This window comes from Miscanthus floridulus, chromosome 3 (assembly GCF_019320115.1).
Source record: "Miscanthus floridulus cultivar M001 chromosome 3, ASM1932011v1, whole genome shotgun sequence".
Classification (NCBI taxonomy): Eukaryota; Viridiplantae; Streptophyta; class Magnoliopsida; order Poales; family Poaceae; genus Miscanthus; species Miscanthus floridulus.
The window spans coordinates 42,115,013-42,187,101 of record NC_089582.1 but is presented as its reverse complement, the minus strand read 5'-3'; the positions used below and the strand labels follow the sequence as shown (position 1 = coordinate 42,187,101).

The 72,089-nt window shown below is 42.9% G+C and overlaps 1 protein-coding gene and 1 pseudogene across 1 annotated transcript; both read right to left on the bottom strand.

Moving 5' to 3' along the window:
* Window positions 1-30,609: 30,609 nt before the first annotated feature.
* Window positions 30,610-33,010, bottom strand: LOC136543614 (putative disease resistance protein RGA4; annotated as a pseudogene).
* Window positions 33,011-52,236: 19,226 nt separating this feature from the next.
* LOC136545547 (uncharacterized) lies at window positions 52,237-53,260 on the bottom strand. Its single transcript, XM_066537546.1, has one exon. It carries the CDS (start codon window positions 53,111-53,113, stop codon window positions 52,670-52,672), a length of 444 nt encoding a protein of 147 aa, XP_066393643.1. The 5' UTR covers window positions 53,114-53,260; the 3' UTR covers window positions 52,237-52,669.
* Window positions 53,261-72,089: the final 18,829 nt, after the last annotated feature.

The following is a 72,089-nucleotide window of genomic DNA, read 5'->3' as shown; positions in this document are numbered from 1 at the left end:
AAGGACATAGCAAATCATATCTATCAAATAGAAAATTGCTAGATTCATAGCATTGCTTCAGTTAATTGAAAAGAACTAATGTAGTTAGCAACCATACGTCAAAAAGAAAATTGCTTAATACCAGGTGCTAACTGCTGACATCGAGGCTATGGAATGCTTAGTTTAGGTGGTACAAGAACTTCACAGACATGGGTAACACAAATGTCTAGAAACCCATTACTAATTTGAAGGGCTATTTTGGTAACGAATTATTCGAGACACGGCAACCCTGCTATGTCCCCATCCAAGCACCGGGCACCACCCGTGCTCATCGCCCCCAAGCCACGAAACTCTAACTCTGAATGGCATCCAAATCTCACACAGCGCACCAAAGGGGGAAAAATCGCTCTTACCTTCTTCGATGAGGTGGAAGGCGCCCATTTGCCCCTCTTCGCGCTGGAGACCGAAACCTTTTTCTTGCCTCCGCTGGACGCTGCCCCTTGCCGCGCTTCCCTCCGGTCGCCCAAACCTCCAATGCCAACCGCATTGTGGCCGGATCGACGTCGACGTCGGTGTCGTAGTCGAACGAGGTACACCTCGCGCGCGGGGCGAACTGGCCGCGTGAGTTGCGCGCTTGGGTCGGGTGTTGTGGCCGCGCTTGCTGCTTGACATGGTCGACGACTCCGCCGCCACCTTCGTCGCCGCCTGGGGGATTCAATCCGCCGCCGCCTCCGTTGCTCGTGCCTCGTGGGAGTCACGGGTGGGGGGAATGCGGGGGGTCACGGCCCTCACGGGATGAGGAGGCTGTACGGGAGAAGGAAGTGGCCGGTGCGGGACGGTTTTGAGGAAACGAAGTGGGCCAGTCCATTGACGGAGTGTGTTGGCCGTTGCCCAGCAGTTGCTACATTAGTGCCACCTCGCCAATGTAGGGAGATGCAACGTAGCTTAAAAGTTGAAGGGACAGAACCTCATTGAACTTGGTGTTTCATGCGCCATTCTAAAAAAAATGCACATAATTATTCTGTTGGTTTGGGTAAGGCACCATATAGTTCAAAATTTTTAATTCTGTTTTTTTTATATTTTTTTAACTTTTTAAATTGAAAATTCTAACTGCATTTAACTTTTTGAAACCTATTTACCACTTCTAGTTCTTTTTTATATATATTTTTTAACTTTTAAAATTGAACATTACAACAGCATTTAAATTTTTTGAAAACCTATTTATATCATTCCAACTTTTTTGTTTAACTTTTTAAATTGAACATTCCAACTTTTTGAATATAATATTCCAACTACTACTACTTTTACTACTTCTATTCCAACTACTACTACTTTTACCACTTCTAGTTCTTTTTTTATTTTTTTAACTTTTAAAATTGAACATTACAACACCATTTAAATTTTTTGAAAACCTATTTATATCATTCCAACTTTTTTGTTTAACTTTTTAAATTGAACATTCCAACTTTTTGAATATAATATTCCAACTACTACTACTTTTACTACTTCTAGTGCTACTACTACTATTGCTACTACTACTACTTCTGCAGTGGTGTTGGTACCCACGGCGAAACCTTAGAGGGGGTGTAAAACAGGCTTGGAGGACTTGTAATGGCCTTATAGTGTGACCCCACGAAGCACATAGGTAGTGTGAACCGTGATGTGGAAAACATGACTCATGGTGAAAGTGTGCAATCTCTATAGAGTGTAAAACCAATATATCAGCCGTGCTCACGGACAAGATCGACTTGGACTTCTTCGAAATTAGATGGCTCTGGTTCGTTTTGGGTGGTTCCCTTGGTAAGGGAATGGTTGGTTCAGTTGGGAGCTTGGATGGAATCCAAGTGTGGGTTTGGTTCTCTGAGGAGAAGGCAGAATTCACCTAGTAATTAGGTGCAAAGGAATTAAGGAAATTAGAATGTGTCCCTTAGGCGCTGGGGTCAAAGAAAGTTAGCCTATCCTTGCTATAAAGCCTCATGTCACGTACGAATAAATTGATCCTGGCATACATATGTTGTGCATTCAATTTTGATTCTGGCATACGCGGACGCTGAGCTTAGGCGAAACCCTAGCGCGGCCTCCCTCTTCCTCGACCTGGCCCTGCGGCTTTTACCATTTTTAGTTATAGAGACAAACCCTATCGAGAGAAATTTGGCTCCCAAATAATGAATTTCTTTATGTCAGTTGGAACAAATTCCAAATTGAATTGTGTGTACTCCTACCGAAAAAATTATGTAAATATATATTTAAATTGTATGTATGCAAAAGTTATATTTGAAAAACTGCCCATATAAAATTGTGACTTGAATTTGATCGTGTTTTGGGTTTTACCGTAGCGCTATCACGGGCATATTGCTAATTTTTTTAGGATCTATCTATTCCTCACCCGAGTGAGCAATTACTCGATTTTTTTCCTCTTTCTGATGGCACTGTCCATCGTCCTACTCGGCCCCGCCGCCGCCCACTGCCCCGCCACGGCTGCGCTACGCTGCTGCAGAGCTCTGGTGATTAGAACAAATTACAAATTTAATTGTGTGTACTCCTACTGAAAAAATTACGTATATTATATATATATATATATATTTAAATGCTTTAGATTCATCTCTCTAAGAACTTATCTGTAAGTGATCATCTGGAATTTACAGTACAGCTGTGAGGGCTACATGGCTATGACTTTAGCTCAGTATGAGGATATTTTCTAGCTTGTTAGTGGTTACCTTTATTGACGTAAGAATGGCTTGACTAATCAGGTATAGGACAACCTCTACTCTTATGTGTATAGTCGTGAGGGAATTGTGCCATTTGACAGGGGGTTTCTATATCTGTTTGCCGAGTGAATGTAAGATGAACCTTTGAAAGGTTTTATAGTGACCCCTGCCTGCTCACCTTAGAAGCGTTTTGGGAGTAATTAACCCAGGCATATGGGTATCACGACTCACAGTAAAAGTGTACAACCTTTGCAAAGTGTAAAATTGGTATATCAGTCGTGCTCACGGTCACGAGTAGCCTTGGAACCCTTATGGAATAGATGAACACTCAGAATTATCTGTTTATGCTATTTATTATTCATGTTTACATTTGATCATGTGTTTTGCATTGGGAATTGAAACAACTTGTTGCTACTCTTAAGCTAAAATTGTGACAACTAAAAGCTGAACTCTGTTAAACCTATGTCAAGCCTTTTGAGCCTCATAAACTCTATGTTACACTTGTTGAGTACGACATGTACTTACGCTTGTTTATTTTCATTATTTGGATAAAAATCCCAGATGAGTAACATATTGCTATGGGTATGATGATTTCCCTTAGGACTACTAGACTTATAGTCAAACAGTCAACATCCCTGTGAAATGGAGCTTTCCGCGAGAGATCTATTATTATTTCCGCTATATTTATGTGATAACTTTGTCTTATTCATGATATAATAAACACTTGTGATGATACTATTCATAATTTATTGACTTATGTGTGTGACTGATCTCTGGGCACATATAAGATTTTTCATCCTATTTTATCCTTAAAATTAGGTGTGACATTGATCCTGGCATACATATGTTGTGCATTCGATTCTGATTCTAGCATACGCGGCCGCCGAGCTCGGGCGAAACCCTAGCGCAGCCTCCCTCTTCCTTTACCTAGCCCCGCGTCTTTTACCATTTTTTAGTTATAGAGACAAGCCCTCTCCTAAGAAATTTGGCTCCCAAATGTTTCCAAAAGACATAGATTAAATGAATTTCTTTGTGTTAGTTGGAACAAATTCCAAATTGAATTGTGTGTACTCCTACCAAAAAAATTACGTAAATATATATTTAAATTGTATGTATGCAAAAGTTATATTTGAAAAACTGGCCATATAAAATTATGACATGAATTTGATCGTGTTTTGGGTTTTACCGTAGCGCTATCACGGACATACTGCTAATATTTTTTAGGATCTATCTAATCCTCACCCGAGTGAGCAATTACTCGATTTTTTTCCTCCTTCCGATGGCACTGTCCATCATCCTACTCGGCCCCGCCGCCGCCCAATGCCCCGCCACGGCTGTGCTACGCTGCTACAGAGCTCCAGTGATTGGAACAAATTCTAAATTTAATTGTGTGTACTCCTACTGAAAAAATTACATTTATATATATATATATATATATATATGGTATGTATGCAAAGTTTTATTTGAAAAACGATCGTGTGTATCAAAAATGCCAGACCGCCTAAAACCCACGTGAAGGCGCAAAAACGAAGGCTGAAAACCACAACACGTGCCTGATTTCCTCCCAAAATCTCTACCCCTATAATACACCACTTTAAATTATCCTACAGCCACCAAACAAATTCCACCTCTACAGTCACGACCTAAACTACGTCCACCCCACAAAACACACACAGAAAAAGATGACATTAAAAACATGCGCACCAAATTAACTCTCACTCATTCTCTCTCCTTGCTCAACCACATCCGACGGCCGATATTCTTTGGATCTCCCACCCCTGATCTCCCCACTTCATCGCTCCACCCCACCCACGTGCGTAGACACCAGTGCCTTCTCTTGCTTTTTCGTTCCCCCCTTCAACCCTCCGGTCCCGATCCACACCGCCGCCCCAACCCAGGCCCCTGACCTCGCCCTCTGCTTCACCAGGCAACTCGCACCCGTCGTCACCGGGGAGGGCACCCCCAGCTCCACCTTTGAACTCTCCTACCACCACATCGACCACGACCAGAACCCGCTCCCCCACGGCAAGCACCGCATCGCTGTCTCAGCTGACGTCTCTGTCGGCGACCCCACCAGCCCCAAGCAGGTGCACCTCGCATTCGCAGATGGCGTCGATGAGATGTGGGTCCTGTTTGTGTGCGGCGATTGTGAGGACAGGGTCATCAGGTATGGGCTGCAGAAGGAGGACGAGAAGGAGTGGAAGGAGGTGGGCACGTATGAGCAGAAGCACATGTGCGATTGGCCAGCAAACAGCAGCGTCGCCTAGAGGGATCCGGGATTCATCTTCGATGGCCTCATGAAGGGATTGGAGCCCGAAAGGAGGTACTTTTACAAGGTACCATGAATTATCCCCTGGTGGAACATCATCCTCTTCCCTCAACCGACCGCGGAAAGGAAAAAACATCGCGACTTCCGCCGCCTCCTGGTTCCCGGCGACGACAACCTCTCCAGCTCCGGTGGCCTACTTCGGCGACGGATGCGGCACGGTGCAGTAACCGGCGGCAAGCACTCGCGAGCAGGCACCCGTCGGAGGCCGCCGCCAGTGCTTCGACCAAGCCGAAGGCAGTGACGACGAAGCTTGCAACTCGGGGGCGGGCAAAGCGCGTCAAGGTGCCGCCTAAGCCCATGCCAAGATGGATTACTTCCCTGAGAAACGAGAAAAGGAATCTGGTGAGTTGGTTTTCTAGGATGACCTGGCTTGGGTTAGGTTTTGGTATTCCCAATTGAGTAGTCATTTGGTCCTAATCTGATTAGCTCACAAGCGGCGATTGTTGCTCTAGCGGCAAGATTTGCCTTGCCGTGCTTTGATCGGTGGAAAAAACTGGCGATGATGGCTCCATTCTGTTGTGAGTAATCTGGACTAGACTGGACAGGCAAGTATCACCGCCCCGTCGAAGTCCTAATCTGGTGTGTGATAATCAGATATATGCATGCTTTGGCAATTGTGTCGATTAATTATTGGTTTTGTTAAATAGAGCATAGAGTGATGCCAGTCTGCCACTCATGGATCAGTAGCTAATCACTTGCTATAGTTATGGTGATTGGTGATGCCAGGTCCCATGCATAGTATGTCTGTGCCATCATAGTTTTTGCTTTTCATGTGTCCTACGAAATGCGTCTCTGACTAGGCAAGTAGTTGCATCATATCTTGTAATTTGATAAATTTCTACACTCTATTTGCATCCTTTCCTATTAGTTAGTTACTAATTGCAAGATTGAAATTATTTCGTTTGACACTTCAACATAGATTTTCCTTAGTCTGTTGATTTTCTTTGTTGTTTGCAGTTGCTAATATCTTGACTATTAAGCGAGTAGTTGCATCATCTCTTGTAATTTGATAAATTTCTACACTCTATTTGCATCCTTTCTTTTGATGGAAGGGGTCTCTATTCTGTACATATGCATTGGTCCAGATGTCGATTCCTAGAACAATATATATAGTTGACATTTTTAACTGGTTGTCCCTCAGGGGTGGACGCCGCGCAACATCGTCAACAAGTCCGTCTGGGCAATCCTCACCTCGTCGTCATCATCTTTACTTGGTTTCAATTCAAGGTGTCATCTTTGCTTTAGTCCCTCTGTTGTTCAGTCATGATTGAAGTTCCTTCGTTTGTTTAATCTCTCGTGTGCCTTCATCTTCTGTTGGGATCTTTGTGCTGTCCTTGTCTCTATTCCGACACATCAGTTCTTGGAGCATGGCCATATATATAGGGGATTTTGAGGACACAACTATGTTGGGTGAATCAAGTAATGTGAGTGTCTTATAATCCCTTAAAGTACTTATTAGCCCTCTAATTATTTTGACACTGCTTTGGAGAAAGGGTTTGTTTTTTACCAGATCGATGCAGCCAAACAATGCAACCAAAAAGGAGGAATGACAGTGGAATTTTCTATAGGTAAATGACTGATGATGGCTTTTGAATTGACTACAACTATATGGTGTGTAGTTAGGCATACCTGCAAAAGTGACTGAAAATTCACTCTTCTTGTTCGTGAGGGTCTTCTGATCTTTTGATTGATTGAAAATGCTTTCCTGTATTGCAGGTTTGTTTTTAATATATTTGAAAGGGGGCTTCGATAGGGGGGCTTAAGCCCCCCCCACCCCCAAGGCCACATTGCTAAATCCGCTCATGCGTTCTTCGAGTCCCCCAGTTTGAAAACACATCTAGATCTGGATTGGGGTCTCTAATCCAAGAGAACCCAAAGCTAGACCAGAGAGAGAATACCAAGGTAAGGTAGCTCACCCACCCGCATTGTTCGCCCCGTCGTGAAGAGGTGCACTGCGTCATCCACATGGCAGACACGATGACGACGCGATAGGACTGGTGGTGCCACGGGCGGCGACGCGGTGCTAAGTGTCGATCCACGGCGCCGCGCGGCATGAAGCCAGTATGATGGTGAAATCATACAATGCCGCACCTACATCTCCACACCTACCCACCCAGCCCATGGCCAGATCTAGAGCGCCCACCCAGCGCGGCAGCATGACGACGACTGGCGTGGTGGGATGGACATGTGACGAGGACATGGTGGCGGCTAGGCGGCATCGACAAGTCTAGCGGCGTTGATGCTCGGCATCACCAATCAACCAGCATTTCTGTTACGTCCACATGACGGTGATGGTGCGACTACTCGGCGACAGGGCTGTTTCCTTGCGCACTTCACCATGATATCTATCCAAATCACTAATCCTTCCGCTTCTTGTGCAGGCAAGGTAAGTATGAACTAAAAAATGCCCCTCCCTTTTCTGTACTATCTTGGGGGTTGGGGGTGGGGGGCTTGAGCCCCCCTACCGGAGCACCCCAAGCCCCTTATTATTGAATAAACGACGCCGAGTCTAATATTACACAATAAGGTCAAGTGGCCCAATTCATGTCCATTATTTTTTCAACCTTTTTCTATTGGGCGTTAGCGCTAGCACTCCCCCGATCCCCTACTCCCAATGCGAATCATCGAGTCCGACTAGTCGCACCCGAATAATGTGCTGACTGCCCCTTCCCTCTCCCACGCGACATGACGCTCCCTCTCCCTCCCCTTCTCCTTCTCCAGTGGGCTTAGAAGGGTGTTCGTGGGGAGGTAGGCCGGCCAGATGGTGAGGACGGCGGTCAGGCGGTTAGGGGCCCCTAGGTGTGAAGCTAGAGTAGTGTTGGCTTGATCTTAGGCAATGGTCAATGACCAGTGCATGCCCCACATACCGGATAAAAGCCTCCATTCAGGATGAAATAAAGGGAGCGATCCCAAAATCTAAGACAACTAAGGAGTACCTAAGAAAAGTTGAGGAACAATTCAAAGGCTTAGAAAAGCTTCTACAACCACCCTCATAAGGAAGCTCACTAATGATAAGTATGATGGGATTAGCATAAGAGAGCACATCATGAAGATGATCAACATAGCAGCTACGCTAAAGAGGATAGAAATGGACATCTCTCATGGTTTCCTTGATCACTTTATAATTACCTCATTATCTCCTTAGTTTTCCCACTTTGGTATTGAATACAATATTCTGGAGGTAAAGTTGTCTATTAGTGAACTAATGGCAAGACGTGTTCAAGAATAAGAAAGATTCAAAGTTGAAAGTCCTGACTATGTCAATACTTACACTTATAAGAGGAAGGGATCATAGGATCATAAGACCAAAGGCAAACAAATTAAAAATTCCCAGCAAGACTCTCCTAAGAAACCATTGTCAGAGGGTGGATCTAACACTCAAGTTGACCTATCACTTTGCAAGTTCTATGAGATTAATCAGCACAAGTAGAAGGATTGTATTAGTTTTCCTAAGTGGATTAATAGAAAGTTATAATTATCTACTAATAGTCCTTGTATACAATTTTTAGCCATCATTTTTATTGATTCATAATCTTAGTGCAATGTGTAAGGCCAATCCATCAAAATTGATGACTAAAATTTGTATACATGGATTAATAGTAGATGATTATACATTTTCTATTGAGCCACTTAAGATAACCAATACAATCCTTCTGCTTATGCTTATTACCCTAACATATCTTGCAAAGTGATGGGTGTGGTTTCTTTGGAAAGTCTTGCTTGAGAATTCTTAATATGTTTGCCTTTGTCCTTACAATCCTATGATCCATTCCTCTTATGGGTGTAACTATTAACATAGTCACGACTTTTAATTGAGTCTTTCTTCTTCTTGAACACATCTTGTTATTAGTTCACTAACAAACCACTTCACTTTCTGACTATTGTAATTAATAGCCAAGTGGGAGAACTGAGGTAATGAGGTCATTGTAAAGTGCACGAGAAAACAATCAGAGATGTCCATTTCCATCATCTTCAGCTTAGTTGTTATGTTGCTCATCTGCAAGATGTGGTCTCTTGTGCCACTCCGATCATAACTATCATTAGAGAGCTTCCTTACGAGGGTAGTTGAAAGCTCTAGTTTGGTTTTGGTGAATTGATGAAACCCTAAGTGCTAACCTAATTTATCTAAGTGATTATGAGATAGGTGGCACTATTCCAAGTGGTGGAGCATTGATGAAGATCATGATGATGGTGTGACCATGGTGACGATCAAGTGCTTGGACTTGAAAAAGAAGAAAGAGAAAAACAAAAAGTTCAAGGCAAAGCTGATATTCCATAGGAGTTTTTTTGGTTTGGTGATCAAGACACTTAACGAGTGTGATCATATTTAGGATGGATAGTCATACTATTAAGAGGGGTGAAACTCGTATCGAAATGCGGTTATCAAAGTGCCACTAGATGCTCTAACTCTTTGCATATGCATTTAGATCTAGTGGAGTGCTAAAAACCTTGAAAATGTTTGTGAAAATATGCTAACACACGTGCACAAAGTGATACACTTGGTGGTTAGCACATTTGAGCAAGGGTGGCGAAGTTTGAGACTTGGAGGTGCTGTCTGGAGGTGACCGGATGCTGCTTTGGCAGCGACCGGACTTGGAGGCAACGTCCGATCAGTGGCGCGTAGAAGGGGGCATGCTCAGTTGACTAACTAGACTCTGGTCCAAGTGGTGACTAGACTCGATGATGGTGCATCCGGTTGAGGCTGACGAACGCTGATGGAAGCGGTTGTGCGAGCGAGACGTGGACCTGACAATGGGCGAGTCTGGTCGCTCCTGATCGGACACATCCGGTGATCGTTTTGTTGCTCAGGGAACTCTCTAGAAACAACTTGACATGGCTCGGCTCAGTGTTGAAAGAAAGGCCCGGTGCGTCCGGTCGCTAACAGGTGGCGCGTGGGTTTAGCTTGATCTAACGCAGTGGCAGTGCGTCTGGTCGCCCTTCGAGTGTGTCCGATCGCAACGTAAGAGCAAGCGCAGGCGTGATGACCGTTGAGATCAAATAACTAAGGTTGAATGAGGGCGACATGTGGTGTGCATCCATTGACCAGACGCTGGCTGGTGCGTCCGGTCGCCCCGACCAGCGTGTCTGGTCAGCAAGAGGTAGTGTGCAGTGAGGAGCCCAACGACTCTATTTCGTGGGGGCTTCTATTTAAGCCCCTTGGCTGGCTCTAGCTCACTCTCTTGGCCATTTGCATTGATGTAGCAACCTTGTAAGCTTAGCCAAAGCCCTCCCACTCATCTCTATCATTGATTCATCATCTTTGTGAGATTAGGAGAGAATCCAAGTGCATTGCTTGAGTGATTGCATCTAGAGGTGCTTGGTGTTTGTGTTTCTCTGTGGGATTCGCTTGTTACTCTAGGTGGTTGCCGCAACCTAGATGACTTGGAGAAGTGAGGATTGTTGAGTGGAGAAAAGTGCTTGTCTCCGGCTCCGATCGTTGTGATTGTGAGGGGTTCTTGACCTTTCCCCGACAGAGAGCCAAAAGGTACTCTAGTGGATTGCTCATGGCTTGTGTGATTGAGATTGAGATTGCCAATGAGGAGGCTCCCACCACTACCAAAGAAGTATTTCTCTAAAACAATGACATTGCTCTTAGTGCCATTCATGATGCATTGGATGAGAGGACATTTAAGCAAATCAAGAACATTAAGATCGCTCATGAGGCATGGAAGAAGTTAGAGGAGTCATTTGAGGGCACTCAAGCCATGAAGGGTGCAAAGGCATATATTCTCAAGAAGTTTGCAAGCTTCAAGATGGAGGATGAGAGTGTGCCAGAGATATTCCATAGGCTTCAAATGCTTGTCAATGTTCTCAAAGCACTTGAGAAGAAGTGAAGGACAAGGACTTCTCCCATAAGTTCTTGAGATGCTTACCTTTGAGATTTGGCACATTGGTCACTATTCTAGTGAGAAGTGATTTGGACACCATGACACCAAACCAAGTGTTGGGAGATGTGATGACCGATGACACATATAGAGATGATGATGAGAAGAAAGAAAAGGAGAACAAAGAAGAGAAGAAGGATGAGAAGAAGAAGAGTGTGGCATTCAAGGCCACATCATCCAAGGGCAAGGCAAAACAAGAATCATCAAGTGAAGATGAAGACTTGAGATTTGATGAGATGGATGATGAAAAGATGGCTCTCTTTGTTAAGAAATTTGGCAAGTTCATGGTGAAGAAGGGCTACCGTGCTAGAAGGAAGAAGTCTTCATCCAAGAATACGGAAGAGCCAAGAAGATGCTTCAATTGTGGAATCAAGGATCATCTTGTTGCTCAATGCCCATACAATAGCGACAATGATGAAGACAACAAGAAGAGCAAGAAGAAAGAGAAGGAAAAGAAAGAGAAGGACAAGATGACCTTCAAGAAGAAGAAGGGTGATTCATATGTGGTCACTTGAGATAGTGATGCTTCCTCGAGTGATGATGATGACAAGACAACCAAGAACAAGGCTCTTGCAAGCATAGCTATCAATGAGAAGCATTCTCTCTTCGACACTCCATCATGCTTCAAGGCTAAGGTCACTAAGGTACAAACTTGTGATGATGGATGTGATGAAGAACATGATAATGAAAGTGAAAGTGATAGTGACAATAATGATGAACCAGCTAAATATGAACTACTTGACATGTTAGATGATGCTAAGGAACATTTTGACATTAAGAGAAGGGAATGCAAAGACTTGCGAAAGGAACTAAAAGCCCTTAAGCAAGCCTTTGATGAGCTCAATGCATCTCATGAGAGGCTAGAGGAAGCCCATGAGAAGCTTGGCAAGGCTCACAAGAAGCTTGAGAAAGCTCATTTCTCTCTACTTAATGAGCAAAGTGTGAAAGAGCATGTGGTAACATGTGATGTAGGCTTAACTTGTGATATAATTGATGAATCATTCTATAAGCCTATCATTGTTGCTCCCACTAACTCTTCTTGTAGCACATCTACTTCTACCTTATCTAGTAGTGATGGTTTCACTTGTGATGCCTCACTAATGGTTGAGAATGAGACCTTCAAGAGGAGGTCAATGAGCTCACTCGCGCCTTAGGCAAAGCCTATGGTGGTGAGGACCGCTTGCTTATGTGCTTGGATAGCCAAAGTGCTTCTCTCTACAAAGAGGGACTGGGCTATGTAACAGAACCAACCAATTATATGAGATTAAGTAAGAAAATCATCTGCCAGAGCAGACGATTTAGCAAACTTAAGCCCATATAAGCCGGTAGTCCATGAAATCATGAAGGATTTCAAACCAACTTACATCCCAGCCAAGATCGTAATAAGTTTAGCGGTCACCATCACATATTACATAAAAGTTCGCATCTCAGATACATCAGAGTTTAAACATAGTTATTACAAAACGAGTTCAGATAAAAGTAGCGGAAGCCATTTGTTCAAAACCACACACACTCACACGGAGTTCAAATATAGTGCCAGCTAATGATCATCTCCAACAAAACCATCAGACGAGACATAAGGAATGACCATGCCCATGGTCCTAAGCATCACCCATCGTAGGATAAAGGCAGTTGATACAATAGCCGTAATACATCTGCCCATCTGCAACAAGTGGGAATAAAACCCTAAGTACGAGAAGGTACTCAGCTAGACTTACCCGACATAACCGAAAATAAGTGACACCAAGGATTATGAAGGCTTTATAGTAGGGTAGCTGACTCATTTGCAAAAAGAAGCATTTTTAGCATTTCAAGAACCTTTCTAAAAGCATTATTGCCAAATTAACTATTTATAACCTGTCGACTAGATTTGCACCTACACTAGAGCAACCAGGTGATTAAGCCAATAATGATAACTAATGATCATTAAACAACTTCCATAATGTCATATTCATTATAACTGTCCAAGTGTTCCATCAACATTACTACGATGAAGTCACTCAAGTCAAGTGCTCACTATCCAAGAGCGATGGTGATTCGAATCGATTCCTAACCAGCTGGTGATTTATTCCTTACACAAACCTCACTCACCAGCTAAAGTGAGGTATTGATCACTGAGTCAACTATCCAGGAATCTCGAGTTTGCCGGAACCACATGTACCCGGGGGCCGACCGACTGCACTTTGGTCTTATCATCTCGCCCCCTGTGTCCTACCACACCTGCTCCAGCATAGTGCGCTGCGGGCAATCTACTCGGCCTGAATAATCTCCCAGCTTCGCGGTCGGAAGGTACTTTATTCGGCCAGCTAAATGTAAGGCAAGCGTTCAACATGACTCAAGGCCCAACAACGATCAATCCTTAATCGACATAGACGGAAAGCACTACAGTTCAAAACTCTATAAGTCTCCGTCCGGTCTCAACTTCATTTAACACTTAGTTATACCATGACTTCATAGTCATCTAAGCAGATCCAGGTAACCACCTATAGCTCACAGGTGACAGGAAATCACCCGACTTCTACCGGTCTAAGCCAGCTAAGCATTGACTCGACTACGGATACCAGGGTAACAAGGATATAGTATAACAAAGGTAGACAAGGTATAATGCAGCAACGGTTGCAAACAACTCCTGAACATAATGCATCAATTAAAGTAAAGCATTTAATTAATAATTGCAAACCAGGGGGGGAAATGCTCTGGGGCTTGCCTCTCTCGAAGGAGCTCGGGCGGTGATCGGGGCACTCCAGAAGTTCCTCAACGTCCTCCTCGTCGGCTTCGGGCACTTCCTGCAGCTGCACCTCGAGCTGCTCCTCGGGCTCCTCGGGTATGACGACTAGGTTCTCGGTTTGCGATCCTGTATGATGCAATGTGCGTAAGTGCTTATGCCATCGGTGCATTGGATGAGATGAATACAATGGATATGCTTGAATGCAAGGTAGTCAACATCATCCAAGAACATATACTTCAAGCACATGTCATCTACTGCATTCTCTTCTACTACTAATATGCTAAGTCAACACATCTCATTAAATGCTTCAATGATACACCAAAGCTTCACTAATTTCTTAATCACACATAAAGCAACACTTGATTAAACCCTAATTAATAATAGGTTTGAATAGTAACATCTATTTTTATTGCTTAGAAAAATCTTAGAAAATTACCATAGCACAGTACTACCCTAAGTAGTCTACCATCAGATTTTCATGGTATTTGAATGAGTGGATTAGCCTACACAAAAATAACAAGCTATGGCATGATTTTGAACATGAAAATACTTTGTACTGTGAAAAGTGTCAAACAATAGAGGAAATATTTTTCCTATGTTCTACCCAGCAAATAATCACTATACAAAAATTATCACATGCCTATTTTATACAAATTTTGCTCTCTAGCAAAAATAACAAAAATCAGCCATTAAAGGCACTTGAACTACACCTCATACTTTTTCTATAGCACATGCATGACACATATTTTTCCTAGGAAGCACATTACATAAGAAGATTAACAAACTTGGAATCATATTTTTCTGAAGCTTATAGGTTTTTCTACACATTTTTCAAGTTACCAGCAATATCAAGGATTAAATAAAGCTCTACAGAAAAGTATATAAAAAATGACATGCAATATTTTTATCTTGTAGATCTGGTGACAAGGAACCTAGCAAAATTTGTTTCAATAGATTTGGAGCAAATTTGAGTATACAAACATTTTCCAAATCATTTCTCTTTCCAAATAATAAAAAGAAAAACTAAAAACAAAAACTTCCTATTACTACTGGGCCGGCCCGTGGGAACCAACTGGCCCATGGCCACTTTCGGCCTGTGTAGTCCGAGCGAAGGGGAAGGGCGGCCTGGCTCAGGGCTTCGGCCCATGGCCACTTGGCCCAGCTCGGCCGAGGCGAAGGGGTCACGCCGCGCCAGCGCTCCGGACAACACGATGGCGCGGCATGCTCGCGTGCGGGCACCTCCCGGCCACAGTAAGGCACGGCGGGGGGGGGGGTGCACAAGATGTGCAAGGGCAAGGCGAGCATGGTGCGCGCAGAAGGAGGAAGATAGGAAGGTAGAGCCGGGCTATCCGCGCGGGCACGAGCTCTGGCGAGCTCGGCCACGGTGGTGCGGAGACGAAAACCGACCACAACCGCCTCTCACCTCGACGACGGCAGCCAAACATAGGCGCAAATGATGGAGCTTAACGAGGCAGAGTTGTGGACTAGAAGTAGGCGGTGGAGGTGCGGTGGAGCTCGCGCGAGGCGGCGGCGGAGGTGGTGCGGTGCTCAGCGGTGCTGTGCTCTGCCGCGGCGAGAGGAGGGGCGAGCATGGGAGAGCGAGAGAGCAGGCGGGAGTGAGTGGAGAGGAGCGCAGTGCGGTCGGCAGAAGAAGGCACGCGCGTGGAGGTGGAGTCAGGCCATGGCTGCCGCGAGGCGGGCGTCGCCGGCGCATGGTCGCCACACGGTGATCACGTTCTGATGCGGTCGGGATGCGGCGCGGGCGAACGGCGCGGCGCTTCGCGGAGGCAGGCCAGACGCGCGCGGGGCTGGGCTGGGCCGAGGCGAGGTGGGCTGGCGCGGGCGCGGGTGTGGGAGGTTCGCTGGGCTGGCTTCGGCCGTGGGCCGAGAAATGGGGCGACGACCCGCGAAAGGAGAAAACATTTTTCTAAATTTCTATTTTTAATAAATTTTCAAATATCAGTTTTCAAATATCATTTTGTGCAAGAAAATGATATCTTTTGAAAATGGCCCAAAAATAAAAGTTGCTTAGAATTTAATCCTCTACAACTTTGCTTTTATGTCCAAAGTCCAATTCTTGCTAGATTTTGAATTATAAATTTAAAGTCAATTTTAACTCAAAACCCTAATTTTGGAGAATTATTTTTAAAGCAAAATTTGGCAATAATTTAAATATAAACTTTGCTCCAAAAATTGTGCTAAATAATTCTAGATGATTTAAAATCATAGCCAAACATGTTTTACTAATCTAGCAAGCATAATTTGGGCAAAAATAACTCCAAACAAGTGTATGCAACATTCATGTTTCACGAGCATGTTCGTATGTTTCGAAGCAGTGTTTCAGTTATTATTTACATGATTAGGCATGTATGATTAGGATGCTTGATGATGCATAATGTGCATGATTTATAGTGCCTAAATGCTGGCATAACACCAGGGTGTTACAGCCCTCCCCCTTATAAAAGTCTCATCCTGAGATTTAGGTTACAAACCATTTGTTATAAAAATCTTCATAAGCTTTTTGTAGATATTCTCCCGTTTCCCAAGTTGCATCTCCCTTATCATGATGATCCCACTATATCTTGTATGTTTTCACCACACTATTCCAAGTAGCACGTTCTTTAGTGTCTAACACACGGACCGGTTGTTCATGGTACACCAACTCTAATTTGAGTTGGATGCCTCGAGGTTCTATCCTCTCCTCTGAAACACGCAAACACTTCTTGAGAAGTGATACATGGAAAACTAGGAAGACGGTACTCATTGTCTCAGGTAACTCTAACTTATAAACTATTGGACCTCTTTTTTCCAAGATCTTGTATGGTCCTATGAATCTAGTGGCAAGCTTTCTTTAGACTCCAAACCTTTTCTTCTTCATTGGCGTGACCTTTAGATAAACATAGTCACCAACTTCAAACACAAGAGGTCTCCTTCTGTCTGCATAACTTTTCTAACGTGATTGGGCCGCCTTCATATTTTGCTGAATAATATGAGCTTTCTTCTCGGCTTCTTCTACAAAGTCAATGCCATAATACCTTCTATCTCCTGGCTCGACCCAGTTCAGTGGTGTTCTACATTTTCTGCCATACAAAGCTTCGAATGGAGCCATCTTGATGCTTTCTTGATAACTATTATTATAAGAAAACTCAGCTAATGATAACCATGACTCCCATGATCCCTTAGAAGACAATACACAGGCTCTTAACATATCCTCCAAAACAACATTCACTCGTTCAGTCTGACCATCTGTCTGAGGATGATAAGCGGTACTACGAATCAAACTAGTTCCTAAGCCTTTGTGTAAATGTTCCCAAAAGTGAGCCGTGAACTGTGACCCTTTATCAGACACTATAGTCCTTGGTATACCATGCAACCTCACAATTTCTGCGATATACTTCTCAGCATATTGAGGTGGTCGATATTCTGTTTTAACAGGCAAGAAATGAGCGGTCTTGGTAAGACGGTCCACAATCACCCAAATCGAATCATGTCCTTTTTGAGTAGTGGGCGAACCTGAGATAAAATCCATACTTATATCATCCCACTTCCAACTAGGGACGGACAAGGGTTGCAACATACCGGTAGGTTTCATATGAATGGCTTTCACTCTACAACATGTGTCACATCTGGCGACATATGCTGTAACTTCTTTCTTCATTTTGGTCCACCAATAATGAGGTCTTAGTTCTTGATACATCTTACTACTTTCAGGATGGATAGATAGCTTAGAAAGGTGAGCTTCATCCATGAGTTTATTCCTAAGCTCTCGATCCTTGGGAACCACAAGACGGTCATCAAACCACAACACGCCCTGTTCATCCACTTTAAAGTGCTGAGACGACTTTTCTTTGATTTTCTCTTTGATGTGGAATATTCCCTTGTTGGTTTTCTGGCCTTCTATTATCTTACTCTCCAAAGAGCAACTAATCTAAATACTATGTAACATAGCAGGATGCATCAGATCGAACCCATCTTCAAGTAATGGCTGCACATTCAAGTAATATGACTTTCTGCTCAAAGCATCTACCACTACATTGGCTTTTCCAGGATGATATTGCACATTCAAGTTGTAATCTTTGATCAATTCCAACCATCTTCATTGTCTCATATTCAACTTTGGTTGGGTAAAGATGTACTTGAGACTCTTGTGATCTGTGAAAATGTTGCACACATTACCAAGTAGATAATGTCTCCAAATTTTTAGGGCATGCACGACTACAGCAAGTTCAAGATCATGTGTTGGATAGTTAACCTTGTGCTTTCTCAATTGTCGGGAGGCATAAGCAATGACTCTCCTTTCTTGCATAAGAACACAGCCCAATCCAGTTTTCGATGCGTCGCAAAACACATCAAATGGTTTCTCGATATCTGGTTGTGCTAGAACAGGAGCAGTGGTCAATAGTTTCCGCAAAGTGTGGAAAGCTACTTCACACTCCTCTGTCCACACAAACTTGTGATCCTTCTGTAGTAGACTTGTCATCGGTTTGGCAATCTTCGAGAAGTCTGGTATAAAGCGACGGTAATAACCGGCTAGTCCTAAGAAACTTCTAATCTCAGGAACTATGGTCGGTGCCTTCCAATCCATAACCTCTTGCACCTTACTTGGATAAACTAAAACTCCATTTTCTAACAGAATGTGACCAAGGAAAGGAACTTTCTTCAACCAGAATTCGCATTTGCTAAACTTAGCATATAGCTTATGATCTCTAAGTCTGGTCAAGACAATTCTCAGATGCTCTTCATGATCCTTCTCGTTCTCGGAGTACACCAGAATGTCATCGATGAACACCACCATGAACTTATCCAATTCTAGCATGAAAACTGTATTCATCAAAAACATAAAGTATGCAGGAGCATTTGTCAAGCCAAAGGACATGACAAGATACTCATACAGCCCGTATCTGGTGGAAAATGCAGTTTTCAGTATATCTTGTGGCCTAATCTTGATCTGATGATAACCGGATCTCAAATCTATTTTTGAGAACACCTTAGCCTTGGCTAACTGGTCAAATAGAACATCAATATGAGGCAAGGGATACTTATTCTTGATGGTTACAGCGTTAAGTGGCATGTAATCTACGCACATTCTCAACGTGCCCTCTTTCTTCTTCTTCACAAATAAGGCGGGACATCCCCATTCAGACTTGCTTGGCCAGATAAACCCCTTTTCGATAACTCTTCTAGTTGCTTCTTCAGCTCAACTAATTCATCTGGAGGCATCCGATAGGGTCGCCTTAAAATCGGAGCTGTTTCGGGGATTAACTCAATTCCAAACTCAATATCCCTATCTGGCGGAAGACTAGGTAGCTCATCGGGGAATACATCTGGAAACTCACACACTACCGGAATCTATTGAATAGGAATAATTTTAGTAGCACATGTAACACTTACAAGGTCTGTTCTCCGAGGCAATGGTACTTAGAAAGTACCCTCACCTAGGGGATCCTTAAGGGTAAGTACTCGACTTCCGATATCTATGACTGCTCCCCAATCCTTCATCCAATTCATCCCTATAATGACATCCAAAACTAGTCCAGGCATAACTATCAAGTTCACTCGGAACTTCCTGCTACCTAATTCAAGGGTTGCCCCTTGAACCATCCGGTTGGTCAAAACATCAGCCCCTGCTGAACTTATACGGTAACCATACCCCAATTCTGTGCATAGTTGTTCATGTTTCTATACAAAAGCTTGACTCAAAAAAGAATGCGATGATCTAGAATCAAATAGAACAACTGTAGGGTTTTCGTTGATAGGAAACTTACCAGCGGTTACGGGCTCTCCCTCAGGAATTTCATCCACAGTCGTACTATGCACCCTAGCATTATAAGTCTGCTACTTCTTCTTGGGCGGATAAGGACAAAACCTCGAGAAGTGGCTAAGTTGATCACAATTATAGCAGGGTCCCCTCACTGTCCTAGCAGATCCCATAGCTCCCTTGGAACTGCCTTGTACCGTAGTTGCGGCTGCCTTGTTGGGCTGTACTGCCATCTTGTAAGGCTTCTGGGGTCCATGGAAATTCTGACTTTTCTGCTGAGGTGGCCCGAACCTCGCGCTAGGTGCCGATGGGCGATAGGGAGGATGACCTCCCGTAGTTGCTCTTGCTTGGGAAGGACCACCCTCTAGTGCTCTCTTGCGAGTCTTGGCTGCGGTGCTGGCGTTGTTGTTCTTTTTCTGCTTCAGACAGTCACTGATGAAGTCATTGAATCTGATACGGTTGTTGGTACCCACATGCTTCATCATTTTTGGATTGAGTCCCCTCATGAAACTGGCTATTCTCTTAGCATCGGTGTCAACCATGTCGGGAGCATAACGACACAAGTTGTTGAATGCATGCAAATATTGCGTCACGGTCTTGGTGCCCTGATTTAACGCCAAGAACTCTCCCAACTTCATCTCGGTCAGCCCGGGTGGAATATAAACTCCATAGAAGGCCTCAGCGAACTCTCTCCACGAAATCTGAGCATTTGGAGGGAAGGTGGTGCGATGGTGCTTCCACCACATTCCCGCTGGTCCTTGCAACTGATGTGCAGCATACTCCGTTTTCAACACCTCAGTCATCCTCAACACACGAAATTTATCTTCTATAGTGTTGATCCATTCCTCAGCATCGAGTGGATCTATTGCTTCCTTGAATATTGGCGGCCTGGTGTCCATAAAATCTTTGAAGCTGCTATATTGGTTCACTCCAATGCCACCACCCTGATTGTTACCGCGCTGAACGTTGTTGGCGATGGTGCGTAGAAAATCCTCCATGTTCTTCTAGGATTGTTCCGCATTGCACTGACTCTCGAGCAACTATGCGAGGAACATCTCTGGGGTAAACGGGGGAGGAGGTGGCAAATGCGGTTCATGGGGAGGCTCATTGTTGTTGCCGTGGTTTCCACCACCACCACCGGTCCCCGCACCGTTAGCACCGGTCTCAGCGGCCTCATACGTGGTACAGCGAGTGTTTAGCATCTGCATATTTCAGCAACAAATAATGATTGAGTGAAGCTGTAATAATTGTGAGTGAAGGAAAAATTATGCCGTACTGAATTTACTGGAGAGAATAAATTCATACAATAAAATAGAGGCACAACAATCGCATCCCAATTAAAACAACATCACTTAATCAAATTACTTCAACAGCAAACATCGCGTCCATACAACCAAATTTCCAGCATACATACACTGGATTTTTATGCGTTTAGATATCGCATTCTTAATCAAGTTCCAACCACATGCCAAGTCTCATAAGTTCGAAGCAAAAACACATTAGGTTACATGCCAACAAAAGAAAGGTCATCGCGACAGGACCTAGATACTAGCGCAAGGCAACTAGCCTACTCCTCGGGGCCATCGTCAGGATCGGAGACGTCACCATCGCCCCCAGGTGAAACTACAGGCTCGTCCTCATTGTCGTCGTCGATGTCCATGCCAGCGGCGTCTGGTGGAGCATATGGGCCAACCCCATTGTAGAGCGCGTGAAACTCCTCGTGCAGGTTGCTGTTGTACTCCTCTAGCTCATTGACCCTCTGCAGCAGAAGGTCCCTCTCGTCCCAGGCTTCATTCCTTTCCTAAACCAACTGTCCAATCATGCGGTCTGCATTGTTGTTGGCTTGAGTCAACGTATGCACCCGCTGCATAGCTCTATCACCTCTCTCAACCGTCTGGTCTCGCTGTAAGTTCATATCAGCCAACTGCTCCTGCAAACTAGCTATAGCACGTGCCTGTCTCTTCTTCTGCTTTCTCCCCTTGAGCTTATCCTGACCACGCAAGCCAGTCAAAGTCCAGTAGGTACTCTCAAGACCCTCATACGCTCTGATGGTGGCGAACATAGCACTCATAGCCTGATTGTCGCTAGCCTATCCCTTAGCTGGACCTCTGACCAAGGCACTTCCCTGGGGCTGAACCCAAATAGCATCACGAGGATCATCCCTAGGAAAGGTGCCAGCTAGAGCTGCTGCAAGCTCACTAGGAAATCTGCTCATGATATCCCTGATGACACGGAAAGTTGCTCCCTCTGCACCCTCAGCAGGAGTGCGACCCTCAAACTCCAAGTGCCAACCATCCCAATCTGGAGCATCACCGAGAGTAGGAACCGTGATCTCTACCACTGCAAGTCCATCCTCTACTAACTGGCTCTCATTCCAAGAGTACACTGGCTCTTGACCCTCTGGGTACCCCCACATCATGGAGCACTCTCCAAAGCAAGGTCGGCATGCCAAACTCGCTCAAGAAGGTGTCCGTGGTGCGGTGCTCCCTTAGGGCCAACGGACGTCGAGGTGCTCTTCCTCCGGTGGACTTACGGGTGGTCTGCTTCGTGCGGGCCATCTGTAGCAAAAGTTCTTTTATTACCCCGTGGAAACATATTTTAGGTGATACAACTTTTATCAAAATGAGATAATCAATTTATAAGGGAAGGAATGCATGACATGAATGAAATGCACAAGTAATATGATGTATGTACGTGCCATACGTTCTCACAAACTTATGAAATAAATAATTTCTAGCGATGAATTCGGTGGTATACAAACGATCTCTCAATTACGTAGCTAATATGTTCTACATGATAGCGTTGTTATGTACCTACAGAAGATTCATTTCAGCCCAATTCCCAATGAATGCATAAAAGCAGTAAATTTTATCTACACGCTCTACACAAATCCCCAGATACGTGTACAACGGTAGTAACTACCCGAACCATCGCCCTATTGACAGCATCGCCTCAACAGACGGAAGACCCACACATGAGGTACCTTTGTAAAACATGCGTAGAACATGTAATTACTCCAACATCATATAAACATTCACCCTAGATCGGCGGTGTATCCGATCATGCTCTCACAACTCACACTTACCGAGGCATAGAGGCAATTGATCCATAGATTACCACTCAAACAAGTGGCACTCATACAATAGCACGCCGTATGAGCGACGAAAGAGAAATATGATGCAAGAACCCCAAGTCAGTACTTAATTAAGCCACCTAAAGTCCTTAACTGGGCATAAAGGATATGACCGCTGGCACACTTTTTAGTTTGGAAATCACATTTTTCAAATGCCTTTTTATTTTAAATACACTTGTGAACAGTAACATGCTAAACCATGCTCTGATGCCAGCTATAACAGAACCGACCAATTATACGAGATTAAGTAAGAAAATCATCCGCCAGAGCAGACGATTTAGCAAACTTAAGCCCATATAACCCGGTAGTCCGTGAAATCACGAAGGATTTCAAACCAACTTACATCCCAGCCAAGATCATAATAAGTTTAGCGGTCACCATCACATATTACATAAAAGTTCGCGTCTCAGATACATCAGAGTTTAAACATAGTTATTACAAAACGAGTTCAGATAAAAATAGCGGAAGCCATTTGTTCAAAACCACACACACTCACACGGTGTTCAAATACAGTGCCAGCTAATGATCATCTCCAACAAAAGCATCAGACGAGACATAAGGAATGACCATGCCCATGGTCCTAAGCATCACCCATCGCAGGATAAAGGCAGTTGATACAGTAGCCGTAATACATCTGCCCATCTGTAACAAGTGGGAATAAAACCCTGAGTACGAGAAGGTACTTAGCTAGACTTACTCGACATAACCGAAAATAAGTGACACCAAGGATTATGAAGGCTTTATAGTAGGGTAGCTGACTCATTTGCAAAAAGAAGCATTTTTAGCATTTCAAGAACCTTTCTAAAAGCATTATTGCCAAATTAACTATTTATAACCTATCGACTAGATTTGCACCTACACTAGAGCAACCAGGTGATTAAGCCAATAATGATAACCAATGATCATTAAACAACTTCCATAATGTCATATTCATTATAACTGTCCAAGTGTTCCATCAACATTACTACGATGAAGTCACTCAAGTCAAGTGCTCACTATCCAAGAGCGATGGCAATTCGAATCGATTCCTAACCAGCTGGTGATTTATTCCTTACACAAACCTCACTCACCCGCTAAAGTGAGGTATTGATCACCGGGTCAACTATCCAGGAATCTCGAGTTTGCTAGGAACCACATGTACCCGGGGGCCGACCGACTGCACTTTGGTCTTATCATCTCGCCCCTCGTGTCCTACCACACCTGCTTCGGCACAGTGCGCTGTGAGCAATCTACTTGGCCCAAATAATCTCCCAGCTTCACAGTTGGAAGGTACTTTATCTGGCCAGCTAAATGTAAGGCATGCGTTCAACATGACTCGAGGCCCAACAACAGTCGGTCCTTAATCGACACAGACGGAAAGCACTACAGTTCAAAACTCTGTAAGTCTCCGTCCGGTCTCAACTTCATTTAACACTTAGTTATACCATGACTTCATAGTCATCCAAACAGATCTAGGTAACCACCTATAGCTCGCAGGTGATAGGAAATCACTCGACTTCTACTGGTCTAAGCCAGCTAAGCATTGACTCGACTGCGGATACCAGGGTAACAAGGATATAGTATAACAAAGGTAGACAAGGTATAATGCAGCAATAGTTGCAAACAACTCTTGAACGTAATGCATCAATTAAAGTAAAGCATTTAATTAATAATTGCAAACCAGGGGGGATGCTCCGGGGCTTGCCTCTCTCAAAGGAGCTCGGGCGGTGATCGAGGCACTCCGGAAGTTCCTCAACGTCCTCCTCGTCGGCTTCGGGCACTTCCTGCGGCTGCACCTCGAGCTGCTCCTCGGGCTCCTTGGGTATGAGGACTGGGTTCTCGGTTTGTGATCCTGTATGATGCAATGTGCGTAAGTGCTTATGCCATCGGTGCATTGGATGAGATGAATACAATGGATATGCTTGAATGCAAGGTAGTCAACATCATCCAAGAACATATACTTCAAGCACATGTCATCTACTGCATTCTCTTCTACTACTAATATGCTAAGTCAACACATCTCATTAAATGCTTCAAAGATACACCAAAGCTTCACTAATTTCTTAATCACACATAAAGCAACACTTGATTAAACCCTAATTAATAATAGGTTTGAATAGTAACATCTATTTTTATTGCTTAGAAAAATCTTAGAAAATTACCATAGTACAGTACTACCCTAAGTAGTCTACCATCAGATTTTCATGGTATTTGAATGAGTGGATTAGCCTACACAAAAATAACAAGCTATGGCATGATTTTGAACATGAAAATACTTTGTACTGTGAAAAGTGTCAAACAACAGAGGAAATATTTTTCCTATGTTCTACCTAGCAAATAATCACTGTACAAAAATTATCATATGCATGTTTTATACAAATTTTGCTCTCTAGCAAAAATAACAAAAATCAGCCATTAAAGGCACTTGAACTACACCTCATACTTTTTCTATAGCACATGCATGACACATATTTTTCCTAGGAAGTACATTACATAAGAAGATTAACAAACTTGGAATCATATTTTTTTGAAGCCTATAGGTTTTTCTACACATTTTTCAAGTTATCAGCAATATCAAGGATTAAATAAAGCTCTACAGAAAAGTATCTCAAAAATGACATGCAATATTTTTTATCATGTAGATCTGGTGACAAGGAACCTAGCAAAATTTGTTTCAACAGATTTGGAGCAAATTTGAGTATACAAACATTTTCCAAATCATTTCTCTTTCCAAATAATAAAAAGAAAAACTGAAAACAAAAACTTCCTATTACTACTGGGCCGGCCCGTGGGAACCAACTGGCCCATGGCCACTTTCGGCCTGTGCAGTCCGAGCGAAGGGGAAGGGCGGCCTGGCTCGGGGCTTCGGCCCACGGCCACTTGGCCTAGCTCGGCCGAGGCGAAGGGGTCACGCCCCGCCGGTGCTCCGGACGACATGGTGGCGCGGCATGCTCGCGTGCGGGCACCTCCTGGCCATAGCAAGGCATGGGGGGGTGGCACAAGATGCGCAAGGGCAAGGTGGGCACGGTGCGCGCGGAAGGAGGAAGATAGGAAGGTAGAGCCGGGCTGTCCGCGCGGGCACGAGCTCCGGCGAGCTCGGCCATGGCGGTGCGGAGACAAAAACCGACCACAACCGCCTCTCACCTCGATGACGGCAGCCGAACGTAGGCACAAATGATGGAGCTTGACGAGGTGGAGCTGTGGACTAGTAGTAGGCGGTGGAGGTGCGGTGGAGCTCGCGCGAGGCGGCGGCGGAGGTGGTGCGGTGCTCAGCGGCGCTGTGCTCTGCCACGGCGAGAGGAGGGGCGAGCACGGGAGAGCGAGAGAGCGGGTGGGAGTGAGTGGAGAGGAGCACAGCGCGGTCAGCAAAAGAAGGCATGCGCGTGGAGGTGTAGTCCGGCCGTGGCTACCGCGTGGTGGGCGTCGCCGGCGCATGGTCGCCACGCGGCGATCGCGTTCTGACGCGGTCGGGACGCGGCGTGGGCGAACGGCGCGGCGCAGCGCGGAGGCAGGCCAGACGCGCGCGGGGCTAGGCTGGGCCGAGGCGAGGTGGGCTGGCACAGGCGCGGGAGGTTCGCTGCGCCGGCTTCGGCCGTGGGCCGAGAAACGGGGCGACGGCCCGCGAAAGGAGAAAACATTTTTCTAAATTTCTATTTTTAATAAATTTTCAAATATCAGTTTTCAAATATCATTTTGAGCAAGAAAATGACATCTTTTGAAAATGGCCCAAAAATAAAAGTTGCTTAGAATTTAATCCTCTACAACTTTGCTTTTATGTCCAAAGTCCAATTCTTGCTAGATTTTGAATTATAAATTTTAAGTCAATTTTAACTCAAAACCCTAATTTTGGAGAATTATTTTTAAAGCAAAATTTGGTAATAATTTAAATACAAACTTTGCTCCAAAAATTGTGCTAAATAATTCTAGATGATTTAAAATCATAGCCAGACATGTTTTACTAATCTAGCAAGCATAATTTGGGCAAAAACAACTCCAAACAAGTGTATGCAACATTCATGTTTCACGAGCATGTTCGTATGTTTCGAAGCAGTGTTTCAGTTATTATTTACATGATTAGGCATGTATGATTAGGATGCTTGATGATGCATAATGTGCATGATTTGTAGTGCCTAAATGCTGGCATAACACCGGGGTGTTACAGGCTATACCCCTAAAAAAGGCAATGCAGCCTTTGCTCCTCATAAGACTAGCTTTGTGAAGAACAATGGTCGGTTTTGCACTAGTTGCAAGCAAGTTGGTCATGTAGAGCAAAAGTGCATGAACAAGAAGTCATAAGCTAATGTATCCTCCATTAAGCTTGATTCTTTCTATGTGCTTACCATGGGTGCAAATGGTGTAAAGACTAAGTTCATTGGTGCACCATGGATGGGCTCAAAAAAGAAAGTTATTTGGGTACCAAAGAGCTTAGTGACTAACCTTCAAAGACCCAAGCAAGTTTGGGTACCTAAAAAGAAATTGATCTTCTTTTGTAGGTCAATTATAAAGTCGGAGGAATGCATTAGGTTCTTGATAGTGGGTACACTCAACATATGACCGGTGATGCAAGAATGTTCAACTCAATCAACACTAATGGCAATGATGGTAATGATAGTATCACATTTGGTGACAATGGCAAAGGCAAGGTTAAAGGGTTTGGTAAGATTGCAATATCCAATGATATGAGCATATCCAATATGTTGCTAGTTGAGAGCTTGAACTTCAATTTGCTATCTGCGGCTCAATTATGTGATCTTGGATTCAAATGCATATATTTGGGGTAGATGATGTAGAGATCATAAGTGTATATGGCTCTAACTTGATCTTCAAAGGCTTTAGATATGAGAATCTATACTTGGTTGATTTCAATGCTAGTAAAGTTCAATTGTCAACATGCTTGTTCACTAAGTCTAGTATGAGTTGGTTATGGCATAGAAGGCTTGGTCATGTTGGAATGAAACAATTGAATAGATTGGTTAAGTATGACTTGGTTAGAGGCTTGAAAGATGTTGTGTTTGAGAAGAATAAGCTTTGTAGCTCTTGTCAAGCCGGCAAACAAGTTGGAAACATCCATCCTAAGAAAAGCATGATGAGCACTAGTAAAGCATTTGAGTTGTTGCACATGGAATTATTTGGGTCAACACAATACACTAGCATCGGTGGTAACAAATATGGCTTTGTGATAGTAGATGACTACACTAGATACATATGGTTATTCTTTCTAGTGGACAAGAGTGATGTGTTTGCAATATTCAAATCATTTGTCAAGGGCATTCACAATAACTTTGAAACAACCATTAAGAGAGTTAGAAGTGACAATGGTAGTGAGTTCAAGAACATAAGAATTGATGAGTTGTGTGATGAATTTGGAATTAGACATCAATTCTCGGCCAAATACACTCCACAATCAAATGACCTTGTTGAGAGGAAGAATAGAACCTTGATTGATATGACAAGATCAATGTTGAGTGAGTACAATATGAGTCAATCTTTTTGGGCCGAAGCTATCAACATGACTTATATTGTCACCCATTGAAAGAAAAGACACCTTATGAGCTCTTGAATGATAGAAAGCCCAATATTGCATATTTTTGGCCAATTAGCGCGTGAACCTCCAAGTGAGTGAATCGCCACAACGAGGACTAGCTTGCCGGCAAGCAAGTGAACCTCGGTAAAAAATCTTGTGTCACCTTGTCCGAGGATTTCTTTGGTTATCTTATGATTGATTGATTGGCTCCATCTTGTGATTGGCTCATACCTCGATACATCGGTATAATCATCGTCATCCTTTCTTGTATTACATTCCTAGTGTGTAAGCTAAGCTCTTTAGTGTAATTAGTTTTGAGAGCTAGCTTGTGTTGGGACTAGTGGTTAGTGAGGCTCTTTAGTTAGTCTTTGAGAGCTCACTAACTTAGTGTAGAGACATAGCCATTGTGTGGATAGAGACTATAGAAATTAGAATTATGGTAGGTGACTTGCATTTTTAGTAGGCTAGCGCTACACTCGCTTCGCCTTTTATTTGACTAACCATATTGCTTAAGTGTTGTTGTAGAAATTTTAATAGGCTATTTCCCCCCCTCTAGCTATTAGAACCTTTCAGTAGTGACATAAGCTTTTGTGGAACCCTTAAATTGTTCCTTAACTTTGCTGTCTTAGATTGTTGGATTGCTCTAATTGTTTCTTTCTAAAATGGAGGCTTTTATCACCATAAGGCACTCTCTTGACTCATCATCATAAGCCTTTTTCATACTAGCATAGTTATGTGCATTTGCTTTAGGTTAGGCTCCTCATGTTGGAGAGAATAATCAATATTCATCAATGCCAACAAGATCTCAATTTTCTCTTTCCAAGAGGTATAGTTGCTCCCATCCAGGGGCTCAACACCATTTAGCATCCTAGGAATGTCGGATGCATTGACAACTTCATTATTAAATATGAAAAATTAGTAAATAACAACAATAAGAATGCACGTGGAATTAACATGGTCTGATTAATAAGATGTTCCTTATTCTTAAATCTAATGTTCAATCTACATCACCTTTGTGTAGAAAAAAGAGTAGAACACTAAATTTTATGATAAATGCTTATGAATCAACAATGGTCAGAAAAATAAACACAAGCCTTGTTTATTAACTTCAGCTTAAATTCTCAAATTAAATCTTCTTATTGGTTCCAATTTAATCATAGAATTTGTAGCGGAAAACATCTCATAATTATTAGACAATTTGAACTTCCTAAAACAGTGCAAGATATAAACTTAATATAACAAGCAATAAATGCAGAGAAACTAAAATGCCCATAACTATGACCTACTGCAGGAACAACTTAAGAAATTGTTTGAGCAATCTATTAAACTTAAAACTGTGCTTAAAATTCAAAAAAAGAAATAAAAAGCACTATAATACATAATATAAACTATAACTTAATTCGGCTGAAAGCAAAATTTACAATAATACTCTGTGCCCCCAAAATGGCCTTTTGGCCTGCTTAGCACTTGGCAAATTCCACATGGGCTTTAGCTTCTCCAACCTGGGCCTGGGCCACGCATTCGTGCTGGGCTTGGCTCGATTTGAGCCACTAGATCTGATTCATCAGCCACGGTTGGGCCTAGGACTCGTAGAGTTGGTCCTAAAGTTCCATCATGCCATTTGGTTGCTACAACAACATTCATATTAGCTGAAAATTAGTCAAAAATTAATTCTTGGAGTAGATCTTGGATTTATAAAACTGCTATGAATACTTCAGTTTGAAAACTAGCAAGAGACTGGAAAAGAAGATTTTAAATTATATTTCCAATAATAAATGGTTTCTACTTTCTAGCAATTAGTATATTTCTAACAGAATCTGGCTAAATGTGCTCCACAGCCAAACATATAAAGGAAGAGCCGAAGAGCTATAGTCTGTCTCATAGTTCAAACATATGAAGTCGAGATCATGAAACAGCATGACATAACAAAGTTAGGACAAAAAAGAAATTACATATATTGTTACCCAGCAGAGGCGAGCCATCTTTTCCCATGCAGAGCCGCTTTTGCACTGTCTCCAACTCAGCATTGCAGCCATCGACAAGCAAATACAGCAATGAGGGGGGCACATCTGGAACTGGAAGTGACTTAGGACAAGCTGCATCAGAAAGCAAATACACCGATGCTTGGTGGCAGACTGGCAATGACTCCAAGTTATCCGCTTTCCATATCCTCAGGTATCCTCTTCCTCTCCCTGTTGTTCACCAGATACATGTCTGGAGAAGGCGGACTCACAACTTGCAATCTTTACAAGATCAAAGATGTATTTTCTAATCAACATAGAAATGATACAAAGGACATCTGCTACAAGAAAAACTTGCAGCAAAACACGTACCAAATTCCAGCAGGTCCGTTATTGCCACAAAATGATTACATAATGTACACCCGGTCCAGCTTGCGAAGGCAGTTTAGGTCTCTTTAGTGAAGATATATCATAACTTTTTCTGGGTCCAACGTGGAAATTTTGTAACTCTTGAAGGCATGTTAATCTACCAACAAGGAAGCAGCAATTAAAGAAGGATACATAGCGCAAGCAGCCAAGTTTTCCAATACCCTTCAGTTCCTCTGGTCCTAGAACCTCCTTCAGTTTCTTCAGTGTTATGTCAGTAGTATAAAACTCGCTTGCAATTAAAAATTGAAGCTGGTAAAGCTTAGACAAACCTAACACCTTCTTTCTCAAAATGAAAGGCAACGATATACAACAAAGATGCTCCCTACTACGAACTTGAATAGGGGAATCAAACTCCTTGACCTTTAAAAAAATCAAACTCCTTGATTCCAGGTAAACTCAATAGGCATACGACCTTAAAGCCTTTTAACACTTCCCTAATCGCAGCTGAAACAATTGTGCTGACTACATTGTTATCACCTCCAAGGATGAGGCTTCACAGATTCTTCAGACCAGAAATTTTCTTCTACATGGGTATAGACAGAGTGCCAAGCTCAGAAATCCATAGATGCTGACTGTACTTATGATATTTGTGTGATAATGATCTTTTATTCTCACACATTCGCCCAAAGAAGCAAAGCATGCCAATTCATGCAACAAATTATGCATCACATAATATTGTTCAGAATCAGTTTCCTTGAAATCAAAGAATGATTTTCTTGTCAGTTCAACCAAGTACTCTTCTCCAACATCCTCTGGACTTTGATTGTATACGCCATTTGCATGATCAATCCTGAACCAACCCACATTTTAACTAGTTCATCTTTCACATACCCATAGCCTGGCGGAAATATGCTGCAATATCTAAAGCAAGTTTACAAATGTAGAGGCAAATGATGGTAATTCAATCTAAGAGCTGTAACAATGTCATCTGTACTTCCCGTGAAATGCCGCATGTCCTCGCACAAGAACTGGTTCCAGTATTCAGGTGTCATATTGTCTCTCAAATGCCCAGCAACTACTTTTGTCAATAAGGGACAACCCTCTCATTTTCTTTACTATCTGTTCACCGGTCAAGAGGAACTCTGCACATCCTTCAAGAGCCATGCCAGCAAATGTGTGCCTTTTGAATAGAACCAAACTGTTGTCTTCATCTAACCCATTCAATTTCTGGTTCACAACCAACTGTGCTCTATCCATGTCAGCTACCGACTGCATTCGGGTTGTCAGCAAAATCTTGCTTCCTTTTTGCCCAGTTTGCAGAGGAGTCATTAATTTCTCCCATTCATTTCTTCTGCCATCCTCCCAGACATCATCCAAAACAAGCAAAAACTCCTTACAACTGAGTTTCTGTATGAGAATCCTCTGCAGTGTCAGTGGGATTCTTCTTGTCAATTGATTCTAGGATCATTCTAATTACTGTGGCTGCATCAAAATTATTAGACACCCATACCCAAATGCTCAAATCAAAGCATTTTACAACATCTGCGTCGTTGCAGACAAGTTGGGCAGGTGTAGTCTTACCCATGCCACCAACTCCAACTATCGAAAATATAGACAAGTGATTCGCAAAGACAATCTTGGCATCCTCTTTGATTTGGTCAGGCTGTGTCAACCAACTCACAATTTCTTTCTTCTCCTCATGTTGACCAAAGACTTCAGCAGCAACCATGGCACTGGATGTCTCCCTGTGTCTTGACAAAATGGGGGATTTGTACCGCATGACCCACCTTATCTTGCAGACCTTGAGGTCGCGCCTCACCCTCCATCGCGGTACTCCAGCTCATCGATGGCGTCCTCTGCTCCTCGACAACCGACCGGAAACGCCAGAACCAGGCATCAAGAGCAACATTCTGCTCCTTGATCTGCTGGTGGTCAATGGCATTGAACATGGCTTGTATTTCTGGCATCCGCACCAGCAGCCTGGCCTTAACAACCTCCATACCATCAGCCTTGAAACACTCCTTCAGGTAGGAGAAAGCCTTGTTGGTCAGAAAGGATATGGCTGGACTTGCAACGGACTTGTGTGGAAAGAAGAAGGCCGCAGTAGCAACCATGGTTGTCCGAGGTGTATACACAAGTCGCAAGGCAATACGCAGAAAAAGAAAGCACTACAGATGAAGAGAGGAAGTGGAAGGACAGTGCCGACGATCGGCAGACAGCAGGAGTGTGGATAAAGGAGGCTAAGGCAAGCCAAAAAGTTGTGCCCGGCGCCAGCAGGAGTGGAGTAGGAGCAAGGGAGTGGCGAGTTCCCACGGTCGGTAGGTGCAACATTCTTTACTTGAGTAGAAGTTCGAGTCTTCAGTTTATTGTTTAAAACTGACTTGTTTATTTCGTCTGTTTTTAAGTTGGGACTATGTGTATGCTTTGTCAGACCTCAACCACGGCAATGTATGCCGGCGGCGAGAGCTAGAGCTCTGTGAAGAACAGGCTCAACACAACACAACACACACACAAACACGATCACTTGGACTCGAGTAGTTTTGGTGCTGCGAACAACTAGCAGCTTTTCTGTTGTTTCTACTCCTTTTATTCTCTGATGAATACAAAGAGCAGAAGCTCTCGGCGGACAGCCGCACATTGCGCACGAACACGTCCATCCCCACGTTCACAATGACGCACTCTCAGCCAGTCGCTCCAGAGTCATGCGCGAGCTAGTCTCGCCATGCTCTCCTACGTGCACGGTCACCACAAGTCGGCACTCGTGCACATGCATTGCTAAGAATAGAAACATGCAAAGTATCCTATGAGCAAGACTTACTAACATATTTATTACTTAATTTATGATTTACGAATTTCAAAAAAAATTTTATTCTATTGGATTGGATTTGTTCGAGAATTCAAAGAATTACAACAAAATCTTTAGAAATCACATTTTTAGTTAGGAACTTCTATGGATTTTATTCTTCTTCTTTTCTTGGGATCCAAAATAGAAGAATAAAAGAATAGGTATAAGAATTAAGTTAAGTCGATCCAAAAAGGAAAGCTGTGGGAACGACAAAACCTATGACTACATAGGATTTTTTTGGAAAGAATCCTAACACTTCATTGGGTGGGATGGCGGAACAAACCAAAAAAATTGCTTTATTTGATAAGGTTCTAAATTAACAAATAAGACAGGAAAGAGTAAATATTCGCCCGCGAAATCCTTATTGGATTAGAATACTTTACCACGATTCAATAAGAATAAAAAAAAGGAGATTCAAAAAAAGGAAGGATTACATTTTATATAAATATTGAATTTTGATATATTCTAGATCTTCTTTCTTGACTATATATTTATTTTTCTTTTTTAAGAAAGTCAAAATAAAAAAAAACCTAACTTTTTCTATTATATATTGATGTGTACCTATCTATAATATTTTTGAATATTATGGAATTAGAGAAATGAAATTCGCACGCTTTCTCATTTCATTCGCGAGGAGCTGGATGAGAAGGCGCAGCTCACAGAACTGTTGCGGCGCCAATGCCTTCGTCAGAATGTCTGCAAGCTCTTCAGTTGTCCTGACAGACTTTAGCTTCACCCTGTTCTCCTCGACACATTCCCATATATAATGATATCTCACATCTATGTGTTTACTGCGGTCATGGAAAACTGGATTCTTACTCAGCTGAATTGCAGACTCGCTGACAATCTTCAGTGTGATGGTCCTGTTCTTCTCACCTCTGAATTCAGCAAGAAGTCGAGCCAACCAAACACCCTGGCAGGCTGCAGTAGTGGCGGCAATGTATTCAGCTTCGCAGGAAGATAAGGCCACCACTTTTTGCTTCTGTGACTGCCATGTGATGATGCTGGAGCCGAGGAAGAAGAGGACGCCTGTGGTGCTCTTCCTTATATCAACATCACCGGCCAAGTCACTGTCACGCTGTAGCTAGTGAGCTGTGCCTCCTTCTTCCTCTGGTAGTGGCAGCCAAAGTGCAGGGTTCCAGCAATATACCTCAACACCCTCTTCACGGCCACCATGTGCTCTGTAGTCGGGTTCTCCATGAACCGACTGATGTACCCCACCGAGCAGATTTTTTTTTAATTTTAACACTTTTTGTAAACTAATTTTAAATCCAACACTGTTTTTTTTTCAAAACTAACACTTTTGGTTACGCATATTGTCTTGGCGCGGCGAAACGCCTGTGCCGCGCCATGCATGGCGGCGCGGCAGGAGGATGACGTGGCGATGACCGGGGTTACTGACCGGTGACGTGGCAGGGTCTGCCGCGCCACCGATCTTGGCGAGGTAGTGCCGTGCCATCCCTAATGGCGCGACAGTCCCAGGTAAATATCGCCCACGAGCCACCCTCCCTTTGTCTGCCTGCCTGCCGCCGTGCCCGCCCGCCCGCCTGCCCGCCGCCGCGCAGCGCCCCGCTGGCAGCGCTCGCCGCCCCGTCGCCCGGCCGCCCGCGCTGGCCGAGCCCGCCCACTCCCGCCGCGCAGCACCCGCGCCGGCCGTGCTACGATCGCCGGCGCGTCACGGCCGTCGGCCGCCCGCTCCTATCAGGTAGCTCCCTCTCTCGATTTCATGTTATTATGATTGTTGTTTTAGTTATGGTTAGTGATTTAGGATAGTTAGGTTAGTGAATTTGTTTATTTAGGTAGGTAGTTTTTAGGGTTTAGGTTGTGTGTTGTAGTATAGTTAAGGTTTGGTTAGGTAGTTAGGGTTTAGGTCACTATTAGTTAGGATTTTGGGTTTAGGGATTGATTAGGTATTTATTATTTAGTTAGTTTATAGTAGTAAAGGTTGTCTGTATAGATACTAGTTTTCAAGTGTCGGTACTTAGTAGTGCGTGATACGGTGATTTGGATGACTTGATGAAGTTTTGTCAAATGTTTATTTTTCTAGTGAAGTTGTTTAATATGTCTGTTAATGTTACTTTGAATATATACATGTGCTTTCATATTGTGTTCGTATTGCATAACAAGTAGTTCAAATTTTGCAATGCTACATAATGTTAATTTGAATATTGTTAATTTAAATACTCTAACCCTTTGTTTATCAATTTGTAATAGGATGGCCCCTCCCACGCAGCATCCGTTGTATTCCCTTCTTGAGGTGGAACACGGCAACCGGCACCGAGCACACATCTTGAGTGACATCAACGCAGAGGTGGCCTTGCCTCCTTTGAGGCTCCACACGCACACCAGGGCGCACCAGTGGGACAAGCGTTACGCGCCATGCATACGGCATGCCGGCATCCTCGAGCTTGTCCGTGTTGTCAACTACGGTCTTTCGCCCCTTGACCCAACACTACTTACTACAGCTGTAGATAGGTGCGAGTGTCTTCTTTGTACGTAAACATTCTTATAACAAAATTGAGGCAACTAACAGTCGTTCTATTCTTATAACAGGTGGAGGCCTGAGACCCACACATTCCACCTACCTTGCGGCGAGATGACCTTGACCATACAAGACGTGAAGGCTATCTTTGGCCTTCGGTTAGGGGGACTTCAGTGACAGGTATAGTTGACAACGATCACTGGAGGGAGCTGGTGGCTCAATTCACTGGCCTTCTTCCACCGGACGACAAGGTTTCCAAGAAAAATAAGTGAGCAATTCAAGCCTATTTAATACTTGCATTGCTTTCCTGCAGCCATCGGGTCTTATTTTCTTTGGTGAATTTCAGGAAAAGTTCTGATGTTTCATCGTCCTGGATCACAGAGCGCTTTGATTACTTAGACCCACAGGCTGATGAGACTCAGATCGATAGGTTCGCTAGAGTGTGGCTCTAGCACTTCCTTGGTGCTTTCCTCTTCCTAGACGCCTCGGGCAACACCATCAGCTGGATCTTTCTTGACATACTACGCTAGCCGTGGGAGAACATAGCAGCGTACAGCTAGGGCAGCGCAGTCCTGGCATGGATGTATCGACAGCTATGCGTTGCCTACCGTCGCACTTTAGGGTATGCGAACCTTGGGGGTTGCTCCTACCTACTCCAGGTTTGGTGTTGGGAACAATGGCCTATTGGGAGGCCCCTTAATACTGGTTTACCGGTAAGTACTTCGGTTCACTATATTCTTCGAGACAGTTACATATGATTAAATTATTAATGACTAATTCATTATCGTGTTCAATGCAGCATTGGAACGGGCAGGATACACTCCCTACAGCTCTGTATATCTAGACAGAAGCAGAGTTAGTTAGAGGGAATGCGAGGCGCAAGTACAGGGAGTACACGGACGGTCTCGATGTTCTGACACAGCACCAGGTTACGCTCTCTTTACTATCATACATGTGTCTTGTTCGATGTACACTATATCACAACCTAACTCAATTACAAAATGTTCAAGTGCATTGGTGTCCTTGGGATGCTCTGGAGCTCGAGTACTATCTCAGTCCTGTCACTAGGGATGAGTCAGACGAGTATCGCTGCAACGTCCCTCTTATTTTCTTCCACGTGGTCGAGATTCACTTGCCCATAAGGGTTTGCAGGCAGTTTGGAAGAATGATAGGTTACCCACCACCGCTTTACTCCACTAACCAAGAATTGCACGGGTGCGTTATCGATTAATAACAAAGCTACAATTCAGATGTGTGTGTGGTACAACTAACATCATTTTGTTGTAGGTATGACCGCAGAAAGAGGTACAAGACTAAGGATTGACATGTGACACACAACGCGTACATCCACTTGTGGCAGAACAGGGAACGACAACCGATCCATGCGGGCCCCCCACATGACCAGCACACCTTCGACGAGTACCTATGGTGGCTTCATAGGTCTACGGGGACACATATCAAGCCCCCATACACCAAGGAGGCGATTGACGAGGACTTAGAGGAAGATGTGATTGAAGATGTGTACGACGTTGCCATTAGGGATGACACACAACTACAGAGAGCCCCGCTTGAAAGATACATGGTAAGATACTTGAATGGTACAATTTGTTATCCATTTGGTATTAAGTATGTGTACTAAAACTATCCAACCACATCTCTGTACCTAGGCGACACAATTGTCAAGGATGTCCAACGAAGAAGCGTTCCAGCTTCACGAGTCTAGAGGGCAGGGGTCAGGCGTTCTCGAGACTTTTGTGGAGGTAAACATAAACTTGTTCGTTCCGAAAATGTTTCTTTAGTGTATATGCGTTTGGGAAATGCACTAACTTTAATGTCTATTTATGCAGAAGGTGAAGCAGAGCTGCAGGAAGCTAGCTCAGAAGCTGAGCTGTGTGGACACTCCTTGGGTGGAACCGGCAGTCCCGGCGTGGTCGGGTGGCACGTCTTCTGGCTCTTTGAGGACACCAGTCGGCTCTTCTCAGACAGGTGCCACTTCCGCAGTACGTACACCACCACATCATAGCGCTGGGAAGGACCCTGCAAACGAGGACGACGACGACGACGATGACCCCCTAGGCTTCCGTAGATAGCACCACCAGTGGGACGATTGGCCGTAGGACGAGATCGGCATGTCTCAGCTAGGCGGTGCCCCGCTTGGTACCCAAGGAGCCTCACAGGTAGTAACAAATGTAGTTTCTTTAAATACGTAGGCTCCATGAACTAACGATCATAAAGATTATAAGTAATCGTGCATATCATATACTTACAGCGTACGAGCCGTATGCACCGGCAACGCGACCACACCGACATTGGCTACACTCCCAATGTGTTGCCAACAAATCTGAAGAGACAGAGGCGTCCGAGGGATCCTTACACTCCTGGGTCTTAGTTTGTTAGGACGAACGAATATTGTCGTCTGAAACTTGCAGGCTTAGTTTGTTATGTTATGTCGAACTTATGTCGAACCAATGAAAATGTTATGTGGCAGCTTGTCAACTTGCGCACGGACTTCATTTATTTGCTTCATATTTGTTTCAATGCGTCGCGGTAGCACTGCCGGCGAGATTAACTAGCAACTAGTTCGGGAACCAATAGTCCCGGCGTATCTCACCGCCGGTGGCCGGCGTCTTGACCCCGATCCTCCCGAGCTTGGTCATAGCCACCATGAAATCGCCGAAGAAGGCACCCTGGTTGGACGCGTAGTAGTCGACCATGCTACGCGACTTCATGTCGGACTAGAGCACCTGCTTAGAGCCCACCGGCGAGGGGTCGAGGAAGGTGAAGGCGTTGGGGTCGGAGCTGCAGGTGTCGTTCAACTACGACGCGAAGCCGTGGTCTATGGTCACGTCGCTGCCGATCCTCACTGACAGCAGCCGATCTTCTGTCTGCGTCCAGGTCTTGCCGTGCCTTGGGACTTGGCACGGCAGTGCCGCGCCGTGGTCTATTGCGCGTCTGACCCTGCCACGTCACCGGTCAGCAGCCCCGATCGTCGCCACGTCATCCCCCCGCCGCGCCACCATGCATGGCATAGCACAGGCGTTTCGCCGCGCCATGGCAATAGGCACGGCCAAAAGTGTTAGTTTAAAAAAAACAAACAGTGTTAGATTTAAAATTAGTTTACAAAAAGTGTTAAAAATAAAAAAAATCACCGAGAATGGCAGGTCCGGTCTTGAGTCCACCAGATAGCGAAGGGAACCCACAATGCTCCTATACTTTGTGGCATCAACAACGGGAGCAGAGCTGGACTTATTGAGCTTGAGCCTGGACTCCGTGGGGGTGTGACTTGGATTGCATCCAGTCAGGCCTGCGCCTTCTAGAATTTTTGCAGCATAGGCGCTCTGGCAAATGGTGATGCCACTCCCCATCTGTGTCACCTCCAGACCAAGGTAGTAGCGCAGGAGGCCGAGGTCAGTCATCTTGAATGTCGCCTTCATCTCCTCCTTGAAGGTGCTGATGCCGCTTGAATCTCCTCTGGTAATCACCAGGTCATCCACATAGACACCCACGATGAGTCGGTGTGCGCCCACACCACGGAGGTAGACAGCGTGCTCCGACGTGCTACGCCAGAACCCCAGCTTGAGCAGGGACTCGTAGAGCTTAGAGTACCATGCTTGTGGGGCTTGACGGAGTCTATAGAGGGCTTTGATCAAGTGAAGCACCTTCTTCTCTTGTCCCTTCATCACAAACCCCGGCGGCTGCTCGACGTAGACATCTTCCAGGAGCTCCCCATTCAGGAAAGCGGATTTGATGTCCATGTGATGGACAGTCCACCCTTCGCTTGCAGCGAGCGCAAGCAGCAGCCTTACGGACTCCAGGCGTGCCACCGGGGCGAACACTTCGTCGAAGTCGATGCCCTGCCTTTGCGACAAGCCTGGCCTTGAACTTGGTGACGAACCCAGCTTCATCCCGCTTGGTCTTGTAAACTCACTTGAGGCCGATCGGACGCACTCCTGGTGGTGGATCAATGACAATCCAAGTGTAGAACGCCTCAATGGAGGTGAACTCATCGATTGAGTTCATGTCACCACCTGGTGCCGATGCGTCACAACAGCTGGACGCGGACCACCACGACGACGTTCCACCTCGGTACCGCGGCGTCGACAACATCTTGGGGCCGGCCACACCACCAAGGCTGGCTGCACGGGAGCTGGAGGAGCAGCTGCTGCTGGTAAGCGAAGCCGAGCCGGCGTCGTTCGAGGAGGCCCTGAAGCACGAGAACTGGCGCCACGCCATGCTCGATGAGTTCACCTCCATTGAGGCGAACGACACTTGGAGGGTCATTGATCCACCACCAGGAGTGCGTCCGATCGGCCTCAAGTGGGTTTACAAGACCAAGCGGGATGAAGCTGGGTTCGTCACCAAGTTCAAGGCCAGGCTTGTCGCAAAGGGATACGTCCAACGGTAGGGCATCGACTTCGATGAAGTGTTCGCCCCGGTGGCACGCCAGGAGTCCGTAAGGCTGCTGCTGACGCTCGCTGCAAGCAAAGGGTGAGGTCTGACATGCTTTGGTTCAACAGTTCAGAAGTAATGGCATTAATGTTGTCCATGCCTGATGCTTTTGGCAAGTAGCAGTGTTGGTGTCTTGTGCTATTTTGCAAGATTGGCACTAACTATCTTTTTTTTCTTCTCGAATACGCAAAAGGTTTGCGTATCATTTGTATTAAGAAGAAATAGAGTTTACACACCGCTGCCTTTAGGCGCACTAGATTGGCACTAACTATCACATGAAGGAAACAAAAAGGACAGGCCAAACCAAGGTTTTCAATTTCGGTATTGCAAAAATTTCGACCACCACCGAAACTACTGAATTTCATGAAATTCGGCCGAAATGTTGGCGAATTTTTTTAAGAGACTAGCACATGAAGTATGCTTTTTTAAAAAAAAAACATTTAAATCTAAACAAATATTAGTATGATTTATGACTACACATCTATTGAATACAAAAATATGTAATATAAACAATAAAAAATTGAGTCTAAAGTTATATAACACATGTATTAGTGTATTACAAAATTTCGGATTTTTCTTTCGGCCACCACCGAAATTACCGAATTTCACGAAATTTCGCCGAATTTTTGAACCCTGGGCCAAACAGGCAAGGATAAATGTTGCTAATATCATGTCATCAAGAAAACGAATCTTGTTAAATCTCTGTTTTTACCAGTTGTAGATTGTAACTGGTAAGGAGCGCTCATTGGTAAGGCATTTTTCTAAACATGCGCAGACACTGCAGTTTGTGCCTGTCGACGAACTTAATGAGATGAGACATCGACTCGTTGCAAGAACAACAAGAGGCCAAACCCCGCGCTCTATTGTCTACATGAACAGGAATCTTACGTGATTGCGCAGCGCCCGTGTAATCGGCGAGGACGCTGGATCGCTGGCTCGGGGCCTTCCGTTCCCGTAGCGCCAATACGTCGAACAACTAGCGCCCGCCCGCCTGGTAGCAGGAGCACCCTCTCCTGCGCTCGCAAGTTGCGGGAAGGAGGAGCGATGCACGTCTCTATAGAAAGGATCGCGGAGAGGGAGAACGCGGTGCAGACGGTATAGCCGGAAGACGATGACCTCCGCCGGCACTGGATGCGGACGCCGGCCGGAGTCGTATTCTCCGGAGAAGGTGATCGTGGCTACGTGGTTGGTCGTTACTGGTGACTGGTGAGAGACGACAGTGGACGAGGCCCGCAATTGTAAGCCCAAGCCCCCACAGCGTTGTTATTCCTCTTTTCGTGGCCCAGCCTAGCTCAGCCGGGCCCTTAGGTTGATTCTCGGGCCCAAATCCCACTTTGATCATTGGACTCACACCTTCAAATGCACAAGTGTAGCAGGCTCCATTGTTATGGCCCATCATAGAGGCCGATGAATATATATGTTGATATTTTTCCCTTTACTAAAAAAATGATATTTTCCTAAAAACAGTACTATGATATTTGGGCACGAAAACCATTTTACAAGTAAATCTTTAGTCGGACGTGTCAGCTCGAATTACATATTTTGGGCGGCTGATCAACCAGTGATCTAGGATTATGCATGTGAATTGAAAGGGTTATTATTTGTACAAGGATAGTTTGATTTTGGAAAAGGACCGAATTGTTCCTCTAAATTTGACACATGTCCATATAACCCCATAAAATAACTTTGGCTTGATTATATTTATCATAATAAAAGCGTGGCTTGAGTAATTTAGATGTATACTAGCAAAAATGCCCGTGTGTTGTAACTGGACGCATGATTTATTATATGATTCTCAGACATCACTATCCATGTTTATCGAATTTATTAATTGGGCTTAATCTAACCTTAAGTGAATCAAATGAATTTTAAGACCCGCCGCTCTCGGATTGCATGTTTGGTTGGTGGAGATGCACGAAGAAAAGAGGCGAGTTTGTCCACTCATAATCAGGAGAACAAATGATTCAAGCTTGTGTGGTTATTCATTTCCTATAAATCAAAGGAATCAATGTTATCAAGAGAGAAACATATCAGGAAACTGGCAAAAAAGTATAAACAAACTAATTTAGTCATGCATCCAAATATTTGAATTTTAATTATTTGGTACCTGCATTTTTTGGTTTTTAATTAAAAATGATGTATCTGTGCAAGCGAAAAGATATACTAAGATAAACCTACAATATAGAGAAAAGGCATTGTTGTTGCCTCAAGCACAATAATCTACAATTTGCTCACAAAAATCAAACATTAAATCTTTTTGGAAATGTTTTTGTACTTAAAACTGATTTGTATTGTTATCTAAAGTAATTATAAAATTAGTAGTTTTTTTAAATGAAATACTTAGAACATTCTTTTGAAGTAGTCTTTAATCTACTGAGGGTTTATTTTTAGTTCACTATAGATGGCAGAGATAGTTGGCTAGTTCTATCAGACTCAGAGAATAGCTTAGTACGTGCATATAGAATAAAGGTAGGGGCTAGATGAGAAATGGGCAAGCACTATGCTGCGCATCCGGTCCACGAGCCGTGGACCAGCGGCGGGATGAGGGTGCAGTCCAGCACGGACCGTGTCCACCGCGAAGGGTTATGAGTTCTTTTAATCGTGGCCATAGATCTGAGGATGGACGACTAAGGATGCCTTTATTTATATCTATATTTAAATGATATATCTTGATTTATTTTTTCTAAAGGAAAACAGACTTATTTAGGTGTGATGTAGGCATGATGTCATCGAGCTAATAAGGAGCATTGGAGCAAGGCACACACGGGGCTGCTTGCTTCGCTTGCTCTCGCGTTGTCGATGCGGTATATCTTGATTTATTTTTCTAAAGGAAAATAGACTTATTTAGGTGTGACATAAACATGATGTCATCAAGCTAATAAGGAGCAAGGGGCACACGGAGCTGCTTGCTTCGCTTGTTCTCGCGTTGTCTGTAGCACCCGGTTTTAAGAATAAAACCAGATACATATTATATGTGAGTCTAGGAAGTCAAATCTCATATATAGCTACAAATAAATGTAATATCAATAGACAATACTTAATATATAACATACTTAGTATAAAGGACATAACCTTAGGTAGCAAACAGCGGAAAGACAACTTCGATCTTTGGGTAAAGATTCCAATTCCACAGGGACAACTAACTGGTTGATCACAAGCCTAATTCCTCCAAACTCTAGTAATCTGGTACTCATTCAAGATTTTACCAAAGATTTAAAAAGTAAAGCAAGCGTAAGTATATGTCGTCCTCAACAAATATAACATGGGGTTTATAAGGCTTAAAAGGTTGACACTGGTTTAACTACGATTAGCTTTTAATTATCACAATTTTAGCATAGGAGTAGCAACAAGTTTATCACAAGCCCATATAAACACATGATCAGGTAAACATAAATAATGAATAACATAAACGGTAATCATTAGTGATTATTTTCATCATCAGTATCATCCATATTCATTATCTATTCCGTAAGGGTCCAAGGCTGCTCGACACCATGAGCACGGCTGATATACCAGTTTTACACTCTGTACAGGTTGTACACTTTCACTGTGAGTCATGATTTACCCTTCGCCCGAGGCGGCCAACCTCTTGACCCACTAACAAGGAAGGTCACCACGGTTCACTATAAAGCCTTTCAAAAGTTCATCTAACAAGTTAGGGCCATTAGATTCACTTGACAAACAGATATAGGAACCTCCTATCGAATGGCACAATTCCATCACGGCTATACACATAAAGAGTAGAGGCTGTCATATACCCGATTCGGCAAGCCATTCTTACGCCATAAAGGTAACCTCTAACAAGCTAGAAAATGACCTCATACTGAGCTAAAGCCAGAGCCATGTAGCCATCATAGCTGTACTGTAAGTCCCAGATGTTCGCTTACAGATAAGTCCTTAGGGAGAGAAATCTAGAGCACCATAAAAACAGCCCAATGCTCTAGCCCCCTGATTCCATATTGCTAAAAAACATCTTTTAGTGTTTATTGCATATACCATTAGTCAAGTTACAAGATCATGGTTTCAGTTTGAGCACTAGCATCATACTGCCCAATGCATAAACCCATAGAAATCAAGGTACAAGGTAACAAAGTACTAGGAAATCCTTAGTGGCATGAATTAAATTATTAAAGTGAATAGGACAACAAGAATGATCCCATGCTATACTTGTCTTAAACATTGAACCTTCTTCAAGTCTAAAACTTCAAAGGAACTCCTTGATCAACACGTAAAGCTGACCGACTAGACAAGATCATAAAGCACCACACAAGCATCCATGCAATCATACATGAAGCAAACAATAGAACTAAATTAGAACAGTACACCAAACATAATAAACAACAAGTAAAAAGGTTTTAAAGATGTTCTACACATTACTACGAACACATAGACGCGAAAAGCACTCTAATCGGAGCTATAACGAAGAAGTTATAAATTAAACAAGATTTTCTTTGATAAAATAATAGATTAAATCTAACCTCAAATTTCAAAAGTTGAAAACATGTTAAAGAATAAGATAAACATGTAGATTACGCAATTACAAATCTAACGCAACTTGAACGGGTCAAAACGGAGTTAAAACATAGAAGTTATAGCCTAAAGAAAATAGTGGCAAAACTATAAATAGATGAAAACATATTTTGGATCTAACCGAAGAAACTATGTTTTCAAAAACAGAAAACATATTATGGGGAATACTTCATGGACCACAGGTTAGAACATAGAAACTTGTGGGGGCTCTTCTACAAAGTGGTCGTGCTTGGGGAGGTGGCGCTGTGCTTGGCGAGGCGACGATGGCCGGCAGCGCTAGGGTTGCGGCTCGGCGCGGTGACTCGGCGAGATAGGAGCTTGCTCCGAGGCTCAGGATGGAAGCGGCATGATGTGAGCGCTCGGTATTTATGGCCGGGAGCAGCTTGGGGCGCAAGGCAAGGACGAGGCATGGCCGACGTGGACTCAGAGTCGGGCGATGGCGGAGCAGAGTCTGAGTGGAAGACACGTGGGAGGTTGAAGACCCCGCTGACAGATGGGGCCAAGGTGGCAGTGAGACAAGGCAGAAGGAGCGGAGAATGACGCAGCTACGCTGGGCCGGCCTATAGGGCTGCTGCGCGCGCGAACTGGGCAGGCCTGCTGGAGAGAGGGGCAGGAACGGCCTATGGCGGAAGAGAAAGGCTGAGCGGGGGAGCGGGCCATGCGCTGGGCCAGTGAGGGGAGAGAGCATGTGGGCCACGGAGGTGAAGTGGGCTACTGGGGCCAAAAGCCGAGAAAAGGGAGAAGAAGAAAACAAAATTCCTTTTCTATTTGCAAATCCATTTTCAAACCATTTCAAAAGCATTTGAAATTATTTTGAATTTTGGACAAAACCACTCATCACAAAAATACAAATGCACCAGCATGAATACACCACAATATTGCTACCTTATGATAAATTTTAATTTAATGAAAATTTATTATTTGCCTATGTTTTCATTAGCATAAAATACATAACTAAATCATTTCATATCTATTTCAAAAAGAAACAAATTTTAGGGTGTTACAATTCTACCCCCCTTAAGATGAATCTCGTCCTCGAGATTCGGACGATGGTGATCAAAGAAATGCAGATTACCCGCCTTTAGCTTCTTCTTTACTTTGCATACCTATTATCCTTACTCGAAGTAACTTGCCAAACTGATTCTAAGATTCTGACAGGTAATCCAAACACCTCTCAAGTAACTCCAATCACTTGGCCTCCTTTCCTTTTTAGTCCATACTATCAATTCTCTTTCTTAAAATATTCATCTTCCAATAGAGCCTTCTTACTTTCTTGGTCTAAAGTAGGTTCTATTACCAACTTTAAAACATTAATGACTATATATGCTTAGGTTAAGCTGCTCAACTCTCAAGCACAATTCTAAGTCCATGCTGTCATCTGAATCTTCTTAGCATAACTCTCATTTGCTTAGGGCATCGACCACGACTTTGCTTCTCGAAGTGATAGCACTTTTCCAAATCATAAAACCTTGATTGCTTCAATCTAACAATGATGTCACAAGCTCAAAACCATCTTAGTGAAGATGTCCTTTAGATTCTTGTGATCCACCTAGATGTCACTTTTATGCCCAAGTAGATAGTACCTCCATGCTCCACAATGGATGACTCCAGATCATACTTCAGATGTTCCATCTCATGCTTTCTTGCATAAACCTCTACTTTTCTTCTTGCTTAAGGACACATCCCACATCTTGACAGGGTGCATCACAGTGGATATAAAGTTCTTGTCCTGATTTAGCAAAGCTAATACATAGGTTTTACTTCAACCTTTTTTTTCCTTTACTCCTTTCAATACTTAGCCAAGGTCTCTTGATCCGAACTTAAAACCTTCTCAAGTAGCACTGTCAATATCTTGATGATCTTGGTTAAACCTCCCTTGAACCTCTAATCAAATCTCATCATTGAAAACCCTGAGTTTCTCTCACATCTTTGAGTGGGTTTCAATCACCTAACTAACTTTCTTGGTACCTTTTCTCCCTAATAACATATCCACATAGAGAACTCACTTGTCAGGCTTGATGTCACATTGATGTTTTCTGAGTCCACATAAATCCAACTATAGATGTCCCATATCTCCTTCCAAAGGTGTTTGTTCCTCTAAAGGTTTCGATCCTAGGACCTGTGCGTTATGGGCCCACCATGCTTCCGCTGTGCAAACTCGAACGTATGATACTTTATCTTGCAATTTCTTCAACTTGGCTGCCCACCTTAAGAAAAGATGAACTTGGGGACAAAAAGGGTAGCTTCCATATTCTTCTGAGTGAGTTAACTATCATAAAGACCTTCTGATATCCAAGAGAACTCATGTGCACATTTAAGAAGAAACAACCTATTTTTTTCTTCCATGATTTTTGGCCTCCCAAAAACAGAGATATATTCTGAAGAAGAAAGATTGTTCTGAAAAGGACAAGATTGAGAAAACTGGAGATAACTAAAACCCGACTATATATTGCATTGATCCTTATACCTTAGACCTATAAACTAAATGAAATTATGGGAACACCCAACAAGATTATTGCAATCATTACAAAGATCGAAAACAAGCATAAGCATAATGACAACCAACTAAACAATAAAGGTTCACACTTCAAACATGGACTCAACTGGCGATACTATCGTTTTCTCCATATTAAGGGCAAATATCCTAAAGCTCCTCTTCCGATGACGCAAGATGGTAAGAGAAGGTTATAAAAGCATATCAAATCAAGGAGTGGAGATGAGAACAAAGACTTTAAAATAAGCACCAAGGTAGAGATGAATAGCAAGGGTAAAGATATAGTAGAGAAAAAATATCAAGGTTCATAGAGCAAGGGTTTTTGTAGCAAGTTCTAAATCTTAAAATGACCAGTTTCTACTAGGCTTGCATCCTACAATTAGCATTGCTCTGATACACTTTATAGCATCCGGTTTTAAGAACAAAACCAGATATACACCATATGTGAGCCTAGGAAGTCAAATATCACATATAGCTATAAATAAAGGTAATATCAATAGACAATGCTTAATATATAATATACTTAGTATAAAGGACATAACCTTAGATAGCAAACAGCGGAAAGACAACTCCGATCTTTGGGTGAAGACTCCAATTTCATAGGGACAACTGATTGGTTGATCACAAGCCTAATTCCTCCAAACTCTAGCAATCTGGTACCCATTCTAGATTTTTCCAAATATTTAAAAAGTAAAGCAAGCATAAGTACATGTCTTACTCAACAAATATAACATGTGATTCATGAGGCTCAAAAGGTTGACAATGGTTTAACTGTGATTATCTTTTAATTGTCACAATTTTAGCATTGGAGTAGCAACAAGTTTATCACAAGCCCATATAAACACATGATCAAGTAAACATGAATAATGAATATCATAAACAATAATTATTAGTGAGCATTTTCATCATCAGTATCATCCATGTTCATCACCTATTCCGTAAGGGTCCAAGGCCACTCGTGACCGTGAGCACAGCTGATATACCAGTTTTACACTCTGCAGAGGTTATATACTTTCACTGTGAGTCGTGATTTACCCTTTCACCCGAGGCGGCCGACCTCTTGACCCACTACCAAGGAAGGTCGGCAGGGTTCACTATGAAGCCTTTCAAAGGTTCATCTAACGAGTTAGGGCTATTAGATTCACTCAGCAAACAGATATAGGATTCCCCCTGTCGAATGGCACAATTCCATCACGGCTATACACATCAGAGTAGAGGCTGTCCTATACCTGATTTGGTAAGCCATTCTTACGCCATAAAGGTAACCTCTAACAATCTAGAAAAGATCCTCATACTGAGCTAAAGCAAGAGCCATGTAGCCCTTACAGCTATATTGTAAGTCCCCGATGTTCGCTTACAGATAGGTCCTTAAGGAGAGGAATCTAGAGTACCATAAAAATATCCCAATGCTCTAGCCCCTTGATTCCATGTTGCTAAAAAGCATCTTTTAGTGTTTATTGCATATACCATTAGTCAAGTTACAAGATCATAGTTTTAGTTTGAGCACTAGCATCATACTGCCCAATGCATAAATCCATAGGAATAAAGGTACAAGGTAACAAAGTACTAGGAAATCCTTAGTGGTAGTCAAGGTAGACACATGCAGCATGAATTAAATTATTAAAGTGAATAGGACAACAAGGATGATCCCATGCTATACTTGCCTTAATCTCTGATCCTTCTTCATGTCCAAAACTTCAAAGAAATTCCTTCTTGATCAACACGTAAAGCTCATCGACTGGACAAGATCATAAAGCATCACACAAGCATCCATGCAATCATACACGAAGCAAACAAGAGAACTAAATTAGAATAGTACACCAAACATAATAAACAACAAGTAAAATGGTTTTAAAGGCGTTCTACACGTTACTATGAACACGCAGACGCGAAAAACACTCTAATCGGAGCTATAACGAAGAAGTTATGAATTAAACAAGATTTCCTTTAATAAAATAATAGATTAAATCTAACCTTGAATTGCAAAAGTTGAAAACATGTTTAATAATAAGATAAACATGTAGATTATGTAATTACGAATCTAACGCAACTTGAATGGGTCAAAACGAAGTTGAAACGTAGAAGTTATAGCCTAAAGAAAATAGTGGCAAAATTATAAATAGATTAAAACGTATTTTGGATCTAACCAAAAAACTACGTTTTCAAAAACAGAAAACGTATTATGGGAAATACATCATGGACCATGGGTTAGAACATAGAAACTTGCAGGGGCTCTTATGCAAAGTGGCCGACCAAAACAGTATCACGTGATATCGGCCGTTGTATTGGTGATGGACGGTTCAGAACAGATTAGGAGGGGGAAAGCTGCCGGCGGCGAGCTTAGCGGTGGTGGCGCCATGGCCAGAGATGGGAAAGCTCGTCGGAGCTCTTGGAGAAGGGCCTACGGGCTATGGTATTGCACGGGAAAGGCACCGGAAGATAGAGAAGGAAATGGCGAATCCAACCAAGCATCTTACCGAGACGCGGAGTGAATGGGAGGCGGCGCTGTGCTTGGCGAGGCAACGGTGGCGCTAGGGTTGCGGCTCGGCGTGGCGACTCGGCGAGATAGGATCTTTCTCCGAGGCTCAGGATGGAAGCGGCACGATACGGGTGCCCGGTATTTATGGCCAGGAGCGCTTGGGGCACAAGGCAAGGACGAGGCGTGGCCGACGCGGAGTCAGAGTCGGGTGGCGGCGGAGCAGAGTCCGGGTGGAAGACACGTGGGAGGTTGAAGACCCCGCTGACAAATGGGCCGAGGCGGCAGCGAGACAAGGCGGGAGGAGCGGTGAACGGTGCGGGTACGCTGGGCCGGCCTGCTGGGCTGCTGTGGTGGGAACTGAGCTGGCCTGCTGGAGAGAGGGGCGGGAACGGCCTGCGACGGAGGGGAAAGGCCAAGCGGGGGAGCAGGCTGTGCGCTGGGCCAGTGAGGGGAGAGAGCAGGTGGGCCGAGGAGAAGTGGGCTGCTCGGGCCGAGAGAGGGAGAAGAAGAAAATAAAATTCCTTTTCTATTTTCAAATCTATTTTCAAACCATTTCAAAAGCATTTGAAATTATTTTAAATTTTGGACAAAACCACTCATCACAAAAAAAAAAAAACAAATGCACCAGCATGAATGCAACATAATGTTGCTACCTTATGATAAATTTTAATTTAATGAAAATTTATTATTTACCTATGTTTTCATGAGCACAAAATATATAACTAAATCATTTCATCTCTATTTCAAAAAGAAGCAAATTTTAGGGTGTTACATTGTCGCTGCGCGCGAGCAATGGGCAGGGGCGTGCGCCTGCGCATGCCAACAAGTGGGCCGGATTTCTCACACGAAGAGAGCCAGACGAGCCTAACGCGAATACCGGGAGGAAGAAAAAGATACGGATATGCCAGACAAAAAATCAGAATCCGAATAGAGATAAGAGTTGGACGAAAAAAATTGTGGCAAGAAATTACTTCTTTATTATTAGGTATAGAGTGCAAGCAGCCGGAAACCGTCAAAAATCTATTTATACAATATAAAAAACAAAAACAATCGGTACAAGATTTTTCTACTTTTGTAAAATTAATGAATATAAAAAATGCTTGTGAAACCGGTTGAAGATGACAATTTTCATGTTTGGTTAAATTCCAAAGTGGTAAAAAATAATATCCTAATATAGAAAACAAAAACTGTCAGTATGGATGAAAAACGCCGTCGCCACCCTTGCTCCTAGGACCTCTGCTACGACAAGACCGTCGTTATAGGCATCGATTTCATCGGCAGATCACTAATTTTTGGCCTTTATCTGAAGGGGAGGGGTGCTTCTGGGAGCCTTCTACAAGAACAGAGACTCTAGGTCATCGTTCTCATCATCGATGGTCGCAGAGAAGAATTGAAGGTCTCACGGTGATGAATTTGCAACCTATGCCGTACCCGACAGCTGACAATGCAACTGCTGATATTCTTTCAACGATTTAGATGTGTTTTGGACTGGTTCCTAAACGTTGAATCTTGCGCCATGTCCAATGTTTTGGGGTTGGTCGTTGGATTCGACATAAGGACTATACTTTGGCTCCAGCGTTCGAGGGATGCCAATGGGAAAGAAGAAGATGGAAGAATCTGGATAGAATATTATGTATTTTTTATTTTAGATTTTTTCATATGTAACTTGGGGATGTATTGTGCCAAGATTTAATATAAGTTCCCTTTCCCTTCTAAAAAAAATGGCTATCTATACTATTACTAAAAAATTAAATTCTATAGAAATTCTCACATAAATTCGAAAAATCTGGTCTTTGATTCTGTACACTCCAATCATTATATCCAGCTTGTTCGGCTTCTTTTTTCAGCCAGAACAATGTTTTTCTCTCATAACATTTTAGTCAGAACAATGTTTTTTAGCCACTTTCAGCCAAGTTTCAGCAAGCCGAACGGGGCCATATTTTCTAAATAAATACCCACATATGCATTAGGATAAGTCCAATTTGCATCTAATGGATCAGATGGCTAAGTTTTTTTGTGTAACCTTTTAATCCAGGTTTAAATACTCGACTTAATGTGGATGTTCATAACCGCGAGGCGCCGCTCAGTCTTTCAGAGATGCATATAGAGATAGAGTATGCATGCGTGTGTTCATAGAGATAAATGTGTGAGTATGTATATGTGAGCATTTATATCTGCATTGTGATTCATAAAAGAAAATGGTAATAGTAAGATAATCAACTGATATGAACATGTTAACATAGGTGATGGGTGTGTACTCCCACACGTCTTTCCAGCTGAGGTGTAACCTATCTTTGCTGCAGCGCTGCAGGCTGCAGCTGCAGGAAACTAGTAGTACCATCCAAACGCACAACAGCTGCAACAGCAAGGAAAGTAGGACTTCCGAGCACACCCATAGGTCCATCAGTGCGCGCGAAATATAATGTATATATATATAGCTTTACAAAGAAAGGTCAAGCATCCTGATTTGTGTCCGATTACTTTAATCTCTTTCTTTCTTTTGTTAAGAAGTAAGCAACAAGCATATATTCGTGGAACTACAATTCCCAGGTTGAAGTTAAAACAGCATTACCTGCAAATAACCACATGTACGAACTTGGTCTGGTTTATTTATTGCTGAAAAAAATGCTAACTTACTCTATTTGCCTGTGATTGGATACATGATTGATCTTTGAAGAAGCATAAATAAAATACATATGTACTTGATTTTTCTATGTTGAGCATAAAGACACAGAACACAACACACAGTAATCATGCATGCATACCCACTTATTCATACTCAAAACAACCAAACACTATAATAAGATGTCTATATATGCAAATAAAGCTGGACACTGGAGAAGTGGAAAGGGAAAGAGTCCAACCTAGAACATTAAAAAGAAATCAATTGCACAAACACGTACGTACCACTCTGACCCGCGATCCTGCACTGTGTAAAAAACTAACAACTAATTAATATAATATAACAACACTCAATTAACACCGCACGTAGTGCAACAGCTAATCCACCGGTCCATTCTGGGCAGTTCATCAGAATTCAGAAGCAAAAGGTGGAACACCGCGACCGCCGCTCGCCGCCGCCATGGTCCACGGCAAGGCAGCGTTGCTGCTGGTGGTGATCCGTTGGCGATGACGGCGGTGACCGCCTCCTGATGTTCAGGTTCAGCCAGCCGATGATCCAACCTCCGGGAGGCCAAGAGGCTGACCTCTTCCTCAACTTCTTAGCCTTGGACTGGGACACCGACTGCTGGTAGGACGGCGGCGGCGAGATCGGCGGCACGGTCCTGGCGGCGGCCGAGGCCGGGGTGACGGAGCTCTTGGGCGTGCCTGGCTTGGACTCCCACAGGAACGGCACGGTGCCGGCGCCGAGGCTGTAGTATACCCTGAAGGACGCGTTGGCCACACTCGAGCGATCCCTTGAGAGGATCCTCGAGCTGAAGAGCTTGGGCCCTTCTTGCTGCTTACTGGAGGAGCTCATCATCGGCTCTGCTCATATGAAAGAGAGAGAAATGGATGGATGCAGAGAGAGAGAGAGAGAGACACTTTGCAGAGCTAGCTAGCTGGTTAGAAGAAGTTGCAACGAGCTAGAGAAGAAGGTGTGTGGTACAACAACACGTACACAATTGAATGAGGGATGTGATTGAGAGTGAGTGAGGAGGGTGTGTGTGGTGTGTATATATGGGGCCTTTGATTCGTTGGGGTGCTTTTTTGGGGAGGCTTGAGGCTCAAGAGAGAGAGAGTACTGGGACACAAAAGTTATGTGTTGTGGTGGTGCCCATAGCAAAATAAAAATGTGTTGCTGTGGGGGGTGGCGATTAAGTTGAGCTTAGGTGATAATGACCATAATTAATGGTGCATTATTGCTGGGCTAAAAATGGCGTATGGTTGTTTTATTTGAAAAAGAAGATGATGTGACTAATTACCATGGTGCATCCAAAAGAAAATGGGAGGGAAGGGAGGAGATTAAAAGGGGAAGATCGACGTGGCATCACCATGGAAGAAGCTTCAAATGTTCCTCTATAGCTACCCTTGTCTGTTGACAAATCTTACTACAAATGGATTGGTAAAGAAGGTTCATCCTACTCACCATATAGTTTGAGAAAATTTTGGACGTGTTTGGTAGAGCTTCTTACGGCTTCGGCTCCTCCAACACCGTACCTCGTATGTTTACAGGAGTCATTCTTCTCGATTTGTTGCTCCTCTGGTACTATAGCTCAGAGCTGGAGCCCAGCGAAACGTGGCCTTTGTATGTAATACCTCTATTAATATACTGGACATACTATAGGCATGCCAATCTTTCTAAAAACTACTGACACCCTTAACACACAGAGAGACACATGTAATTGTTAGTTCACCATCAAAATTAAAGTGCTAATATCACACTTGTAATATTCTAAGTACATCTCTGAAACGTACTCCTGCCTAAGTCCAGAACTGTCAGTATATAAAAAAAAGGAAATTAAAGCAGAGTAAGTACGAGGGAGCAAATAAAACATCAACTAGCTTAACTGATTCCCTACATGATTGTGTCATCTTACCTTTCTAGACAGCAAAATTAGTGGTACTATGAGGTCAAAAACAAAACAAGAGTGTTAGTGACAAATGTCCACCTAAAAGTTCAATTTGACATATATATAAACTTATACGCCCAATGTTTTCCCTCGAAGAAAAGAATTTTCGAATCTTTCAACCAAAGATCAGAAAGGCGCGCACACACAGACACATTGAACGTGCAACTACTTACCCTCTCAACATGGATCCATTAAGTACTAGGACAGCAGGGTACTTTAGTTTTGGTTCTCTAAGACCTTTTGCAAAAGCAGGTCTTTTGCAACAGGATTAGACAACACCTTTATTCTGCTTTATGCTTTGTTTTGGCTGATTCCATGGTTTTTGCTTCTGCTTCACCAGAAACAGGAGTGTGTAAAGAGTAGTTCAACCGAGTGGCTTATAGCGTCTTGTCCATAACCGGATGACTTTGAAGAAATGGCAGTCATAAATTTTGGATCGTATTGCAGTCGGTACAATGACTTCAGGACGTACTTTTTTGGACAGAGACCGAAATCTTCTACTACAAAATCTGGAAACGATTTGTTCGTATTTGAGCACCATTCAAACAATAGAAAGTCACGAAAGTGTAAAATTAAATGGTTGAGATATGTAGATCTCAGATAGGAAGGAAGTAGACATGAGCGCTACATAAAATTCAAAGTTATTCCCACTCAAATTAAAATAAACCTATCCTATCAATTCATTGATTCGTGAGATTTTAATAACATCATTGGTATTATAGCATTATCAGTTGTCCTCCTACACATCAATTGCAATGATGAACTTCTGATATCATATTATGTATGTCGTGAGCATTAATAGCTCAACAGAAAAAAGTTGATTTCCAGATAATTAACTAAGATCCCTTTTGGTTAATTAAGAATGCATTGAGTATATAATATTGATTAGGTTTTGTTATATTTATTATAAATCCATATACACAGGCCAGCAGTCTACTACTTCCTCTGTCCTAAAATATTATGAACATTGAAAGGGCATTATATTATGAAAATACGCTTCATTAATGCGATCATGCTAAGTCCATATAATTAATTTGAATATCTTTTTAGAAAAAAAGTGACAGTTAATTTTATAGAGCTTGGACTATATGGTGGTTCCCAAATCAAACATTTGTTCCAAACTAATGTACATGTTGCTTAGTTTTTTCTATAAACTTAGTCCAATTTAAATAAGTTTGATTTAAGATAAAATAAAAACATCGTACATTTTGGAATAGGGGAGGAGTTATTAACTTTAGGTGAAAATGGATATACAAATCTAAGAAAAATATATATAGGAATATCCACACAAGTAACCCACTACCTTGATCTCAGTAGACACCCATATTGCTTTTTTTTATAATGGAATAAAAAAACTAATTCCACCCACCACATCTTAAGATCCTTCAGCCATTCCTTACTACATAGCTACACTTGCAGCAAAAACAAACATGCACATAGTTCATCAAGGATGAAATGTTTAATAAAAGAGATTTGTAGCCTTTAGGAGAACATGTTGTTAAAACTCTCCATCCTTGGTTGGCAAATACATCAATTGTTGTAGTGTCCAAAGCATGCCATGATCTATGCGCAAGTTCTTAACCCTCATATTATGTCGCAAACCTCAATGTCATGTCGTCGTACATGTTGCTTGTTTGGCATTTCTTATGCTCAAGTAGAATATTCTGCAAATGCACATAATACCATTGTAGCACTTCACCAAGCAGTATTCCAAGGTATCATGTTGATCCTCAGGGAAGCAATGGTTAAAGAATATGATAGCTAACCAAGATGGATCCACTAATTGATATATCAACTAAACTAGAGTGGGGGTAAGTGATATATAATATGAGTGATGACACACACAGGAGAAGTCCAAAGGTAAAGATAAAAGAGCAGTCTAGCTAGCAGGGAGGACGATGAGTGAGCACAAGGTTTCCAAAGATCTATGTTTACTCATATGGTTCTAACTTAGCAAGACAAATTTTATCAAGCAAGAACAACAATGTTCATAAACAAATGCACTTCGGGTCACAAGGCCACTTGGCAATAGAAAGGGATGAGAAGGGTGCTAAACCAACAAGCACTGAAGAGTTACGTTTTAAGAACTTGCCCGAACATGGTGGGATATAGAGATCATCGGACGGGGCTATCACCACCTTTTGACTATCACAAGACAAACCATGGGTCAAGCTGCAAATATAGGTAAGCGTATAGTCTAGACACCATGTCTACACTATGTATTACTACTCTAATCTGAATTCCAGTGATATTGATTAGAATATCAGGTCAAGGGTGGTGAACTGATGCAAAGATACTACCATTATCTTACTATCATCCAACTATGACTATGCTAACAACCAATACAACACAACTAGGCATGTTGCAATAAAGTAAAGCACCAAGGCAAAGTAGAGAAGATAACTATCTCTACCAATATAAAAACCACTGGTTGTAAACTTTCCTAGAGCTACCCCAACAAATGTCCCCCATAGTCAAGCCCTCTAATAGATTCACCAAACCAACTGCACCCATAACCAGTGAACCTTAGAAACGAAGGGACGAAATCCACTATAGCCTCTCCGTTATCTTACTCACTGAATCCAACGACCAAGTTGTTTGGATCTTACCTCGTCACACATCACTCAACCCACGCGCAACTCCTATTCCCCAAGCGCGACACACATGACTCCTCCTCTCCCCCATGAGTGACTCCTCTCCAGCTCGCTCCATGCTGCCCCCTCACCACCAGCGCCTCCCGCTCATGCTCTATCCACTCGCCTATGTCTGGATCTGGTGCCTCCACCTCACGCCCAACCCGCTGCCGTAGCCGCGGCCCTTGCCCCTACACATCTATGCACCGCTGCCTACACTTCACCAATGAGTCCCGCATGCCACCGCCACCATTGCTCCCACCACGCAGCACCGGGTCCGACCCCTTCTGCTAGAGCTTGCGCTCGTCGCTGGGGGCACTGAGCAACGCGTTGGATGCCGCTGTCGTCGCTTCCACGCTAGGACGAGACAGCGCTAGGGTGCCAGGACGACTGCCACTAGGACACATAGGTGATGGTGAGGAGCAGTAGCGGTAACGCATGGTGGTTGTGAAGATGTTGCTCGCATTCGGACGGCGGTCTGGCTTGCCGAATGGAGTGCGAGGCGCCTGAGCCAGGTGGCCGATGGTGGATGGAGGCCTCTACGATGTCGCTTTTGGAGATGGAGATTGCCTAGACATCAGCCATGTTGCTCACATCTACCTTCTCGACCAACCTTGAGGTGAACAAGCATGCAACTCTACCTCTCCATTAAATCTTTAGCCGATGCCTTTTGGATTAGGATTTTGTGCATTCATTTAACCAATGCCCTTTGGATTAGGATTTTGTGAATTCATCTTTTAGTCTTTTACCATTTGTCTTATTAGTCATGATGTATTAGGGGTTTAGTTTATGTTGTAGCCATATATTCTCAATTTCATAATGTTAGTATTTCTTATTCACCATCGTTCCAATCAATTTTCTTGCTAAGATCTCTACACATGTTTGTCATGGATGACAACAGCTACCGATCTCTAGCTAATGGTGTTGTCGATGCCGGTGCATGCTTGACACGGCAATTCAAATAATGGTGTCCAACACCGCTCCTGAGTTGAGCAATAAAAAATTTCTCATTTTGATTCAGTGTTGTTGGTGTGGGAACCCATGCGATCTTGTTGTATTCTTGCCTTTGGAATTTCTATTTTACACTTTGCTTGTTTTATTGTATCCATATTATTCACCTATATATGGGTAAGGTTTCATGTCATGTGAATGTTGATTATATCCATTCATGCAGAATTCTGATTCCAGTAATAGTAGTTATTTCTATGAATATTTGAATCAAGGTATGCAATTCTGATTCTACAATTCTTGATTGTAGGAAATGGTTTGGTTCTTAATTTTATTTCATGTTGTCTTCCCTTGTATACTTTCATGCTTTCTATATGAATCATTATTAAGGTTTTGCTTGGTAGTTCTAAAGTTTGGGAGTTCTATGAATAATAGCGCATGCAACCGCTTGAATAGATACTTCTTCAAAGGTACAAAAGCAGAGGAGGAAGAGAAGCTCCATCAATCCTGGTGGAGAAGTCAAAATAAGCAAGAGAAAAGAAGGGTAAAATAAGGTAACTAATCTACTTTGCTTCTATGCAATTGCTTAGGGTGCAACTTTGACTAAGTGTTGTCTCTAATATCAACTATGCATGTGTAGGTCAAAAGAGGAAAGTAAAAGCTTGGAGTAAGAAGAAACACAGGAAAGGATTGGAGGTCGAAGGTATTTCATATCATATTGCCACTATCATTGACATGGATAATGTTTTTCTGACCTAAAACAATTATATTGCCTTTTTTTGCAATTTAATTTGGTTGTTTTAGTATGCATATATTTTAGTTCTAATTTGCATTATACTCGAATGTTGTTGTAGCGTTAGCACGGGCAGTATACTACTAGTATAAGATAACTCAAGCCTTACAAAGAAGGAAAGAAATACAAGAGGTATACTAGACCTCCTGGAAGACTAGATTGGGCAACCAAAGACTAAGCTCAACTCACTCTAACTGCCACTAAACTAACACTGCAACTACATCTTGAGAGAGTGGGAGGCTTGCTCCTTGTGGTGTGTATGTGTGAACGAGAGGGAGTGAGGGGGTATTTATAGTGCTAGGAGGTGCCTTTGGGGAGTGGAGATGCTTCCTTGATCCTATGAAATATTCCATTTGGAGGGCCCATGGATCCAAGTGCTCCAAACACCATCCATTGGATCAAACCGCCATCAAATCAAAGGTGGAGACCCACCAAAGTTGTGTTTATTTGCATGGAGTGGAGAGATGAGGCGGCGGAGCATCTAGGGGGGTTGAGTGACCATAGGGGGGGTCAACCGACCCCCTACTAGCTTGTGGGCCCTCCTCTTTCCTTGTGGATGTTGGTCCCACTATTATGGTGAGGTCTGGCTATGTTGCAGTGTTGTCACATTGATTTCTTCTTGGTTGTGTGTACATCAATCCTTGTACATGGCGTATCTACCATCCAGAGAAAACACATGCATCTGATAGATGCAATTGTCTCCGAGTGTGTTTTCTTGCTTGTCACCTGGATTGAGGGTTGGGGAGGGGGGGGGGTCGAATGACCCCCCTATTGTTGGCAACCCTAGGATTTACACCCCTTGGTCCCACCTTTTCCTATATTTCACATGCATACAATAGTCCATGTACATGTGGAACCATGTTATTTCTATAAAATATGCTCATGCAATGCTCATTTCCTTTTATTCCGAGGCACGTTGATGGTGTTTTCAAGATATTGAATCATGTCATTTTCACCATCAACATTGCTCTTTACCTTTTATTTGGCAAACACAATGTAATTTCGGTTGAGCCATAAAGCCCTACACCGAACGCTAACTTCCACCAAGATTTGGTGTTTTAAAATTTCTATGTAGTCCATATTGGCAAGAACCAAATGTATGTGTAGTGTCACTAGGAGGATGTTAACTAAATGATATGAAAATAATTATCAAACATAGCACAAGGAAATAACATAAATTGTTTTGTCCTATAAACAATAAAAACATTATTTGTTATCTTGTCATCTTCTAATTAAGTTATCCTCGGTAAAAACACCCCTATGTAGGGAACCAAAGGAAATTTTATATTAAATGCTTAGAGGGGTCTTAAACTAAGGATCTTAAGTCAACCAAGTAATACTTTTTGTGTACAACACTCACACCATCTTGGTTGAGGATACTTTTTTGCCTATATAATCTTTAAAATTAATAGAAGTAGTAAGTAATACTAGCCCCTTCTCTCCACCCTTGGTATCGTGTATGGTTTGTTAACAACCATGTAAAATGTAAAATGATATGGTTGATCATTCATAGTCACGTTCACAAAATTTTCAAATAAAGGGACGTTTGGATTCCACGGGTAAAATTTAGCTCATCTTGTGATAATGAGCTAACAATGACATAATCATTGGCTAAGAGTAGCAAATGGGTTCTAACTACCAATTAGCCCCAATAGCTCTTATTAGTCTGTGATTAGTTCATGTTTAGTTCTCCTAATTGACATCCAAAATGCAGGACTATTTTTTAGCCCTGTATATTATACTTGTAACTCTGCTTGTTTTGCTTGCATTTCTGCTAAAACTATCATATCCTAAGGAGCCTAGGGGGCATGCTCATTCTCACCGTGGCTACCATGACCAGGGCCTTGAGACATCTACAGCCGACACAACAAAGATTGGCACATCAGTGTAGCATCAATAACCATAACATAAAGCATGGCGAGCCATTGCAAGGAGAATAAAAAAAACCCAACTCCTATCCTACAAGTGCAAATATGTCAAATTCTAAAGTGAGCCAAGATTTTAACGCATGAAATTGAGTTACCAATTGTAACTGTTAGAAATTTAGGTAATTTTAGTAACAATTTAATCCAGAAAATAGCAATAATCAAAAGGTTTGTGACATCATATATGTGCTTGTGTGTTCTAAGCATGAGCAACATGTAGATGATACTAACTAGCAAGTTATTTATACAACATTTTAGTGGATAGCGCAGAACAGAGACATACCCAGTGGCAGAGCCAGATGCACTAGTCGACATAATGCCTGTCGATGTAGTCTCCCGAGCGATGCAGTGCAGAAAAGAAGTTGTGCCGATCACCGACGATCCTCCGGGAAGTAGAGGATGAAGCGAGTTGTCTTGCCGCGATACTCCCCAAAAACATGATTGCTGCCCCATCGTCTCCCTGGCCGCGAGCATATAATCTCAGCTCCTCCGTCTGTCATCTTCTTCGCTTCCGAGACAAACCACATATTCAACTGCTCTCTAGTTTTCCCACCCTAGTTGTAACAACAAGAATGTTCTGAAGAATTACCATATACTATACTTCACCAAAAATAAAACAACAACAAATACAAAACCAACGATCATATTAATCGAACAATAAAGGAAAGAGGAAAAAAAAAACAGAGCAGGGCACGTTCATGGAACAGAGGAACGGTTTGATCATGGGAACCTACGGCGACTGCTGTAAGCTCGCCACAGTAATCATGTTTTCCCTCCTTAATTAATCTTCGGGTAGGCAAAACTTTTTATGATGATTTAAAGTCCAAAAAACATGTATCAGTAGTTAAACAAAATGCATTCGACCAGTTCTATGTATTTATGACCTCCAATGATCTATCTGAGCAATGGATCAAATAAATGAACTTTGGATCACTCTTTAAAGTTTCTATTATTCAACCTTCATTAAAATTTACTGAATCTATATTAAAACCCGTATTTATGCCTTATGTATTCCTGCTGGGTGTTACACCTGTGTATCCAAACTCGCCCTAAATCATGCCAGGCTCGTAGTTTATTTTCCACTAGTACTTTTTTTTATCAGGTACAACTTGGACGCACATAACCCACGTACTCCACACTCACACCACACGCACACACACGCTTGCACGTCCGTACACATGCAAAGAAAAGATTGGGAGGCGTCGCCTCTAGTGCGCGGGAAACGCGCAGTACCACCGAACGCGCACGCGTGCGTGTACCCTGAAAATTCTGGAAATTTTTCAGAAAAAAGGTGCGATCACCAGGGTTAGCGTCCCACTGGACAGCCCTACAACTGGATCGTAGACCGCTCTTTGAAAATGAAAGAAATAATATATTTATTATAGGACTTGTCACCACATTGGCCACGCCCATGCATATATATGTTAACGTTGCTTTGATTACTCGATGTATAGTAGTAATTGGATATCACCGAAAGCTAGTGGCGATACATAGCACTCCCTACCAGAACCGTGGAAAGTGGAAACACAACGTACACGTAATAGCTGCGAGCGAACGCAGTTTACGGTTTCAATTGACCAGCTTCATAAGCATGCATGCATGCCGGGTCAGGGTCTCACCAAACCTAGCTAGCTATATCCTCCAGAGCTTTGAGTGTGCAAAAAGCTAACAAGAATCTGCAATATATGCATGGTCCAAAGTATGGGTGCCTTTTACGGGTTTCGTTCCGATTTCCTAATAAAAGGCCGGCGATGCTACGTAGCTTCTTGCAAGCCCGGTCCTGCTATATAATGTATTGCAAGTACAGTGTCATTTCGTCAGGCGTTTTCAGACACTGAGGTCGTCGTTGATTAATTTTGTCCAGATCAACCAACTAACAGGCATCATATGATGTACACGTTTAGCGATTAGCATAATTTGTCGTCTCTACGTGTCTGCAGCTAGCATTGGACACTACTAATGAGCTTCATCTACGAGATGTTGCCAAGATACAGTGTGTAACATGTATGGATTTGATTGAGTGATTAGTCAACAGACCTGGCACGAAATGGTCGTGGATTAGGTCAACTAACTTTACCACTTGCGTCCAGGTTAGTTGCTGCGCTTAACTTGGAGTAAAAGCTGATTGCTACAGTTCGTTGCTAATAGCTGGCAATGGTTCAAGTGCGAACAGGTATGAGGTATTTTTGAGCTGTGTGAAATAAAAGCCGAAAATATATCCCCTTCTTCTCGGTCACAAATATATGTACTTTTTTAACTGTAATAATGCAGTCTATTACTGTAATTAGGAGTACATCAGTTACCAATGAAGACAAAAATTAAACAAAGGATTGGATAGACAAGGCCTCATATCCTTGTTAGTTTAGCTGTTTATGAGAAAGACAAGAGACTATTAGTACGTGTGCTACAGCACTGTGCGTACCCGATCAACTAACACGACAAGGAAACCAAACAGTCTTGTTAGATCGCTTCGTCTATAATCATCCAAGTCAGCTCTCCCAAAGAAGTCACCATCCACATCCATCTCTTACACACTCATCAGACCAGGTGATGCATCATCATATCCACTATTCCACTCACTCACTGAACGTACGCTTTATTTCAGAGGATCCAAGTGTCATCAGCTTTGCCGACGAGGAGACATGTATCGATCCTATCGCCATGACCTTCGATCCGATTCCTCTCGATGCAAACTTTAAATCTTCTGTTAGAACGTCATCCAAAGGTTTCCCGTATAGCAGCTTAGAAATTGTAACATATATATATATATATATACTAACATGTTCAGAGCTCAAAAATTTTGTCGACATCTCGACCTGATTTTTTGTTGCATTGTGATTTGGCCCTTGTCTGATTTTTGTTTTGACCTTGCTTGTCTGTGTCCCGTTAAGATTCTTGCTACAGAATAGTACCTAGGATTTAGGTACCGGTATTTGAAAAATATCGGTCCATTACATCAGAACAGAAATTCCATGAGGTAAAAAACCATCAAATAAAAAATGAAAACTGCCAAATAAATGTTTCTCTCTCTTTTTTTTTTTTTTTGGGGGGGGGGGGGGGGGGGAGGGTTCATTGTCAAGCAAAGACCGCCAATTACAGAGAACAAAGGAAATTCAATTTTCCTTGTCGATCCACCCCCAAGAATGAATTTCTTGGCAGCTTGGCTACTAAGGTAAATTGGACGATAACGTCAAGAAAACTAGTGAGCCACCAAGTATATCTAATTTCTTAAGGGCCTCAAACCACCAAGGAAATGAGTTATGTACAACCACCAAGAAAAAAAAAGTTTATAACCTCGGAAGAAACCCCATAGTCGCCAGGGATCAAACTCCGAACCTCAAAACATAATGTGTTGCTACCTTACCACTGCACCTCAAAGTCACTTGTAACTAAGTGGCTAATATACATTCCTCTTATATTCACTATAGTGAATATTGTAATGCATATTTGAGAAACTAAACGAATTCAAATGAAAAGTTTTGGACTAGAAAAATTTAGATCTCTTCGAGTACTACAATTTTGATTTAGGTCATTTCTCAATTTGAGATCATTTAAAAAATAATTAAAATATTAATTTCAAAATGGTGATTTTTCTTGGCGAATTACAATAGCACTCAAGGAAATGGTTGTTTTCCCTAGCACTTAACAATAACACTCAAGAAAATTACAAACTTCCTTGGAGGCCTTATTATGAAACCGCTTACAAATCACCTTGGTGGTTTACTATAACCATCTAGAAAATAATTATTCCTTGGCAGACGGACGGCACTCAAGGAAATTCTGGACCACCAAGAAATTTTCATTTTCTAGTAGTGCTGGTGGCTGATATTAGAAAAATCTATCGAAGATTAAAAAATTACAAAAAATCCTTTAATTTTGTAAAAAAAGGTCATGTTAAATTTTTTTGTATTGAAGATTAAAAAATTAGCAAAAAATAAAACCCTTTAATTTGTACAAAAGGTCTTGTAAAATATCTCCAAACCATTTCACATAATCCAAGAAGACAAAATAGTATAGAAATGAGATGATATGACGCTATTATGGCATGTGCGGCGAGGAGACCGGAGACAAGCCCTAGAGTAGGAGCGGCTAGCGCAACGGCTGGATGAGTAGGGGTGGAAAATGGAATATATTTTAGGGTTATGATATTACCAGCTTGATTTTGGACTCACTCGAGCTCATGGGATGAAAGGCCAGTGGGCTAGATTCAAATCCACAAAAAAAAAATCTTACAATAAACCCTTTCTACTGGCCGGTCCCTGCTGATAAATCTGAAATTTAGGCCATGTTTAGATTCCTCCAGTTTTTAAGAATATGGCTTTTGAAAACTAGGTGGGATACAAACATGCCAGTTTTTGCCAGATTCTTAACAACTAGGAAGCTATTGATACCCAACTTTTGTTAGTTTCTTGTGACCCATAGAGCAACAAATAAAGTCAGATTCTTAAAATCTAGAGGATCCAAACACTCCCAACCAGTTTTTGCTCAGAATTTAGATTTTAGAAACTAGAGACAAAACTGGTCTATAAGAATCCAAAACTGATCTAAATAGGCCCATAGAATTTGTCGGTTTTTGTACTGGCGATATATAAATTAAACCGTGCCGTCGTCTCGTCTTCGGAGTTGATTTAATTAACGTCTCAATAATTGCCCTTGAGAATCAAATAAAGGCGCTAATTAAAACTTAAGGTTTATACAACCGGATTCTATACATGCAAATAGCTAGTACTATTATTGTGAGAATCTGAAGGAAAATGGTCTCCATCGAAAACCAATAATTGTATTGGATCAGCAGCAAAGTGGCGATTAGAGAGATGATCGTGAGGCAACGACGCGCGCCGTCGTCTTGTCGATCGTTGCACTAAATAACATAACATAATCAAGGTACGAAACGGATCAGCAACCGAACAAGCAAGGCTAGGGGTTGTTAGCTACCGCGTCCGTGTCCGATCCTCTGCCTGTCGCGCGCAGGCCGGGGAACAAACGTGATGTGGTAGGCTGGTAGCATAGAGGCGGGCGAGCGAGCTGAGACCACCACACCACCTGCGGCCTGCGTCGCTGTACCGTAAAACACTGTACATAAGACGTGGATGATCGGACGTGTATGCGTGCCAACTACCAACGTACGCAACTTAATTGCATTGACACATGAGCCATCTGCATACTCATGGATGGACCCTCCATTTTGGACTCTTTTTCTCTTTTACTTATGTTCTTTTTCTTCTTCTTTCTTTGGATTTGGAGGAGGGAAATTTATTCTCTTTTCTTGGGAGCGTCCGGATTTCAAATGATAGAAGGAACTACTTTTGTGGACATTGCCCATCTGTTTTTTTTTTTTTTTGAAACATAGTACTTGTAAACGTAGTGAGACTGGTCATGCCCATCTGATTGAGAAAACTCAATCTCTTTATTCTATATGGGCAAGAGAGAAAGCAAGAGGAATGAAAAGGAGAGTTGTACTGATCAACAGGTGGGGTCCTACTATTAATAAAGTAGACAGAGTTTCCTCAATCTGTTGTAGCACCACTCTCCTATAATCCTTAACTCTGTTTTCTCAATTCTCTATAGCAAATTCTAAGAGAGAGAGAGAGAGGGAGAGAGAGAGAGAAGCTCTAGTGGAGATGCTCTAACAGATTTTACGTTCATTAAGTGACCATAGATAGGTATGCTCTAACAACCTGCACTGCCCATCCCTCAACCTTGTCAATCTCTTTCTTCTGTATAATTAAATTGCTACTAATAAACTCATGTATTGCTTCGGTTTTAATCTAAGCTATATGCATATAATCAATCACAGTAACTGACCAGTATTGGAGATAATACGCAAATGCTTAGACGACTGAAAAACTGGGGAAGTCACTGTTTTCTCTACGTGGGGTCAATTAGCGATACAGTTTTTCCTTCGCTGTTTGGAGAGTGAGTTGTCACTTGTCAGCGTCTCTGGCATCAACGGACTTGAAATCCTATAGAGTTGAGTGGTGTAGTTTTGGTGGCATGACTACCGGAAACAGATCCTTCGTCGAGTGCAACTTTTTTTGCCGAGGACTAAAAGTCGGACACTCGGCAAAGAGCTATTTTGTTGAGTGTCGCACTCGGCAACGATATACACTCGGTAAAGAAGGCTTTGCCGAGTGTCAGGCACTCGGCACACTATGCCAGATTTGCACATCACTGCCGGCCTCATCACTGCTGGATTTGTGAGAACCGGCAGTGATGTACTTTCACTGCCGGTTATGTGCTTGAAAATGAGAAAATGATTGGGGCTGGGCTAAAACCGGCAGTGAAGGACCATATCACTGCCGGTTTGTGGCTTGAACCAGCAGTGTTTTGGTGGGCACTCATCACTGCCGGTTTAAGCCAAGAGCCGATAGTGATTGGGCTCTATCACTATCGGTTCTAGCCAAGAACCAACGGTGATAAGCCTACAAAAGGCTGCAGCCGTCCTCTCCTTCCTCCTCTCTTCCATCCCGAGAACAGAGGCGCGCGTTTGGGCCCTTCCCTCTATTGTTGCGGCTGCTCTTCACCATGAAGCTAGCACTTGGATTTTGAAGAATGGCTTGATCTTTTTGCTTTAAGGTTAGTAACAAACATCCACTCCTTTGATTTTGTTGCTTAATTAGCTTCGTTTTGATGGCTACATTGCTTGATTCTCATTCTAGTTCTTTCTCTATTCTAGAGATCACTTTTCCAATTGGACATTTGTGTAAGACTCAAATTATGGTGAATCCATCATCCAAACAGTTGGTGTCTATGAACACATTTAAATTCCTAGCTAATTATTCCATGGTGGTCAAGATCATCATTGTTAGTATGCGATGCTATAATTAGTTCTTAGAAGTCGAGTAGAATAGTTGTTCTTCAATATTGTGCAATAATTGTTTTTACTATAATTTTCAATTTACAGGGCCGGGGCTACCAATTTCAATTTTCCAATAATTAGTGTACAATAATGTTTTCCAAAAATGGTACTTTCGAGCTACAATTGTTGTTCATGAAGCTCGATTTCTTATTAATTCTTTGTAATTATTGTCTCAGTATTTTTTTGTGCAGAGATGGATCGCGAGTGGATGCATCTGTCCCGAACGGACAAACGGTACATGCATGGTGTCAGCCAGTTTATCACCGATGCCAAAGCCCATACTGGGAATGGGAACCCTGTCTTCTGCCCATGCAAAGATTGCAAGAATCATAGGAACTTTCATCAAATTGAGTCTATACGACCGCACTTGATTACCAGGGGGTTTATGCCAAACTATACGATATGGACTATGCATGGCGAGGTTGGTGTGAATGTTCTGCAGGAAAACGATGATGATGTGGACATGCCTGATGTAGCCATCAACGATGCTGACGAGGAACCTGGTGTCAACACGGAACCTATGTCCACAGTTAATAATGTGTTTAAGAACACGCTAGCTGACGACACCGAGGATAACGATGGTATTTTTCAGCTGCTACGTAATCTAGAGACCGGATGCCTTAGTGAAACACAGCTGAGAAAGCTAGAGAAAATGAGACAAGATGGCAAAACACCATTGTATAGAAATTATCCAATCAGCAAACTAGAAGCCAACATCATGCTGTTAGAGTTCAAATCGACAAATGGATTGAGTGATAAAGGCTTCGATCAGTTGTTAGGTATAATAAGGAAAATGCTCCCAGAAAAAATGAGTTGCTAGAAAAGGCATACTTGGCCAAGCAAATGCTCTGCCCCATCGGCCTCGAGGTTGAAAAAATCCACGCGTGTTCCAATGATTGCATATTGTACCGTGGAGAAAAAATACAAAGACTTGGACAAGTGCCCCAAGTGTGAAGCTCTACGGTACAAGGAAGGGCCGTCAGATGAGGGTACCAAGACTAGAGGAGGTCCCGTAAAGGTCGTTTGGTATTTCCCTATAGCTCCCCGGGTGCATAGGCTATTTGCATGTGCAAAGTCAGCCAAGCTGTTGCGCTGGCATAGCGAAGAGCGTAAGAAAGATACAATGATGAGGCACCCCGCCGATGGGCATGACTGGAGGACTGTCAATACTATGTTCTATAAGGACATCGGTGGAGAGGTAAGGCACCTTTGGTTTGCTTTGAGCACAGATGGGATGAATCCTTTCGATCAGGTTAGAAGCAATCATAGCACCTAGCCAGTGACGCTCTGTATATACAACCTTCCACCTTGGGCCTATATGAAGCGGTCGTACATCTAGATGCCACTACTGATCCAAGGGCCAAGACAACCTAGGAATGACATCGATGTGTTTCTGGAACCAGTGATCGATGAACTAGTGCAGATGTTTGAAAATGGTGTGCCAGATGTTTGGGACGAGTACAAAAAGGAACATGTCACGATCAAGGGAGTACTTATCGCTACAATCACCGACCTGCCAGGTCAAGGTTCGTTGTCCGGAGAGAAGACAAAAGGCTATACTGGATGTGTCGAGTGCTTGGACGACACCGATGCGGTAAATCTGCCAAATAACTCAAAGATAGTTTATATGGGACACCGTAGGTTCCTACCTAAGGATCACCCTTACTGTAGGAACAGAAAAGATTTCAATGGTACTATTGAGAAACGCTTAGCTCTAAAATATCGAGACGGGCCTACGATACTTCGAGAACTCAACAAACTAGAGGTTGTCCTTGGGAAGGGGACAATGCAGTAGCAGCGCCTGATAGGAGCGTTTGGAAGAAAAAATCGGTTTTCTAGAAACTACCTTACTGGCCATTTCTGAGTGTACGCCACTGTCTTGATCCCATGCACATCACTAAAAATGTGTGCTCTAACACTCTTAACACCTTGATGGACACCAGGAGGACATCGAAGGATTCACTAGCCACACGCCTAGACATGCAACACTTGGGAATCAGGAAGGAGCTGCATCCCATGGAGCTAGAGAATGGCCATTTTGAACTTTCGGTTGCGCCATGGACATTGAAGAAGGAAGAAAAGCATGCGCTTATTTCTTTCTTCAATGAACTCAAAGTCCCGATGGGCTACTGTACGAACCCGAAGAGGCTAGTGAACATGAGAGAACTCAAGTTCAACTATGGCCCTATGAAGGCCCATGACTGTCATGTCAATATGACTCAGCTGCTCCCTGTTGCCCTGCGTGGTATCCTCCCCCCCAAAGGTCCACGTCCCAATCATAAAGCTTTGCTTGTTCTTCAACGCGATCTCAAAAAAGGTCATTGATGTGTCCACACTAGAGCAGCTGCAGCGAGACATAGCCAAAACTCTCGTTAGGCTTAAGTTGCATTTCCCGCCAACTTACTTTGATATCTCATTGTATCCGCTCATTCATCTTGTTGACCAAATTAGAGCCCTTGGCCCAATTACCTGCATCAGATGTTCCCTTTTGAAAGATTGATGCAAGTTTTTAGAAGGTATGTTAGGAATAGATTCAGGACAGAAGGGGCATGGTTGAAGGATGGTCAATGAAGGAGGCCATTGAGTTTTGCACATATTATCTGGACATCAAAAGGGTCGGAGTTCTAGAATCTCATCACGAGGGAAGACTATGTGGCAAAGAAACGATCGGGGAGAAATCTATTACAGTAGACGACCTTGTTTCTTTCAGACAGGCATAGTTCGTTGTTCTCTAGCAAGCCGAGGGTGTGATGCCATACATTGACGAGCACAGGCAATCGCTGCAAACTCTGTATCCGAGCAAGTCACAGGCTTCGCTGGATAAAAAATATAAGGAGGAATTTGTCAGCTGGTTGCGATGTCGCTTGCTCGGAATAAAGTTGGGTAATCAACTGGATGCCTTAGCCAAGGGAACTTTGAGTACATATCTTAAGTACCAAGGGTATGAGATCAGTGGATTCACATTTTACATAAAAAAGCAAGATGGAAAGAGCACATACCAAAATTGTGGTGTTTGTTTTGATGCTCACGACGAAAACGGCAACGTGTAGGCGACATACTATGGTTTCATAGAGGAGATATGGGAGCTAGCCTATGGTCCATTGAAGGCAGCTCTTTTTCGCTGCCAGTGGGTCTGGCTCAAGGAAATCAACACTGACAGTGAAGGGTTCACTACTGTTGATCTTACTAAGACCGTATACAGAGACGACCCCTTCGTCCTTGCAAGAGATGTTATGCAAGTCTTCTATGCAAGGGACAACAAGACAAAAGAAAGGCTAAAAGTAGTCCTAGAAGGGAAAAGAAAGATTGTCAGTGTCGATGGAGTGACGGACGAAGAAGACTACAGGGGCTATTAGGAAATGCCTCCATTCGGGGCGAACGTACCCCTACCTATCCTTCAAGAGGGGTGACGAACCTGCTTACGTACGAATTGATCACAATGAGGCCCTAATTGTTGATGCGCCTAAAGATAGTTAGATATTGTTAACTATGTAATCATTATGCGGACGTTGTATCAGTAATTCATACTAAATATTTAATTTATATTTTGTGCGCATCTCTACAATTTAATTATTGACTATGTAATCAAATATTAAGATGGTGTTCACAATCACTATTATTTGATAATTATAGACCATTAATTAATTAGCATAGAATTAAATAATCAAGACACAAATTTTTGTGTTATTTTAGAATATAAACTAACTGCATTATTTCTATTAATAAATAAATAAAGAAAAGCAATCTTAGCGAACTCCCTATCATAGCTCAGCGGTTAAGGCCGCGCACTCTGTACTCTGAGACCCACGCTCGAATCCCAGGCAAGCCAAACTTTTTTTTGATTTTGCATTTATTATTTAGTAGTGCATTACAATGGGATAAATAAAAAAATTAAAACCATTCTAACTGAACTCCCTATCCTAACTCAGCGGGCCAAACTTTTTTATATTTTTTACAAAAAGGCTACGATGGCAGGCTCCAAACCGACAGTGTTTTTTTATATTTTTTTACTAAAAGATGGGTGCAGGGCCCTTCACTGTCGGTTTTGGTTTTAAAACCGGCAGTGATAGCTTCTATCATAGTCGGTTGCTCAAACTGACACAGAATGCCCAATTCACTGTCGATTTTTAAACTAAACCCGATAGTGATGTGTAGATGCTCCTCATATGCCAACAGTGCTCCCATGACCACAACAGTTGGAACACTGCTCCCACCAACCCTGACAACTTTAGTTCAGAAATAAAAATGTACCATGACTGCTAGCTCCTATAAAATGGCACTCAGCCAGGAGCTAGCCTCTCCATGCATGTTGGTTTCAGCCAGGCCTTATTAGCCATGATATAATATTTTCCTCTCACAACAAACCACATATATCGTTATGCATCGTAGTCCACCAAAATGGTGCACACATGAGGTACTAGAAGAATGCTACTGAAGATAGAGCAACATCGAAGATTGGAGATGCCACGAGGTTCACAGAGCCATCCGCTGTGGTGCACTCTGGACTGTATGTCCAGAGAGACCTGGTGTGTTTTGGGCAATTTCCTGCCCCGGAGCGGCATTGGTTCATCGGTTCGGTGCCGAGCTGAATCCGATGTGGTCTGGACTGTACTAAGAAAAAGGCCATGTACTACAGAGGCATGGATTCATTGATGCCACCTTATCATCTCCAACCGGTATAGCTCATGGACCACCTCGGTGCTATTGTTTGACCCTAGTTGGTGCTAG

What these genes read in the sequence shown, in the direction of transcription:
- LOC136545547 (XM_066537546.1), bottom strand. Translation starts at nt 53,113, where the DNA reads ATGATGAGCTCCTCCAGTAAGCAGCAAGAAGGGCCCAAGCTCTTCAGC.